This window comes from Malania oleifera, chromosome 10 (genome assembly GCF_029873635.1).
Source record: "Malania oleifera isolate guangnan ecotype guangnan chromosome 10, ASM2987363v1, whole genome shotgun sequence".
Classification (NCBI taxonomy): Eukaryota; Viridiplantae; Streptophyta; class Magnoliopsida; order Santalales; family Ximeniaceae; genus Malania; species Malania oleifera.
This window is the reverse complement of record NC_080426.1, coordinates 5,791,081-5,863,169: the sequence shown is the minus strand read 5'-3', so window position 1 is coordinate 5,863,169 and position 72,089 is coordinate 5,791,081. Positions and strand designations below refer to the sequence as shown.

The 72,089-nt window shown below is 35.8% G+C and overlaps 4 protein-coding genes and 1 long non-coding RNA gene across 5 annotated transcripts in view; 3 read left to right on the top strand and 2 right to left on the bottom strand.

Moving 5' to 3' along the window:
- LOC131165971 (O-fucosyltransferase 19-like) overlaps positions 1 to 1,796 on the bottom strand; it is a 3,202-nt gene extending 1,406 nt beyond the window's left edge. The window contains exons 1-4 of the mRNA XM_058124163.1: positions 1,499 to 1,796; positions 537 to 629; positions 341 to 405; positions 13 to 101 (exon numbers count right to left, since the gene is read on the bottom strand). Of these exons, the coding sequence (XP_057980146.1) occupies positions 13 to 101; positions 341 to 405; positions 537 to 629; positions 1,499 to 1,796 (545 nt within the window). The remainder of the gene's footprint in view (positions 1 to 12; positions 102 to 340; positions 406 to 536; positions 630 to 1,498) is intronic.
- An 11,513-nt stretch (positions 1,797 to 13,309) lies between these two features.
- LOC131167026 (large ribosomal subunit protein eL33w-like) lies at positions 13,310 to 19,945 on the top strand. Its single transcript, XM_058125755.1, has 5 exons — positions 13,310 to 13,555; positions 13,713 to 13,748; positions 13,839 to 14,067; positions 14,159 to 14,201; positions 19,681 to 19,945. The coding sequence occupies exons 1-4, from the start codon at positions 13,524 to 13,526 to the stop codon at positions 14,198 to 14,200; spliced, it is 339 nt and encodes a 112-aa protein (XP_057981738.1). The 5' UTR covers positions 13,310 to 13,523; the 3' UTR covers position 14,201; positions 19,681 to 19,945.
- A 6,331-nt stretch (positions 19,946 to 26,276) lies between these two features.
- LOC131167027 (uncharacterized) lies at positions 26,277 to 42,361 on the top strand. Its single transcript, XR_009139954.1, has 3 exons — positions 26,277 to 27,013; positions 41,630 to 41,718; positions 41,902 to 42,361. It is a non-coding gene; the product is annotated as an uncharacterized LOC131167027 (long non-coding RNA).
- Positions 42,362 to 50,105: 7,744 nt separating this feature from the next.
- Positions 50,106 to 59,187, top strand: LOC131167025 (probable sugar phosphate/phosphate translocator At3g11320). Its single transcript, XM_058125754.1, has 4 exons — positions 50,106 to 50,959; positions 51,478 to 51,581; positions 51,687 to 51,915; positions 58,547 to 59,187. Exons 1-4 carry the CDS (start codon positions 50,519 to 50,521, stop codon positions 58,691 to 58,693), a joined length of 921 nt encoding a protein of 306 aa, XP_057981737.1. The 5' UTR covers positions 50,106 to 50,518; the 3' UTR covers positions 58,694 to 59,187.
- A 168-nt stretch (positions 59,188 to 59,355) lies between these two features.
- On the bottom strand, positions 59,356 to 61,536 carry LOC131167024 (proliferating cell nuclear antigen-like). The gene is made up of 4 exons (XM_058125753.1): positions 61,020 to 61,536; positions 60,532 to 60,684; positions 60,296 to 60,393; positions 59,356 to 60,044 (listed from the first exon to the last, which is right to left on the bottom strand). The coding sequence occupies exons 1-4, from the start codon at positions 61,336 to 61,338 to the stop codon at positions 59,625 to 59,627; spliced, it is 990 nt and encodes a 329-aa protein (XP_057981736.1). The 5' UTR covers positions 61,339 to 61,536; the 3' UTR covers positions 59,356 to 59,624.
- Between the last annotated feature and the right edge of the window lie 10,553 nt (positions 61,537 to 72,089).

Sequence of the window (72,089 nt, the reverse complement as noted above, 5' to 3'; positions counted from 1 at the left end):
GAAAATCCAAACCTTGTGTCTGTCCAAAAGGATTTGTGATCTAAAGTAGGAAGAACTAGAGTGGCATTCATGATTTTGGCTACTGCCACCATGTCACTTATCTGCATTTCAATTAACAATACCACAAAAAAATTAAAACAAGGTTAGGTAAAGGGAAGTGAAACAATTTATTAAATTAGCTAGCTAGAAAGATTACATAATTAAAGTAAGGAGATTGTGTTACATTGATTTTTAGAATAAAATAGATGTACAAATTTAAGAATTCAATCTCATTTCATTTTTTAGTAGTAGGTAATGTCGTTTCATTTGTAAAATAACATTCAAGAGTATGCTTAATTACCCCAAGTTTCATTTGATTTAACCCGCCGTTGGCGTGAACTTGGATGTACCCATTCCTTGCCGTTTCTTTTCCTATTTATGCATCCATTAAGGGAACACGACACAGATCAATGAGGCATGATTAGAAAACATATATAATTAAATACCAAATTAAAAGAAGAAAGAGGGAATTAAGAAGTAATGATTTTTGGCCATACTAGTTTCGTTGGTTAATCGATTGATGCATTTGTAGTAATTGTGGCTGGGGGCTTTCCTCCAAATTTGAGGAGTATTATCATCATCATCACTAGCTGAAGCCAAATAAGAATTGGGACTGCTACTTCTATGGAACCAAAATTTTGACTGCGACCTCACCTGCACTACACATAATATATGATATGCCACCCTATTTCCAACTCATAAAATTAGTGTGAGATTGAGCGTGCATTATATTATTGAACCCCATGTAATCTTGAAGTTACAAGGGCAGCTATTGAAATCATTAAGCTAGATTGTGTTTGGGAACTTTGATTTCGATTTCTGAACTTAATTTTGAGTAAAAATTTTAATACAATTTTGTAATTCCCTTCCCTACATATGAGACTAGACAACTTAAGATGAGTTCTAAGTGGGTGATTGATTGAAATAGATATTATGAAAGCGCTCTATTTTTGGGAACAAAATTATATCGAGTTCCTTCTATGGTCATAAAAAAAAAAAAAAAAAATCAAATTGAAGGACCAAAATGCATGTGTGGATCATGTGATAAAACTACCAAAATCACCCATTTTCCCATGATCACATGAAGCATAATAATTTTTGCAGTATATAAGAATTAGCATAACCAAAAAAAAAAATTGCAAGCAAAACATGATTCTTTTATATAAAAACTTCTTGTTTGGTCGGGGAGAAAATAGTTTCTCAATTCGCTTAGAAGTGACATGCATGAAAGTGGAAAAGATATATTCTCATAATAAATATCTCCACTCTGAGTATAAACTAGAAGATCATTTCAATAGAATTTTCACTTCAAATTAAAAGATTTAAAAAGCATACGTCTGAAAAAAAGTTCCCTTTCTTTTTTTTAGTAGTTTTTATTTTTAGATAGAGCAATACCGGCGGATAACCTCTGCTCGGACGGTGCAAAGTCACCGGCGACCAAGTCGAGGGAGATACTTACGTACAAACGACGTCGACTTATGAGCCACCACCAGCAAATGCTCATTCTTTCTGGCCTCCAACTCCACGTGAAAAGTCCTCGTTATAACAAGCTTGGCCAGCAGCAACAGCCCTATCAACACAACCAGCCCTCCCGCCATCCAACCCCGCTTGCTCCGGCTTCCCCCCGACCGCCCCCACATTCTCTGTTTTCTATAATCCTTCGACAGCGCCGTCGCCGGCATGTGATTCCGGCCGCCAAAGCCATCCCCGCCGCCATGATCCTCTTCGTCCTCCGGGACCGCCCGCCTTCTGGTCATGACAGAAAATTTACCCTAGAGAGAAGAAAAATAAACGAAGCAGCAACAGAGAAGGGCGGGGAAAATTAAGCAAAAGGGAACCAATTAACTAGTTGCGTGGGAAATCAGAAATAGAAAGTGGTAACGGTTTCTTCAAGAATCCCACTTCCATTTGCCATTTCACGAAATTTCCGGCCACCCACCCGATCTCTGTGCATGCTCTCTCTCTCTCTCTCTCTCTCTCTCTCTCTCTCTCTGTATATATAAAATATGAAGCAGAGATCGATTGAGTGATTTTTTTGAAATGGGAAATCGGGAGGTTGGATAGAATTTACAAATAGAAATCTATTGGCGCTAGCTAGAGTGCTTCACGTGAACCGAGCCAGGCTGCTTTCCCTTCCAAAAATTGCATAAGCAAAATGCGTACTCCATGCAATTTCTGTTTTTCTTTTTCTTTTCCTTTTTTTTTCAGAAAGGATAGAAGATAAAGAAACTTTTGAAATACGAAATTTGAAAAAATGGAGAAGTGATAAGAATGGATTATGGAATGAGAGTCGTGGTAGTTGAGAATGGGTTTCAGATTTTCCGTGGATAGATTATAAATTTTGAAATGGTTTTGAAAAGTTATTTGTGTTATATAAAATTTTTTTTATAGTAATCAGTCATGGCATAGAGTGGCGATGTAGTATTTTGTTAAAATTCAATATTTAATGTTCTTTAAACCAAGTTTTTTTTTAAAAAAAAATATAGTTTTAAAGTTATACTTAACTCTTTTTTGTTGTAGATGGTAGTTTTGAAGTAGAAAGAAGGAAGAATTAATAGAATTTTAAGAATTCAAAAAATAATCAAGTTATAAAATGAAAAGCTTTGGCCCATTAATTTGTGAAAATTTTTTTTTTATTTTTCATTTTTTGTACTTTAAAAAAATTATAAAAATTGCAACTCACTTATTTTTTTAGATTTCCAAGATTCGTATGAAAAAGATAAATAATAAAGCTTTTGTTTAGTTGAAATTAATTTTTTATTTATTTCTAGAATCTAAAATAACTAAAAAAAATTAAGTTTAAAATTTTCAAAATTTATATAAGGTTGCGTCTCAAAATATGAATTTGAATTCGTGTGGATTTCATATTATATCTTATCTAAATCTATACATATCCAAATTCAAAAATTGAAATCTATAATACCAAATATAGCACAAAAAAATTAATAAAAATATATTTGTTATATTTCTTTTATAAATTTTAGAAGTTAAAGAATAAGATGAAAACTTTGTAATTAGTTAAAAAAATTAAACTATTTTTACAAGCAAATAGTACAAAAAAATTTATATAAATATTGTAAAAAATAAAGATTAGCTAAAATTTTTATAATTTTAAAAAATATATATATTTTTCATAAATGAACGGATCCTTCCTTTATATTAAAAAAAAATAAAAGTTGATTTAATATATTTTTTTGAAACGATAGTGTCTAAGATTCTTTGGACACTCGAAGATGATTTAACAATTTTAATTGAAGTCATTTATTTATACGAAAAATTTCTTTGTAGATCATCAGAACTGAATTTGAAAGTTCCCTCAAGGGCACCCAATGGGAAAGATGACCTCATCCACTCTGCGCGCGTTCACCATACGCAAACACACCACAAGTACTTTAAGGCGGTGCAATCCACCCCAACAACATGGATGGTTAGGTGCAATGCAGACGAGAGTTGTGCTTGGCGGTTGCATGCGACTAAACATAGAAAGCATGGGCTCTTTGAAATTACACAGTACAAAGGGGTCACATACATGCATAAACGAGACTCTCTCACAAGACCACCTGTAACAAAAGCCCAGCTTAGTTGCAAATGAAATCATATAAATTATCAAAAGTGATACTGGTACTTCCATTGTAGTCAAAATACCAATAGCATGTCTCGTATAGAAAGGTATATATGGCTCGGGAAGCAAATGACAATTGTAAGGGTGTTTGGAGACTCGGATATATATATATATATATATATATATATATATATATATATATCATATCAAATGCTTCCAAAGTGGATGCATGTTACGTGTGAAACAAATCATAGTACAAAGGTGAAGAGGGTGTGGACAAAAATCCATGATGCCAACAACGTTGGTATTTTGACATGTGTATTTTGATCATTTGCAGTATCAATAGAGGAATTTTGTCATTGTCCTCCAGTTCTCTATATGGACATAACACACTTGTACGACAAATATAAATGTAAATTGTTAATTGCAACGACCCCTAATGCAAATCAATAAATATTTCCTGTAGCGTTTGCAATCATTAAGGAGGAGAGTCTGCGCACATGGTCCTCGTTCCTTACGTGCATTTAGGATGAAGTGACTAACTACGATAATTTGTATCTTATATCAGACAGACATGCTGATATTCTTGCTACCGTTCATCAGAACATTGACTGGCAACCGTCGCGTGCGTACCACAGGTTTTTCTTGCGTCACGTTGTTGACAATTTCAGGGTGCACAATACCATACTCAAGAAGATGGTTGAAATAGTTGGTAGGGAGCACCAAGTTAGGAAATTCAATAGTATGATGGAAAAAATCCTAACGAAAGGTTGGTCAACAGCAAACTCATTTTTTGAAGAGATCCCTCATCACATGTGGAGGCAATGTCATGATGGTGGTTGAAGGTATGGAAACGTGACCACGAATATTGTTGTATGTTTTAATGTCGTTCTGAAAGGAACTCACAGTCTACCGATAACGACCATTGTCCAAATGTCATTTTATTGCGTTGTGCAATACTTTAGTGCCTAGCGAGAGGCATCTTGCCAAGCAATGGTGTCACAACCTGCTCACTTTCCACATAATTTTTTTTTTAATAATAATATCATCATAAAATCAATACCACACATCTCACATTCCAGTTCAGCAAGTCACAATCCACCTGGACCCGTGGGTACCAAGAATACATCAAAATATGTAGCGGAAGCCTACGCAGCAAAAAATGTACAATTATTTACATACCATCACTGTACTTCCATATATACATCCCAAAAATGAAATCCAGGGACAAATCCCACAAAACCTAACTATCCCTACCAAAAACTTACCCTTCGCAAAGGGTAGATAAACAACACTAATTCTGCGGGACTTTTCCCGCTCTCCTATCCGGGGTTCCTGAAAAGTTAATAAGATTTAGGGGTGAGACACCTCTCAGTAAGGGAAATAAACTAATACTAGTGTGTGGCAACATGAGTACACCGTGTTCTACATATACCATATATATCATATCTAGTACTGTTTATCAAATTTGGGAAAACATATGAATATCAAAACATAGCTGAACATACTGCATTTCATAAGCATATCTCATCTCATATCATAATAATAATAACATAAAAACATCCTTGGTAGGTTAGCTGACTGTTGTTATGTATTACCCTCACATGACTGGGTTGTGTGGCCCGAAGGCGGGACTTGACAATGGTTGACCGACCACTGCCAAGCCAATAGTCTAGTCTGTAGGTCCGATGGGTTTGCCTGACCTGGTTCGTATACCAGGGGCGATAACAGCACACTTCTTGAAAATAACCACATCGACCATCCAATCTCACACCACTCCGTACAGCGGCGTTAACACAGATATCATGATCACGAAGACCATGGACACATAGTAACGGTACCGTGCAAGTGTTAGCCTAAACCAAGCCAACCAGGTTCTAATATCATATACATATACTAAAATCGTGATACATATATATTTCATATCATTCATTTTTACATCAATCATATCATTTGCATATATATATATATATATATATACGTGTACCATGAAAATCATCGGCCCGTACGCCGGTATTACACATTTTATCATAGCTTGGCCCGTACGCCGGCAAATCACATGGCACAGCCCGTACGCTGGCAAATCACATAACTTGGCCCGTACGCCGGCAAATCACATAACTCAGCCCATACGTTGGCAAATCTCACCCACACAGCACGACCCGTACGCCGGCAAATCACATATATATACATATATAAATATCTCGGTCCGTATGCTGGTTTTCCCATAATAAAAACCCATGTCATAATCACATTCCCAGAAAACAGTTTCTCATACATTTTATACTCATGCCACACAAACGGATTTCACCTATTCAATCATACGATCATTTCACAGTATTTTGCAATATAAAACATATATACAAATATATATATACATTTTCCGCAAATCAGATTCTATATAAATATATACATACATTTTCTCAAAAATAACTAACTTAGTTTATCCCCTTACCTGATTCCTGTAAAGCCCCTAAGAAAATCTTCCCTGCACCCGCAAGGTTCCTAACTCAACACCCTGAAAATGAAAAACCCCCAGTAATAAACTTTAGTACTTCTATGTATGTAACATTTCTTATAACTACCATTAAGTCAAATTCGGTTTAAAAAGCCTCACCTCAACTTAGGGATGATTCCCAACATCCGCAATCAACACCCATAAAAATGAAAACTTCTAATATTAAACTTTAATATTTCAACGTGTATAACACTTCTCTCAATTGTTACAACTCCAAATATTGAGTAAAAGGTCTTACCCTGGATTTGGGATGGTTTCCAACTTGCTTTCACCAATGATCCGCTCTAGTAGATTTGGAGAGAACTTCTCGAGGAGCGTTGTGGTGACTTCGGATTGTCGATCCAACGTAAATCTGGCCCGAAATCGTCGAAAGAAAGAAGGAGAACCGAAGGGGAGAGAGAGAGAGGAGAGAAAGCTTCTTTAATAAGTTTAAAAAATCGGATTTATATATATATATAGAACAGGGAATTTAGTTGACGAGTCCGTCCTTCGTCGACGAGTCCTTCACAAATTTCGTCGACGAAATCCAGTCCTCGTTGACGAAATTCAGTCGGCTCAAAGACCCCTCTCAGTATTTTCTCATCAACGAACCTCCTGTGTATGTTGACGAATTCTCTTAAGCCTTCGTTGACGAAACTCTGTGTTCGTCGACAAAGTCGACGGCCTCCTTTTGTTTCCGGTCTCCATTTTCCTCTCTTTATTATTCAAATATCATTCTAAATTCGGGTCGTTACAAATGGAGTCTAGGAATGTTTACACCCCACATATGTTCTTCCAAATGCAGAGGAGGGAAATGACGTATGCTGTACATGAGGTTATCATCTTAAATATTGAAAGAGGGTTGTTTAATATTCAAACTGCACCATGCTAGCCAAATAAGGGTCGAAATATTCAAACATCTGACATAAAGGGACGTCAATGTACATGTGGGAAGTGGCAGAATTTACAGTACTACTGTTGTTCACACTTGTTAGCTGTCTGTGGCGCAAGGAGATTGGGGTACAGTCGCTATGTTGACCTTTGTTTCACGGTGCAGGATCATTATGCGACATATGCGATGGACTTCATCCCCGTCCTCCATGAAGAATATTGGACAGATCTAGTGGCGCCAACATTAATATACGATAACCGACAAATTCTTAGGCAGAAAGGACGACTCAAGAGTTCAAGACTGCATAACAAAATGGATGTACGAGAGGGTAGTCGGAGGATGTGGTGCGGGTTTTGCCATGAAGAAGGTCACAATTGCAATTAGTGTCCAATGGGAACTGGAGGTCATGACAAAACTGACCCATCACATTAATTGTACTTAATGTGTAAATTATAAATACTTTTTTTTTTAAAGTTGTGTGTTGTACCTGAAGTGAAACAATAACATTTTATATTTCCTTTTTTGAAACCAAACATTGAGCTACAGGCGCTTTGCATGCAAGTTGGTGAAATTATTATTTTTATTTAAAATTTTATAATTTTGAAGCAGGTCATTAAATGTTTATTGATTTAATTTATAAATAATTTTTTTAAGGTTTGAAGCAGAGGAAGCCTAACTTAGAATAATTGAAATATAATTTTGGAATGGGTATTTAGTTTTTAAGTTAATTTTTATCTTATTTACTATTTTCTTGCAACAATGGGGGCCGGGTACTCCTTTAGTTCCCACCTTCTTTATTTATTTTTATATAATTTTAAATATATTTTTTTCTTATATAAATTTAAAAAATGATAAAATAATTTTAAAAATAATATTAAAACTAATAAAATGGAAATAATTATTTTTACTATAACGATAAACTTGCATGCACAAAATATAATTAAACGGTTGTAATGTACACACATTTATACACATAGGATTAGAGATACATATATACAGATGTACATATATACATTCACATTTTTTTTTCTTTTATACTTGTATTATGAATGAAACAATAATAATGTATAATAATTTTTTCCATGACTTTGTTTCTTCAATTATCACAGGATTTTCCACTGTCATGAAATATATGAATCTGCAAGACAACCACAAAACAATACACATCTTCATCAATCCAAATATTGTTCAGTGCTTGTCTGGCAAATTACTATTTATATTTCATGATAGTGGAAAATCACATGATAATTGAAGAAATAAAGCCATGAAAAAATTATTATACATTATTATTGTTTCATTCCTAATACAAGTATAAAAGAAAAAAAAAAATGTGAATGTATACATGTACATTTGTATATATGTATCTCTAACCCTATGTGCATAAATGTATACATTACAACCGTTACAATGTGTATCTGTATTACTAAGTCCCACATGATCGCAATCTCCTCTGTCTCTACGGTTGTTGTCGTCATTCTTGCGGTTGTTAACATTGTCGTCTCTGACGTCCATCTGCCCCATCTGCATCCTCGTTAACTTTTGCTATTGGTTATATGTTGCTGCATTCCAACATTCTCTGACCTCCTATCAACGAAAAGATCGAATGAGATCGGTGATGAGCTCTGGAATTGGTGGTCTTGTTGTTGTTCTCGATACATTAGGGGTGGGTCGCTCTTTGTGGACTGCGGTGCCATCGGTTGGTATGGTGTATTGTTGGACGCCTCGTATTGATGTTGATTCCCCCCCATATGGCATATGGAAAGAAGAAGCCCCATATGGCATGTCGGGTGGAGGTTTGTGCTGGTGGAACTTGTAACAACCCGAATTTAAAAGGGAATTTAAATGATATAGAGGATGGGAAATGGAAACAAGAAACAGAAGGAAGCAGTCGACTTAGCGTTCGTCGACGACATTGGATTTTGGAAGGGAAAACAAAAAGGGGATCATCAGGGCTTCTTCGACGAATCCCCTGTATTTGTTGACAAAGGCTTAAGAAAATTCATCGAAGAAGACTGAATTTCGTCGACGAGGATTGAATTTCATCGATGAAATTACTGAAGGATTCGTCGACAAATGACGTGGCTCGTCGACAAAATCCCCTGTTCTATAAATATGGAAATCCGGATTTTAACTTTCTAAAGAAACTATCTCTCCTCTCTCTCTCTCTCTCTCTCTCTCTCTCTCTCTTCGATTTTGGGCTCTTTTCTCACCGGATCGAAGATTTGAAATTACCACGACTCTCCTGGCAAAGTTCTCTACGAGTTTACTAGAGCGGATCGCTGGGAAAACGAAGTTGGAAATCATCCCTAAGTTGAGGTAAGACTTTTTAAGCCGAATTTGGCTTAACGATAGTTATAAGAAGTGTTATGTACGTAGAAATATTGAAGTTTAATACTAAGAATTTTTGTTTCCAGGGTTGTTGAGTTGGGAACCCTGCTGGTGCAGGGAAGATTTTCTTATGGGCTTTGCAGGAATCAGGTAAAGGGATAAACTAAACTAGTTTTTTTTTTGAGAAAATGCATGTATATGTATATATAGCATCTGGTTTCAGGAAAAATAAATATATTTATATATGTATGATTTATATTTGCAAAATACTGTGAAAATGATCGTATGTTGTATATGCAAAAATCCATTTGTGTGGCATGAGTAAAAAATGTTGTGAAATACTGTTTTCTGGGAATGTGGATGATATGAATTTTTATGATGGAAAATCGGCGTACGTGCCGAGATTTTATATGATTTGCCAGCGTACGGGCTATGCTATGATTTGCTAGCGTACGGACCGAGTTATGATAAAATGTGTAATACCGACGTACGGGCCGATGATTTTCATGATACATGTATATATTCAAAATGATATGATTGATGTGAAAATTTATGTTATAAGATATCTATGTGTCACCGTTTAGAATATGTTATATGATATCAGAATCTGGTTGACTTGGTCTAGGCTAGCACTTGCATGGTACCGTTGCTATGTGTCCATGGTCTTCGTGATCATGATATTTGTGTTAACGCTGCTGTACGGAGTGGTGTGAGATTGGATGGTCGATGTGGTTATTAAAGAAGTGTGCTGTGATCGCCCTTGGTGTACGAACCAGGTATGGCAGACCCATCGGACCTACAGACTACTATTTGACTTGACAGTGGTCGGCCAACCATTGTCAGGTCTCGCCTTTGGGCCACACAACCAAGTCATGTGAGGGTAATACATGACAACAGCCAGCTAACCTACCAGGATGGTTTTTATGTTATTATTATTTTATGAGATGAGATATGATTATGAAAATGCAATATGTTCTGCCATGATTTGACATGTATATATGTTTTCTCAGATTCGACCAAACAGTGATAAAATATGTTACGTATGGTATATGTAGAATACAGAATACTCATGTTGCCACATACTAGTATTAGTTTATTTCCCTTACTGAGAGGTGTCTCACCCCTAAATCTTATAAACTTTTCAGGAGCCCCATATAGGAGAGCGGGAAAAGCCCCGCTGAGCTAGTGTTGTTTATCTGCCCTCTGCGAAGGGTAAGTTTTGTAGGGACAGTTAGATTTTGTGAAAAATGTCCCTAGATATGTTTTTTGAGATGTATATAGAAAGAAATACAGTGGTATAGTGACTCTGGTGTATTGTAATGCATGTTATGGTGAGATGTATATGATTATATGCTTTCTGCTGCTTAGGCTTCTGATATATATTCGGTTAAATTCCTGGTACCCACGAGTCTAGGTGGATGGTGACCTGTTGAGTTGGGATGTATGACGTTGATATTATTATTATAAAAAAAATGTGGAAAATGAGTAGGTCATGACAGAACTCCTGTGTCGATGCTCTCCAATCAACTTGAGTCCATTGGGAAGGTTGGGTGAGTGCCCCCCCTCAACCCGAACATGATCCCCCCACGGCTCCGGCAAGGTCTAGCACGACGTCTCCTATATGTGACGCCTGCTCATCAATTGCAGCATCATCATCTGATTCAGCACCCTCCACGTTGGCAGGGGGAGGCCTGTGAATTGACTGACGAGTTTAATCAGTCACAAACTACATACACGCCTCTACAATCGGTCTAGTCGGACATGTCAGGACATAGTCAGATAAGTGGATGTTCCCCATCATATGCTCTTACGGCAAAATGTTTTGAACGTATTATTAAGTTACTGAAAAAACCTCTGTTAAGTAATTTGTTCACTCATCACTGTCATGTGCATACTGACAATTCTGCTTACGCAACGAATGGTGACTGGTACTAGTCATTGTATCCATCATTTGCCTGTAGAGGTGTACAATTAGGGAGTGGAAGCTCCCTAAGTATGTGGACGACATGGTCCAGTCGTCGTTGCCACCTCTAGAGTGTACGCTCGTACTTAGTGCATCGGTTGGTTTGATGACTCTCGCGCTGGTCACATTCGTGCAGATCCAAATAATGACCATTGGGGTCGTATCCTGTCTGAGTTGGACGAGGGATCAGCTGCCTCAAACTAAACAACCGTAATACACGGTTCGGCAAGTGCCACTCCATGATTTGAAAACAGATCATGGGAGTGCGAACAAGCCATACTTGTACTCTAGTGAGGCAAATATGAGCGTACACATTCGCTGTGTATGACATTCATATAAACTGCTAACAAAAAATTTATGTAAGAAACTTACTAAGAATAATAAATGTTACATAACCACATTTAACAATTCCAATGAACATAAAATTGTATTACCTAGTCCTCACACATTATATCAATGTCATATCGATATGACTGCAGAGTATGCTAAGGGCGTGCGATATATGAAATGAAGCTTGCCATCTGCAATATCTTATATTCACATAACGTTACACTTAAATTTTAAATTTATTTAAAGTAAATAGATACTAACCTAGCTGCAAGTGGGAACAGACTATCATCAACATCAACAGGAAGATTTGCTAGGTTAATTCTAATTGGACTAAGAAAAGGTATGCATTCTCATGTTCAAACCTACAAGAGAAATAGCGGCCCTCCAATTGATTGCGCCTCATACGACCAACCTAACACATCACTCTGTACAATTATGCAAGTACAACGTTACCCCAGCTATACGTCAACGCTCTCTCCAAGTTGCTTAACAGATGTAGGAACATTAACGACGCATAGTACTGCGACTTGTTTATGAACAACAAGCTATATATGAGACATAGTATGTACGCTCGAGCATACTGCAGTACGTCCTCCTCTAATGCTGCATCAGCAAGATTTGGTATTACCTCGTCCATCTATGACATTGGCAAGGATGAGCCAGTTCATCCGCTCTAGGCGGTGGGGAGGTTGCATTCAAGTACTATATGACATAACATCTCCTATTCTTGCTGTGTCGTGCCCGTAACACAACATTGCCATCTACAGGTAATCCTATGATGATGGCGACATCCTGCAACATCATCATCAACTAGCCGTAAGGAAAATGAAATGTGTGCGTTTTAGGCCTCCAACGCTCTAACAATGTGCTAATTAAGTGGTGGTCCAAGCGAATGTACCGAATCTGGTAGAATTGATAGAAACCTATTCATTGAATCCACGGAATGCTTCTGAGATGAGCATGCCATTTAATTTCTAATCTGTGCACACATTGACGCCTTTTAAAGGCGCCTGAATGATCCTCCTCCCATGCCTTGTAGGAAGGATGCAGGGTCCCCAATGTCAACACAGGAGAATCAATTGGACCAAACTCCATATATAAATGTTAAATATTATGAAAATCCAAATTTATAGATGTAGTAGGGAGCGTGTAAGAGAAAGATTTTAGTTGGACTTCCATCCAAGATGTTGCAGTATATATAGAGGGTTGAGGGGAGGAAGAGCATGCAAGGGGGCGAGTGGCAAAATGCAATTTTTTTTTTTGTGTTTTTTCATGCCATCAAATTTTAGGGTGCCTAGGTAAGGACACATGATAAAATTGACTTTCCAAAAGTCGATTTTATACTTTATTTTTTGTTTTCTCGCATTGGTGGCTTGAAAATCAGTGCTCTAGCAGTCCCAACCATCTATAGCTTTGTTTTTATTTTTTTTCATCCTAGCACCATATTTTTTTTTGTGGTGGAAATCAGCGCATCAGTACTTGGGGCCATGGGGTCTTTTGTTCTCTTCCTCTTCCATTTTTTTTTTTTTAATTTATCCTGACAAGTGTCCCATAGATAAATTTTTGCAATTTTTCCTCCTTTCCTCTATATTTGTGTTTTTTTTTTTTTTTTTTTGATTTTTTTGTTTTTTGTTTTTTTTTTAAAATATTTTCGTAAAAAACTCTAGGCTGAGGTCCCTAGCCACAAATTTCGGCCTTTCTCATTAATTGGCCCAACTCGTCACCTATGGTTTCTCTTTTCCAGCCTTCAAACTCGTGGGCCGATTCGTGCACCACGCGGAGCCCACATGCAGCAAGCCCAAACCCAGGCCAACTCACGCTCACTTAAATAGTTAAATACTCACTCTCCCTCAACGCGATTGGGTTTAGGGTTTTCCACTCGCAGCGTCTTTTGTAGCTAGCGCCGGCGAAAATGGTGAAGGAACGCCAAGGGGAGCGAGTCAGGTCTGCGTTCTCTTCTTCCTCTCCCTTTCCTCATTTGTAACCCTAACTCTTATATGCTTAAAGTTAATCTCAAATCTCTGTCTACGTTTGCCAGAAAAAATGAAAATCAATCACTGTCTGTGTTCTCACGTGCGTTCTAATATGTTGTTTGTATCAGGCTCTACGTGAGGGGAACGATTCTCGGCTACAAGAGGTTGATACATGCGATTTCTTCTTGACTATATTTTCATAACGTTTCTTGTTTGTGTTGATTTTGTTTGGGACTCCTTCATTGACCCGTTAGGTCGAAGTCGAACCAGTATCCGAACACTTCATTGATTCAGATCGAAGGCGTGAACACGAAGGAGGATGTCGCGTGGTACTGCGGCAAGCGCATGGCGTATATCTACAAGGCGAAGGTGAAGAAGAACGGATCGCACTATCGTTGCATTTGGGGGAAGGTCACGAGGCCTCATGGTAACAGTGGTGTTGTTCGAGCCAAGTTCAAATCCAATTTGCCTCCCAAGTCTATGGTATTTTTAACGAAAAACTTTGATGTTATTCGGCGTTCGTGAATTTTACGTGCGATTTGATTTTTGATTGTTTTCGTTTCTTCTTCTGCAGGGAGATAGGGTTAGGGTTTTTATGTACCCAAGCAATATATGAGGTATTGCTGATATTTCCGTGTCTTTTTTTTTTTTACTACTTTGTTTCCGGCTAGGGTATGGTTTTGTGGATCTCCTGGAATGTTTTACTGTTTGCTGAACAAATGTTAAATTCAAGCCTTGTCTTTGTTATTTATTCATTTGTTTATGGATGCACTTATTTTTTTTTATCTTGTGTTATCAAATGGAAGGTTCATTGTTTTTCTGATATTGTTTTCTTAAGCTACCTTGTCTGATTCTTTTGATTTTAGTGACTTTTTTTGAGTGATGTGACTAATGTCAATGTGGAATACAATGCAATTAGTGTATCATGCACATGGTTTATCTGCACAACAAAATGTCAATTTTATTTAATGTAATTAGAAATTTTATTAATTTATTCAAGTAAATGAACACGCCTTTGGCATATTCATGCAAACCTCATGCTCCTTGAGTGGAAGGTGGTTTTAACTGCCTATTCATGTGGGTGGATGCGTGTGTTGGTGGAATGTCCCTAAGAGTGCATATTTTATGGTTGTCTAAGGTCAAAGGATACCCTGGAGGTTGAAATGGACATTTAATGCTATACCAAACTCCAGAATATCAATTAGAGGAACCTGTGTTTTAAAAGGCTTAATCGAGGCTCGCCTTAAGGCAAGGCATGCTTAAAATGCTTGGAGGCTCAATATAAAATACCAAATTCCAAAAAGTCTAACGCATTACTTGTTGAGGCCTACGCATTTTTGCAAAAAACACGCCCTTGGCTTACACATTTTGGGCTTGTGATTCTCAAGTTAGAATTGATGAGGAAATTTTAACTATATGTTTGTACAAAAGGAATGTCATAATATGAGTTTATTTCTAAAACTCTTGAACCTCAACCTTTCCAAAAAATTTTGATTTGTATCTGAAGTCATTAGTTTGAACTTTGTAATGATATAGCTATCTCTTGTTATAATTTATGTCATGTATTCAAGTTAGCAATTTTTGAATGGCCAACAAGTATTTTGCGAACTACATCTAGTTTTTATTTTTTATATTATATTTGTGATTTTCTTAATTTTTGCTTTATTTTAAATATATAATTTATTTAACAAATTTTTATCTTAAAAAACAAATTCTCAAATGGCTTACGCCTCAACGCCTCAAGGCTTATGCCCCCCATTTTGAGGGTTAAAATGCCTCGCCTTACGCCTACGCCTTTTAAAACATTCACAGGAACTAATATCCCTTGTGTGTTTTGTGAGGGAAAACATTAGTGTAATTGTCTCTATGCTTTGGTAAGAATTGTTCTAATTTGTAATTCAATTCTACGAATGAAAGACGTATTGGGACTTCAAGGAGTTTCGAGGTTGTGAAAGTGTAGAACAGTAGGAGTTTGTTAGGGGGAGGGAGTTTGGTGAGAGAGTATAGACACCCCATTTTTCTGAGGCTTATATAAAATAATTGGGCAAAATTTATACAATAAAGTGAAAAAAAAAACAAAGAAATTGAATTTTTTTTTTACATTGAAAATAAAAAAAATAGAAAAAGAAAAATTGAAATAAAAAGGTCGGATTTTTCATGCTTGCACCTACACACACAAATGAATTTCATTTAGAAAATCATAATTGAAAATAATTTAGTTAATTAAGATTGATTGAATAATTTAAATTGATGAATCTAATTAACAAATTAGTTTTAAATTTGATTGATTAATTTAAATTTGATTAGTCAATCAAATTTAAGTTAGGAAATAGGAACATGCCTATAAATAGGGGATTTCTGAGGGTGTGAGAGACAGAAAATTGAGATTGGAAGACTAAAAATTGAGAGTTTGAGAGTCAAAAGGGAATTGTTTTTGTTGAAAAATTAAGAGTGAATTGTTGATAGACTGAGTGGTTGAGATTGAAGAAATCAAGGAAGAGTGAAGATTGAAGGGATCGAATTGCAGCAGAGACTTGGAATTGAAAGGCTCGAGCAAAGAGGAAGGACAAAGGCTTGGGTTTGAAAGGCACGTGCAATAGAAGGGAATTCAAGAGACTTGGATAAAAGAAAGAAGTTGCAAAATGGAGAATTCAAAAGTAGAGGTTTGGAATATCCATACCCAATTACCTGGATTTGGGTCAGCTTGACCGCAATCTAACCCATCTACCTGAAGACCTAAGAGCCAGGTCCAATTCTGACCTGTCCATTGACCTTTGACCCTGACCCGCAGCCCATTTAATTAAACCCAAAGCCCAATTGGGCATGAGTTAGTTGAGCCCAATCCAAAAGCCCAATTGGGCCTGAGACAGTTCAACCCAATCCAGAATTTAGTTAACCAACAACCCAATTTTGAATTCAAGCCGAAATGGCCTGGTCCAATCTAAATTTAGTCTAGCCCAATTAACTTATCTCTTCTAAAATCCCGACTTAGACTAAGCCAATCGACCTTCAACCAGTTCAAGCCCAAATCTAATTAATCTAACCCAGCTGACCCAAACTTTCACTAGACCCTAACCCTAATCAGAGCCTAAGCTTGAACTTAACCTGGGTTAGAACCTAGGTTAATTAACCCTTAATTTCCGTTTGGATCTTAGGAAAATCCAAGAAAATAGACCAATAAAAAACCTAGAAAAAAAATAAAAATAGACCTACCTCTAGATTCGCTTGTGGATCCATTTGGCTTGGAGGTTCCATGGATTTGGCAGAGAACTCTTGCTTTCTAATTCGCTGAACTTGCAAAAAGAAAACAGAGAAGAAGGAAAAAGTTAGAAAGATTGGGTGAGAAACTAAGAAAGACCGAGGAGAGAGAAACTAAGAAAGAATGGGGGAGAGAGAGAGAGAGAGAGAGACAGAAAGAGACATAGAGAGAAGTAGAGAGATATGAGAGAGAAGTAGGGAAAGAAGAAAAATAGAGAGAAAAGAAGAGATTAAAGAAAGAAAAGGAGATAGAGAGAAAGAAAACAAAGAGAAATAGGGAGAGATTTGCAAAAAATAGAGGAGAGAAACAGGAGTTATGTGGGGAAAGAAAAAAGAAAGTGTAGAAACGGAGAAAGAAGGAAAGAAAAGGAGAAAAAAAGGTTTATACATTTATATTAAAGGGACATGTGTCGTTGTCCGTACATGACATGTGGCACAACTAGGGCTGCGTTTTCAGGAAGCGATGTGGCGCAATCCTGGTTGTCCAATCTATGTTTTCTCTGGATTGTCAGATTACTGCCATGTTAGCGATTCGAGTTAAATCTCCATAACTAATTAGAGGCTGCCACGTGGTGGGTGACATCAAAAGTGAAAAGAGAAAAGCACTGACATGTGGCAGGTGACATCAACATGATGTCACTGTGCTATAGTAAATTGAAAAAAAAGGATTAATCAAATAGGACGTATCTCCATGTTTGGCTGACATAGGGCCCCCTTTCAGCTGGGTTAGTCGGTCTGACTTTTCTGAACCGTTCATTTATTTAATTAAAAATTAATTTTTAATGGATTTTTTTAATTTTTTAAAAATAGTTAAAAAAATCAGAGAAAATATCTTTAAAATTAGAAAAATAATAAGAATTATTTGAGTTATTTTGACTTGAATAAAACAAGAAAAATAAAAATACAAACAATGAAGAAAAGTCTTTAAAAATCTCAAAAATTTTTAGAAAAAAGTTAAAAAATCTCAGAAAAATTTTACAAAATTTTGGATAATATGAGAATATTTTAGAGGCTCTTTTGATCAAATTTGATGAATTTGTTTTATTATTATCTGTATATATATATATATATATATTCCATTTTTGTGTGTGTGCGTGTTCCAATGATTAAACTCAGGGTAAAGAGGTATTTCATATCTCACCTAAATTAGTTTCGACTGGGTTTATCTAATTAGATTCTCTCATTTGGAGGTCTTATTAAACATTTTTAAACCACACCTTTTTTCATATTTTTCTTCTTATGTTTTCATTTATTTTTAAAAGAGTTAATTTATGGATAATTCATAATTAGTTAGGTATCGTTTGTAGAATGGATGTGTAGGGGGTGCTAGTACCTTCCCCTTGCATAACTAAACTCCTGATCCCAATTCTGGTGTATATAAATCGAGTTTACTGGTTTCTTGGCCTAGGATTAGTCTAGAGACCAATCAACAAGTAGTAATTATGTGAGCTAACCGCATTGAGGTAAAAAATAGGTTAGTGGCGATTCCATCCAGCTTATAATATTATTATTCCTTGCCATTTAATACCCATCTCTGGGACGTTGCTATAGGGAGTATTATGGATGTTTGTGTGCAAGAGTTTTCAGTTTGTATGGTTGGGTGGCTTGGTGGAGCTGTGGAGTGTGGGACTTGGTGGGAGTGTAGTTGGATGTACAAAGATTATTAGAACACTAATTTTGAGCACAAGGTTCGTATATTGTTACTTTCAATCATTATTGGGTGACTTTGAAGGATTTAATAGCTTTAGTGATGACTTTCATATTCGGCCTTGCTTGCTCAGTTTGGTTCTCCGTATGGATTTTGGTTTACTAGGTCTTACTCTATAGATAATTTGTGTGTGGTTTCGGGATGATTCAATGTCTAGTATTTAATGCACAAAATTTGGTCATTGGATTGACTAGGAATACATCTTGTGATTGGGCTAGATTTCATCATCCTCAGCTGGTTCAAAATATAGAAATGCACAATGTGTCATTGGGAATTGCTGAGTCACTTCATTGGGAGGGGTTGTGGCTGAGAATTTTGTGAGCATGCAAAATTTTTATCCTCTAGATAGATTTATAGCTTTATTGAGTTGTAATTTTTTTCAATTACGGGCAGGGAAATCGAGAATATTTTTGGACTTTGCATTGCTTAAGCAGGGTGCATTTTCTCCCTGTTTTTCTAAGGCAGATAAGGAGCAATGAATTTTTCGTTCATTAAAAATAATTGAATGAAAAAAAGCTATATATGTGTTACCCAGGGTGTTAAAATGAGCGTGATGGCAAGATTGTCAAGATATTTTATGAACTTGTTCATCAATTTTGTTTATCAAGGGGATTAAAAAGATGTTCAGATTTTGCTCAAGGAATGGAAATGAACATAAGATATGATTATTGAGCCAAGATTTCAGTCTGAAAACTTGACTTGTTGAATTTTTATGGTCTTATTCCAATATTATTCCATTATGGACCGGCTTAAATTTTTTAATGTTTTATTCATAGAATTTTTTTGGTGTGGTGGTATATGATTGTGAGAGGGCCCAAGGGAGAGAAGCAAGAGAACAAATTATTTGTGAAAATGCTCCATTATTTAGTTATTTATTTATTTTTCCTTCCATTGGTAGTTAGCTTAAATCTTTGCCGGTTGCTAATTGATTCTTTCTTTTGTTTCCTCTCTTGCACTGCAATACCTAGGATGAAATATATTGTGCCTTGCATTGAATAGTTGTGTCATGGTGTTATATATATATATATAGATAAAATATTTTTGAACTGTCATGTATTATTGCGAGCTTGCTCTCATGTTGTTTCTTGTAATTGCCTGTATTCTTATTAATTTTTTTTTTGGGATTGCAGCTTGTTAGATGGGTGTAGATGCTAGACCCTGGAGCTCATCAGGATATGAAATGATACGCCTTCTAAGTTATTAATGAACTGTGTTATTATATTGTGTTTTGTAGCTGGACTAGCCTTTTCTGGTGGCGTCATTTTTTGTTTTGTTTAATTATTTTAGTGTTAAGCAGTTATTTTGTGATGATATTTTACCCATTTACTCCTCTTTTGAGAACAAATGCTTTCTGAATTGGAAGTTGGCTTGAATGAGATAATATGATTATGGACAGAGGCTATCTTAATGTGAGTGGCTTTTTTCTTTGTTCCTTCTAAAGCACTTATGAAGGTCTGCACAGATCTTGCTTAAATAGTGGGCATACAGTTTTCTTGCACAAGTTGACAGAGCACAAATGGTCAAAGTACCCATGGCAGTGTAATTCGATTTGTTCATTCAACTTTTTAATTCAATGGGTGTCAGATGGACTTGTTGCCCATTTCTGTTAATAGTTGCATAGATTTAAGTCCCTTTTGTGGAAAGGGGGAAGGGGGAAGCTTCTGCTATTGATCTCCCATTTGCATCTCTTTTCTTAGGCTTATAAATTAGAAAGTGGCATTTGGCCTATAAAGCGCATCCTACTAGTAGTACTTGGCTTGAAAATAGGTGTTAGTACAAGCATCTCAAGTACACCTCTATGCTTTAGGCACCTTCTCTTTTATAACTAGCATCCATTTGGGGCACTATTTAAATTGCTACATTTACCACGATTTCTATTTTTTTTTTAAGAGGCCCGAGGCTATTGTATTATATGTTATAAAAAAGATGGAACCTGTAATTGGCTGAAATAAATTACAAGAAGAGTAGCTCAAATTAGAGGGGCTCAACGTGGAACCTGACCTCCTGTGACTCCCGTCTCAACGCAGGATCATTCCATACTAGTATGGATCCTGTGAATCTTGGGCTGACGTACTTGGTTTTAAATTATGCATTCCTGCTTTTTGGTTTTTTGTTTCTGGCTAGTCAGCTCCTTGGAGCCGGCTGAGAACCATGGATCAAAATTGTTAAATGGTTAGGTTCTATTTATCAATTTCGTCCATTCTCGCCATAAAGAAGATTGGTCTGTAAACCACTTGCTCTTCAGATTCTGCAAAGCCATGACTCTTGATTTGGATTATGGCTGGCTGTTGCCTCTTTGACTGCTACTTGGGAGTAGTAGTCCATTGAAAGGCTCACGATCCTCACTTATGCTGCCTGTGTTTACTTTTGAAATAGGTTGGGGAACTAGAAAATGATCTTCTATTTGCTAACCTAGCTTTTTATCCCGTTAATGTTGTGTTTAGAATTATTGTAAGAGAATATTGGGTGCTATGTTTCTTTTTCCAAGGGATTTAGCTGCTTTTGCTACTGATTTTTCTCCTCTAATGTACTTTTGTTGAATGTTCTGTTTCCTTTGCTAACATATGCTGTCTTACCTTTGTAAAAAAAAATGTTTACACTTAATAAAATTAGTATAAACTATTATAAATATAAGGATAAAAGACACTTACCTTTTGTCAAAAAGACACAAACTTGTCTTTATATTTGGTAAGAAGGCTAACATTTTTTAAGTGTCCTAGTAATCAAATGTCAAGAGAGTTGTAAAATTTTAAAAATGTCAAAAAAGGTTTGCCAGATTTTTGATACTTAGGTGTTTCTCCTTATGTCAAATCTTATAAGGATAGTGTTCTATGTATAACCGTCAAATGTTGTCTACAGTGAGTTCTTTTCAATTGGCATAGATATATTCGAGATTGGGTGGGTTTATTACTAATATTTTTTCGAGTTATTAATTTATATGTAAAAATATTTTAAGTCAACGAGTTATTAATAAATAGTTCTGATGCGGTGCTTTACATAGAAGTAACGGTTACTAATGTTATTATATATGTTTTATTATAATTGGATCAAATTACATTTAGATTAAATTCATATTAATTTCTATTACTAGGATTCTCTTATTGATGTCATTTTTTTCAAAATATCAAATTTATTTTTACAATTATTAATGATTATTTCAAAATACTCTTTTAATTATCCCACAACTATCTCAAAATATTTTTATAATTATGTCAAATTAATTTTTATAATTACCAATAATTAATCCAAAATATCCCTATAACAATCTAAAATTATCTCAAAATATCCTTTTACTTACTTAATTTTTTAATTTTTTATAATTTTTTTAAAAAATTTTAAAATAGAGTCTTGAAGCTTGCGCATGCATGCCCATGGTTAGTTTTTTAATGAAATAAATTAGTAATTTAAAGTCCAAACTTCATTCCAATTAACAAATTAAAAATTTCCCTCACATATGACTATTTAAAATTTTTTTATTAACACTAGAATAAAAATAATTTTATTTGTGTCTCCACGGTAAGATTGTAAATTTAATATTATGTCGTGTTTTGGCAATCGTGTTTTGCAAATAATATAATGATAAATTATTTTATGTAGTTTTAACAATACTTTTTATCTGTTATTTTTAATTTATGTTAAAAAGGAAATTTTCCAAATTTGACATAAAATATTAAACACTCAAAAGGATCTTTATAATTGTCTATAACTGTTTTTAATTGAATTAAAATGTCTTTTAGCACTTATTTTTCCAGTAATAATAAGAAGAAAAAATTATCAAACTTAGTTTTATTTTTGAAATATTAAAAGCATTTATATTATTATGTGCTCTATTAAATTAAAATATTTTTCAACTCTTATTTATTTATTTTTGTATAATTATTTTTTCTAATTAAAAATAAACGTGCGTGATCCTCGGCCGGCTAGCCTGTGAGTAATGATGTATCGCTGCTCCACCGAAAAGTTTCTCAAGCTCCAACCGACCCAATTTTCGAAAATTGAAATTGTGGGTAGTGGCTTTTAACGGTAGTATTCTTTAGGGCTCCCTCCATCCCTCCCACCCTCTCTCTCTCTCTCTCTCTGAAAGGGAAAACTCGTTGAAGATCATAGAGGAAACGCGATCGGATCGGAGGGGAGGAGGTTCTTCTCAACGACTCACTTCGATCACCGTCTTGACGCCGAAGAGGGGCAGTATTTGCCGCAATGCTCCTCACGGGGACTCAGTTTTGGCTCCTCTGCCCCAACTTCATGCTTCCAGCTCCTCTCGCCCATCTCGTGCTACGCTTTCTGCGACTGCTACGTATCGTGAATATTCAGATTCGGTGAGACCCTTTTCACTGCTATTGCAGATTCTGCTAGTGTTATAAGAAATTTTTCTTAAAAATTGCTCTGAAAGTTTTATCCGAGAAAGATAGGGTCTTGAGAGACTTCACTCTTTTCGTATTTTTGGTGGATTAATGTAATTCTTGTAGTCATGAGTGAACGTCATATCGGGATTGGAGGGGTAGCGAAGTGAATGGATGGAGGGTTTAACGATACTTTCTTTTGAGAGCTTTATTTTCTTCTTCGAAAGGGAATCAAAGGGTTTTTTTATTCCTTTTTATTTCTTTCAAAACTCTTAGAAAATAAATTCTGGAGTTTTGGGTGGAAGGCGCGAGGAAATTTAGAGGTTGTCCTTCCGTTTATTTATTTATTTTATTTTAAGTTTTTGATTTTTAAATCTATTTAATGAAAACCCTTCGTAGTTTGTACCATTCCTTTTCCTTCATTCTCTTTTAAAATGTTCCAATGAGGGTTATTTAGTTTTTAGATCAACAAGCCTTCCCTAAAAAATCTGAAGGCTTAACAACTTGCGTGCAACTTCAAATCACTTGAAATATATTTTGGAAGGAGTAATCCATATGAAAAACATGTAATATTCAACTGCTATTATCAACTAGGTTATTTGTGTGTGTCCGTAGACAAGAAGAAGAACTGAGTCTTGTTTGCAAAAAGGATTTTGTTGACCTACTCTTCACTTTTCAGTTTCTTGATGCCACCAACCAGGAATTATCATTAGACTCCTTGGAGGGGAATTCATATTTTTTTTTATTGGATGCATGAATAGTCTAGATCCCAGTACAAGGGAGGCATGCAAGGGCATCTTGCTTCGGGCAAGGAGATAATCAGAAGCTCAATGTAAGAACTTAAAATTGAGGATTGGGTGGGAAGGGTTTATTAAAATAAATTGACTAACACCCCTGCATTTGTTGAATGGTACTGAATTGATTAGCAACTAAGGATGGGCCTGTTAGATATAAACACGGGGTATTTATTAATGTTAGAGAGTTTCATTATAGGTGAGGCTTTGGAAGTGATGCTTGGCTCATCCAGTGCTGCCAATTTGCTGTTGAAAAATCTTGTGATCAAGGATGTGAGTGAGACCCTGAATATTGGAATAGATGAGATAAACATTCAAGTTAAATTTGCTCGACTCTCTGTTTTGATAATTCAATCCTTCTAGAAGCAAATTAAATGATCCCATTTCATTTTATGCTGCATTTGGTATGATATTTTTTTCTGCTCTAGCATTTGAAGTTTACTATTGAATAAATTCACGGTTGAATTTGCATGATGCCTCATGGAAAAATAATATATAGTGTTAATTATGGGGGCATGGTGTTAGATTATGTCAGGCGACTAGAGTTGTCGCTGATATTTTCTACCCTAGGTCTGATTGTTCACTGTCAATTTACTAAAAGGTGAAGAGGTCAACCTAATCAGACTTAAATGGTAGGGGTTATGACTTTGCCTAAACAAGATGTTCCTTCACTAATTTAATCCTCTATTTAAACAAATTTTAGTTTCATCTGATGAAAATTAAATACTGGTTAAATTTGTTACCCTACTGACACTCTTGGCTGAATAAGTAATCACTTTTGGAGTATCTCCAGTTATTGTCACTACAGATTAGCTCCCTCGAGAGAGGCTTAGTCATCAGATTGGTTTAGATTTACTCTTATAAATAGAAGTAAGTAAATGACTAGAACAATGCAAACGAGCTACTTGAAATAACTAGAAGCACCTTGCTGGCCGTTTCTACTTTCCATTGCCAGTCCTGTTAGGGTTTTCAGTTAGCCATGTCTGTAGCTTTTGCAATGCATGGGAACTCCAACCATCATTGAACTGAAAAAATTATTTTAATATTTTAAAATCAAGGAGTTTCCTCAACTCTCCAAGTGTTACCCTGTGTTTTAGCTTTTAGTTCATTGAAACTAAGATATTCTAAGTTCAGGTTGATCACTTTGCTTAATTAGTCCTCCTCTGCACTCCTAGGAGTCTCCAGATAATTTTGTTGGTTTTTTGGGCTTTCCCAGCAGCCTCAACGTTATTGAGTGATTCTATTGAGTTATGTTAATTTATCAATAATTATTGGATTTTGTACTTGGTGTTTTTTATAAATTAATGGTCCTTGTCAGCACTCTTGGGGCATTCCTCTGGGTTTTTAAAGTTTTTAGGGGGCTTTCTTGGCACTATGAGATAAAAACAATTTATTATTTATTTATTTTTTGAATTTTTAAAAAAATTTCCCAAAATTTGATATTTTAAAGAAATTTATACTTTTAGATATATTAGGGCCTGTTTAGTTGTGAAAACAGTTTTTATTTTCCATTATGGTTTTTAAAAAGTTACAGCAAAAATGAGAAAATTTTCATTTTTATAACATTTTTGTATGAAATAAATGAATAACAATAAAAAAGTTACATTTATAATTTTTGAAATACTTACAAAAATGCCACCTTATTCCAATTTTCTAAATTTATATTGAATAGTTGGAAAACATCTTCAATTTTTTTTTTCCTATATTTCTTATTCTTATGTTGTGTGTGGGAGCATGAAATTTGGATATTGTACTTTGATTTATTCGATTATGTATCGAGTTTCTTCCAAATCAACACAAAAAATTCAAGTTCAAGCCCCAAAATCTATGATCCCAAATATTGCCTTGTATTATTTTTGGAAAATTGATAAACAAGTTATCTTTTTCGTAATTATTTTGAAATCTAAAAAAAAAAAAAAAACCTGTTTTGAACATTTAAACAAACTCTTTGTTTTCGTTTTTTAAGTAGAATCATAAAAGATTAAAAAAATGAGCTAAAATTTTTATAACTCTTGGGAAAAATGAAAATGGAAAAGAGAAAATGTTTTCCACAACTAAACAAGCCATAGGTTTTGCAAAAAAAATTGGTTTTCTATCTACTTTTGCTTATATATTTTTATACTTATTTAATTTTTTAAAAATTTTGTATTTTTGGAAGGATGTTTTGATTTTTTTTCCTGAACTTTTTGGCTTTAAATTTTCTCAATTTTTTATTTTTTAGTGTCGTTACATGCGCGATGCCTTATGCTGTTCCCTTAAATTGGGTTAGAAGGAAAAAAAAATATAAAAAATGAAGTCGCCACCCTACTTTATTAAAGGAAAAACAGAGACAAAACCCTTTTTTAAGAAATAAAATGGTCTTGAACTAGAAAAATAGGTTTGGGAGTCATTTGTGCGTAAGGAAGGTGATTAATAATCAGCACCCTTATCATCACTTGTTCAAAAGAACAATTATCACTACATCATATTCAACTATAATATTCTTGAAATGAATGTCTAGCTGCTAACTTAAAAAAAATTAAAAAATTTAGAAAAAATATTTTACGAACATGTCCCTTGGGATCAAGATACTAATATGTAATAGAAATAAGCTATCACGTGATGCATTAGGACGACCATGGTTATTATTGTATTTCCTATTAATGTAAGGAGAAAGAAAATAAAATAAAATAAAGCATTATTTTATGCTTATGGTTTTAAATTGCGGTAGCGGGTAGAGTAACGTAATGGTAACGGGTGTAATGGGAAGCGGGACTAGCAGATCTTACATAACGGAAAGCGGGTGTAACAGTCATGAATATTTTTGAAGCACACACAACCTTATGCATATTAGCATACTTGCATAGAGAACTTCCGATCGCCGGCTGTGTTCTCCGATCGGCGCTGCATAGTTAGCACGAAGTCGTCTCTCTTTGATAGCACTGAGATTGCCATAGCAGACCACCAGATCATTGCCATCGCTGTCGCGACCACGCCTCGCCGCCGATCTCTCTAACAGCTCTCTTGCCCCTTAGACACAACGAGACTCTTGGGGGGGGGGGGGGGGCAGCGAACCCTTGATTTGCAGTTGCAGAGAATTTTCAATTGCTGGCTGTGCTTCTCTTTCTCCGATCGGCGCTGCATACCATTGCAGACCACCAGATCGCTGCCATCGCTGTCGCGACCACGCCTCGCCGCCAATCTCTTAGACAACTCTCTTACCTCTTCGACACAAGGACGATCTCGCGCTGTTCGCCAGTGTTTTTCGCGAGCAGGAGTAGGTGCAACCTGCCACCGCTGCCGCTAGCGTTCGTTTCTTTGCTGCCGCTGGCGTGAGCTCCTCCCAGGTACGAATCTGACCGAGACTCGCTAAAGTTAGGCGCCTACGGACCTAGGGTTCGATGACGGCGCACACGGGCCCTCTGGTGGATCCTCCACCAATGGGGCCTCTTCCTAAAGGTGGTTTAGGTTTTTTGTCGTACGCCCATGTAGTATCACGTTCTCACGCTGTTAACCTGTCGTCTTTCTTTTTCAAACTAGTCATGAGATATATTGTTGATATAGATGGAGATATAGGATTCATTTTCTCTGAGGCTGAGATGAACAAAGTGGCGGAAAATTTCCAGTTTGCGAAAGTTTTGAAATTTTTGTGCTCTAGGCTATCCATTGATGTTATCCGTTTGAATATCATAAAGTCTTGGGGCCTTTAGTTTCATCGATGATTTTTACGTACTGGTTCAGATGAATAATGAACGAGATTTTCTTCATGGATGGTCACGTGAAGGAAGAATTTTGGATAGTTCCCGTTTCGTTTTTTTCGATGGACAAAGGATTTCAATTTGAAGCAGGAACCATCCTTGGCCCCTCAATGGTTATTTCTCCCTGGTCTTCCGATGCACATGTATAGGCCTGATTGTTTACAAATTCTAGCGACGAGGTTTGGTTGATATCTGGGAATTGACAATGCTATGTTTAATCGAACCAGGGCTACGGGTGCGAGAATGCGTGTGGAAGTGGATTTATTGGCAGATCAGGTGGATGCTTTCCCGATTGTTGTTTCTGCAAATCAAAAAATTTGATAGGAAGTGAGGTACGAAAAGCAAGAATTTTATTGTGAGAAATGTCATAGACAAGGGCATTCCAAGGTGGTATGCCGAGTGGGTGAAAGGAAATAGAAATTTGAGGATAGACGTAAGGATATGAAAAATGCTAGACAAGAAAATCGACAAGAAGTTTGGCGTGTGAAGCATGTGGATGAACGGAAAGAAGTTTAGAGAGAATTGAGAGATCCATGCATTGTTGAAGAAATTTAGAGGTGGATCATGTTCAAGAGGGTGCAACGACAACACAAATTTTGCCAGTGGTTGAGACAGTTCCGCAAAGTGAGATGGAAGAGGGGGAGTTTTTATCTGAAGAACCGAGGCCTGAGGTGGAGATTTTGCAGATGAACACAAAACAGTATGAGATTGAGCAGAGGGAGGAGATTGTTGAACCAGTCTTGGGTGCTCCAGACACTGATATTTTGATAGTGGAAGATACTATAGTAGTGCGTGATCAGTTGATGACATCTTGTAACATGGTTTCAAAAATCTTGGAACAAGAGTGTACAATCATGCCCAGGTATGTCCTACATAATTGTGAATCGGATGGGGAGGTGGAGACAAATATTTTAGAGAAACTCCCATTGGAAAAAGGCTATTCTTCAGATGATGATTTACATGTTCGGCTTGTTAAGCTAAAGGATATTAATGGGTAGAGTGAGAAAAAGTCTCAACAGATTATTACCCGTCCAAAGAAACTTAATTTATGATTAATACAATTCTAGTGTGGAATGTGTGGGTTTTAGGAACGTCTAAAAGCCGTTTACAAAAGTTAATGAGGAAAGTTTCGCCTTCTATTTAGGTTCTTTTAGAGCCATTTTCCGATGAAAGTTTAATGTTGCAATGGGCTGACTTTCTAATTTTTTTGATTTTTTGTGCGAATGCATCAATGGGGGGTAAACTTTGGATGTTTTGGGAAGAGAGAGTGCACTTTGAGTTACAATATATGTTTGATCAAGTTATTTCGGGTATTTTTAGTTTTGTGGACCAGAAGTTCTTGGCTTCATTTGTTTATGCTAAATGTCGTCAAACAGATCGACGGGATCTTTGGAATGATTTGGAGTTTGTTAAGAGGGATGATTTCCCTTGGTTAGTGGCAGGAGATTTTAATATCATCCGTTCAGATTCGGAACGTATTGGTGGTCATACGAGGTCATTATCGGCTATGGAGGAATTTAATACTTGCTTGGACAATTGTGGTCTTATGGATTTGGTTGTTTCTGGCAGCAACATGTCTTGGTGTAATGGTTACAGTGGACATTCTCGGAGTTGGGCAAAATTGGATAGGGTCCTCTATAATTCGACTCTTCTCCAATATTTGCCAAATATTTATTTTGAGTATGGAAATAGGAGGACTTTAGATTATAACCCTTTGATTAGTCGGTTTCATAGAGATTTACATCGGTATGGTCCTTCCCCCTTCAGGTATCAGAATATATGGAGTACTCATCAGTCTTTTAAGTCTTGCGTGGAGGAAGCCTAGAGGGAGGAATTCCTTGACACGAGTTTAGTTAGATTTGCTGCTAAATTGAAGCATACGAAAGTTGCAATCCGAAACTGGAACAAGTAGGTATTTGGACATGTGCATCAGAACATTAAAAAACTGGAGGAAAGTATGGAGGGTCTAGAGGCTCAGCTTCAGGAAGGGTATTCGCCAGAAATTGAGGAAGATTTTTTCCTTACTAAACTCGAGTTGGAAGCATGGGAAAAGAGGGAGAAGATTCGTATTTCTCAGCAAGCTAAGAAGAAGTGGTTGGAGGCGGGGGATAATAATACAAAGTTCTTTCATGCATTTGTGAACCAAAAGAGGAAGAAGGCTATGATTCATTCATTGAAGCTTCCGAATGGAGAAGTGTTGGATTCTATGGAGGCTGTTCATGAGGACCCAGTCGAACAACTTACCTTGATGATATTATATCTCCTTTGGTTTTTGAAGAAGGGAATTTTGCTCTTTGTCGTGCACCGTCTGAGGTGGAGGTAAGGGATGCTATTCTTTCTATCCCGAGAAATAGTAGCTCAAGTCCGGATGGTTTTGGTTCGGCTTTTTTCCATGATTGTTAGGATATTGTAAAAGAAAAGGTGATCGATGCAGCTAGAGATTTTTTGTTGGGTCTCCTTTTTCTAGATTTTATTCTGCATCTTACATTGTTCTAATCCCAAAAGTTCAGAATCCCCAGAGTTTTGACAAGTTTAGGCCTATTAGTCTTTGTAGTGTTATCTACAAATTTTTTTCAAAAATTATTGTTGCAAGGATGACAGGTTTATTGTCTTCTTTGATTTCTCCGGAGTAGGGAGCTTTCATTCCCGATAGAAGTATATTTGAAAATATTACATTGGCACAAGAAATGATTCATTCACTGCATAAGAAGTCTAATGGTGGAAATGTAATGATTAAAGTTGACATGGCAAAGGCATATGATAGGGTCGATTGAGATTTTTTAAACTTGGTTCTGAAAAGTTTTGGATTCTCCCAGAGATTCTATGGTTTAGTGGCGGAATGTGTTTCCTCTCCTTGGTTCTCCATTACGATGAATGACATTTATAAAGGTTTCTTTAAACCTTCTCGAGGGCTTCGCCACGGAGACCCTCTATCTCCTTATCTGTTTATTATTTTGTAGGAAGTTCTTTCTCGGCGTCTAAAGAAAAATTTTATGGAGAATAAGATAGGGGCTTACTATCATTCTCGTGGGGCGCCTTTGGTATCTCACATACTCTATGCGGATGACATTCTTATTTTTGCCAATGGTAAGAGAAGTTCCATTTGAATGCTTATCAAGACTCTTAAGAAATATGAGGATTGGTTTGGTCAAATGATGAATAAAGATAAGTCAAGTATCTTTTTGTCAAAGAGAATTGCTTATGCTCGGAAGCGATCCTTGTTAAGGATGACTGACTTTGCGGAAGGAGGGTTCCCTGCTACATACTTGGGTGTTCCTTTGGTATCGGGTCGTCTTACCGCCCGTATTTTAGAGCCTTTAGTTGCTAAATTGAGGAAAAAGATAGCGGGTTGGAAATTTAAGTTTTTATCTCAAGGGGGCTGCTTAACTTTAATTAAGCATGTATTATCATCAATGGCGGTTCATCAATTGGCGGTAATTGACATTCCTAATATTGTATTCACAAAGATAAATTCTCTGTTATCGAATTTTTTTTGGAGTGGAGTAAATGATAAAAGAAAAAGGAAATGGTGTTCCTGGCCTAATATATGTAAGCCTGTTTGTGAGGGTGGTTTGGGTTTTAGGGATTTTGAGGAAGTAAAAAAATCATTGCTTATGAAGTTTGTGTGGAGATTGTTAACTATGGATAATCTGTGGACCCAATTCTTTAAAGTCAAGTATTTGAATAATAGACACCACTTGAGAGAAATGAAGCTAGATAAAGGAACTAGATTTTGGAGATCGATTGCACGTGTGATACTTGAAGTATTAGAGCATGTTCGGGTTCAAATTAAAGAAGGGTCGGCCTCTTTTTGGTTTGATCATTGGTTAGCCTCCGGTCCCCTTTGTGCTAAGGTTCAGGAAATCAGAAATCATAAGCTACGAACACAAGATTGTTGGGATAGAGATGGGTGGAATGTTGATTTATTAGTGGATCTGTTGGGTGAAGAAAAGATTGAGGAAGTAATGAACTCTACTATTTCTTGCAATGAGGGTCTAGATAGAGTAATTTGAGAACCTTCAACAGATGAGAAATTTACCACGACAAGTGCTTGAGAAATTATAAGGGAGCGTAACGAGGAATTCTTAGTTTCAAAATAGATTTGGCATCTATGTTGCCAAAACGGGTGTCAATTTGTATGTGGAAGTCTTGGTTCGCTTGTCATCCAGTTGATACTCGTATTCAAGAAGTTGGTGTTCAGATGGCCTCTCGGTGTGATTGTTGTTCAAATGCCAAGATTGAATCTCTAGACCATGTGTTTTGCACGGGATCTTTTGCTCAGGAGGTTTGGAAACAAGCGGCAATGGCGTTGGGTGTTTGTTGTATGGCAACGAATACATGGAAATCCAAAGTTAATTTCTGGTTTAGTTGTGCAAAACGGGCCTCACAGTTAGGCATTTTGGTAGGTCTCATACCTAGTCTCATCATTTGGAGACTTTGGACTCGTCGATGTAGAGCCAGGATGGAATTAATTCATGATTTGGTGAGAACTGTGTGGCTTGATATTAAGTATTGGATAAGATCCATTTTGGACAAATTATCTAGATGTGCACTTGCTTCTTGCACGGATATTGCAGTCCTTCGTACTTTGGATATTCAAGTAAAAAATGTGAGGGTTCATATTCCTCGTGTAGTCAAATGGTGTAAACTTGGGATAGGTTGGGTTAAGTTGAATGTGGATGGAAGCTGTAGAGGTAACCCAAGTAATTGTGGTGGTGGAGGAGTGATAAGAGATGAAAAAAGATTATTTATAGTAGCTTTTTCCTCATTACTGGGTTATGGAACCAATAATATGGCTGAATTGAAAGCGATTATTATAGGGATTAATCTGTGCAAAGATCTCGAATTTGATCAAGTGGAGAATGCTTGTGACTCTGCTTTGTTGGTTCAATAGATTAATTCTGGGAAGTGTTTGGTTTGGAACTTATGAGAATTATGGGAAGAGCTTGTGTTAGCATTGAGAGACATACATTACAAAGTGGAACATGTGTACAGAGAGGCGAATCAAAGTGCGGATTTCTTTGCCAAGCAAGCTGAATTTGGTTTATCTCGATCATATAGTTGCCAGGATGATCTTCCACAGCAAGTCAGGGGAATGATTCGATTGGATTTGTTGGGATTTCCTTCCTTGCGCACGTGATGCTTTGTGTTGGTGTTTGTGAAGGCTGTAGTGGATGGTTTATTTCTCGGGACCTTCCGAAGTTTTGTTAGTTTTTCACTTATAGTTGTCTAATTCTTATTTATTTGTTTGGTTGTTGGTCATGTTTATTGGTTTTGAATAAATTGGTTAAGTCAGTTGGAACCACGGTATTCCTCCGCCATAAGTGAGGGGTTTACTAATAAAGATAGGAGGCGCCACCCTCTTTTACAAAAATAATAATAAATAAAAAAAGTTTTAGCTCTTCTTAGAAAGAGTTTTAGTGTATTTTGGATCCTTTAGTTTGAGTAACTAAGTTACTTGGTATGGGCAACAAGTTTACATTTGTTTTAAACCACCATTGATAGAAAAATTATGTGTGTGGGTATTTATGCTTCTCATTGTTCTTATCTGTGATAAATTCTTATGTGTTCTAAATTAATTAATAAAATAAAATACATTATACACTCCATTAATCTATTAGACACGTAAGACATACAAATAATACAAATATAAAATAGCTAGAAAAGAAAGAAGGTTGAAGTTGGAAAATCTATAACATAAATATTGCATTACTAATATTATCAAAATAAAATATTTTTCTAACAAGTTAGTATTTTTCAAATTGTTAATTAATGCGTCACTTATGAGTATTTAAAGAAATAGTAAATTTTGTATTATTGTCGTCCTCATTATAATTTTTTCCCCCTATCGCCACATGGTATATGATTTATGAAAGAGAGTGAAAAAGTGAGAAGAAAAAGTAAAAAATAAAATAAATTTTTTGATGTAACAATCTTGTAGCGGTTACATAATGGCTGTAGCGGCCTTTACATAACGGTTGCGGTCCGTAACGGCTGCTACAACTGTGATTTTTCTTCCCACCGATTTCGTGGTGTGCAACGGTATCAGTAGCCCGAAAAACTATTACATAACGGCGTTACGTAATGGTCGCGACTATTATTTAAAACCATGTTTGTCGGCCCGGGTGCGCGTCTAGTGGGGGTGAATAGACGTTCTGTGCACTTTCTCACGGATATGAAAATTTTCTACAATCACAAAATTATCTTGGCAAGATGCAAGAGTATTATATCACAGTTTATATTCAAGGCAAATAATAACAAGCAAGCAATATGAAAGAGGAAGAATAAGAAAAGCTTAACACGACGATATTAACATGGTTCGGCACCAAGCCTTCATCCACGCCTTGAGACCAACTCAAGGATTCCCCAAATCCACTAAGCAACCCTCCTTCACTAGCGAAGAAGCCTTTACAATCTAGCTGCTCACCAAGAGTTGTTCCGCGGTGTTCACCAAGAAGCACCTTTCTTTGGCTCACAAAGAACTTCCCAATGCAATAATTTGAAAGCAAGTAGATACAGTGTAGAATGCTCCTACTTGAGCTGATGATACAAGTATAAACCTCACACTACTCTCTTTCAGCAAGTGATGTGTAGACAAGAATAAGTAGCAAGAGAGTTTTTGAGCAAGTGGAGATGAGAATGAATGCTTCAACTAACTTTACTAACAATAAGTGCTCAATCAATGTTTTAAATAAATGTTGAAGGGCTATATTTATAGCCAAGTGGACAAACTAGTCGTTTGGTAGCTGTTGGGCATTTATTGAGCCAAGACAAAATGATAACTAGCCGTTTTAGACTCATTTAATGCGTTCTGTCTCTGCCAGAAACCGTCGACGGTTTTCCTAATCATTCTAGAAACCTTCGTTGGTTTTCTGTAAGGACATTGGTCTCGACTCAAACTATCGTCGGTTTTCTTGTGCATTCTCCAAACCGTCGCCAGTTTTCTGTAGCCAGCCCTTTCTTTTTTTTTTTCAAAAACCATCTAAGCACTTGTTTTAAAACATTTATTTGGGTGCTTGACCAGTGTTTGACTAAAATGAGGACCAAGTTTGTAAAATGTTGAAATACTAACTGGTTAAAAAATTTGTCCTTATAAAAGTTTGTTTAGTTGTAGGATATCTTGCAAAGATATGTTTGATACCTAATTAAGTTTGATAATCCTATGAACTAGCATGCATATGCAATTGCTCAATCTCTTGCTGAGTGTTCTTGCCAATATCATGTCGTAAGAGTTACTAGGGATTCCTACCTCACACGCAACCCAGTACATATAATCCTAAAATGTGGACTTCAATTGGTTGTGCCTTTGAGTACTCCTTGTGTATGTCTTTGCTTATAAATTCATTAAAGTTCATCTGATTCTTATGCTTGCTTTAGAGTTCACCTAGTTATCTACATTGACTAGAGGAAAGATATTAATAAACTAAAGAACCACTAATGGGTTGTTATCATCTAAACAAAATAGAGTGAGGAACCTTAGCCACTAGGGCTAATAATGTGCTCCTTCGATCTTAATTTCGTTGACTGTGACCTCATTTCCCCTCACAGTATATGAGAAAATGAGTCACCTAGTCATGCCTAAGGAAAGAAAGTAAGCAACTCCAAACCAGGAAAACCTGCTACCTGTCTTGTTGTTGGCCAAATTAATATATTAGGAAACACATAATAATTCTAAAAAAAGAATTTGAAATATTATTATTTTTTTTTTGAAGAGAAGAGAGAAAAAAATAACAATAAATGAGAACAATACAACAATAGCAGCAAAACCAAGCCTTAAGTCCCACTAGGTGGGGTCGGCTATATGAATCATTTTCCGCTAATTTGTTTGATCATGAACCATTTCTTTTGACAAATTTGAGGCTATTATATTCTTATTCACTATCTCATTCTAAGTTATTTTACGTCTACGCTTACTCCTACTGCCCCCCACAATAACTAACTCGCTCTTCCTCACTGGCGCACTATGTGGCCTACGTTGCAAGTGCCCAAACCATCTAAGTCGTCCCTCCTTATCTTATCTTCTATAGAAGCTATACCTAACTTACCGTTAATATGTTCATTCTTTAATTTTAATTTATCTTTCAAGCATTCTCATCTCGACAAATTTTACTTTTTGGATATTTTGTTTCTTCGTCATCCAATATTTTGATCCATATAGTATAGCTGGCCTTATAGCAGTCCTATAAAACTTTCCTTTCAATTTTAAGGGTATTCTACAATCACAAAGCACACTTGAAGCATTTCTCCATTTTACCCAACCTATTTTAATGTTATGCATTACATTATCTTTAATTTCTCTTTCAGCTTGCATAATAGATTCAAGGTTTCGAAATCTAAAAGTGCTATTTATTTCTTCATCATCAAGTTTATCTTTGTCTCCAATAGTTCTCCTACCATTACTGAAATTACATTTCATATATTATGTCTTATTTCTACTTATCCTAAAGCTTCTAGATTCCAAAACTTCTCTCTATGATTCTAACTTAGCATCTACTTCGCCCCATAGTTTCATCAATCAATACAATATCATCTAAACAACATACACCCTCGAACCTCATTTTGAATGCTCTTAGTCAATTGGTCCATCACTAAAGCAAAAGGATAAGGGCACAAAGTAGATCCTTGATGTACACCTATAGTGATTGAGAATTCTCTAGTTTCTCCATTGAAAATAGGTTATAGTTCCCAAGAGGGGGGGTGAATTGGGTTTTAAAAGATTTATGTTCTTTTTAAAAGTTTTTATATTACAACAATAAACACAACCCAAACATAATCACAAAGTACTTGTAAAATAATCAATCCAAAATAACCGCACACTTGATTCTTGTGACAATAGCCCTGTAGTAATATGCAATGCTTGTTGGATTTGTATAAGCCCTGTGTTAAAAATTCACAATCACACTTCTTTCCAAGGTTTAGATTTTAAATAAACCTTCAGTTTAATAAGTTTAGGATGATCAACCAACGTAGTTCCTTTCGGTTTCCGCAATCAATGCTGATCAAACCAAAACAAATTATCTTCCAGTCAATTTAATAACCAAACACTTAGAATTCAGAAATTTAAAGCATCCATGCAATTTGTAAAGTATGCTGAAAAATAAAGAGTAGGGAAAAGAGAAAGGAACATAGAGTTTTATGAGGTTCGGCTTATACCCAGCTTACGTCCTCACCTTTGGCAAACCACCAAAAGATTCACTAAGTCAGTTCCTTTGCCGGGCGGAACAACACCTTTTACAACACTCATTCGATTAGGCTAGAGCCCGCCTCTCCAAACGATATCCCCTCGCTTGGCACGACAATCCAACAACCTTGAATCGTCTAAAACAAGAAACAAGTAGAGAAAAATTTGTGTACAAGAAGCACTCTCACAACAGAGCTGGTTAGTACAATATTTAGCACAAATATACTTCAATGTAAATCAATATAAAAAGATTGAAGCTCAATTGAATTTAGATCACCGAATTTATCTTCCGAGTATTGAAAGATTTAGACTTTGAAGACTCAAATTCGGAGTTAGGATTAGCAGCAATTCAGTAGTGAAAGTAGAATGAGCGCAAGAGAGACTGAGAGCTTTGAGAGTTGTTGATTACTGGGAAATTTCTTGGTGTTTAAAATCATTATAGTTGGGGCTATTTATAGATGTTTAAAATATAATTTCTTGCCCCCCAAGTTTGCTTGGAGTAAGCATCAAGCTTCAAAAAGAGTAGAGCCCAAGAAATTCATTTAAAAATTTTCCTGTTGAGTTTTTAAAATTCTGTTCGAGTGGCAGTCGCCTGCCATGACACAGGTAGTCGCCTGGCTTGACCACCTAGGCGCCTGACAGGACTCAGGCAGTCGCCTGGGACCCCATTGCCTCCCAGATATAATTCCTTTAATTTTGGCAGTCTACTGCCTATATTGGGCAGTCGCCTGACTCTCAGAAAATTCCTTTTTCACTTTGAAAACTTTTTTCCTAACTTGAGACCTTTACCATTTTGATTTAGAAAATATATTTTAAGGTCTTTCAAAAATTTGTGTCTTAGTTTCTTTTTATTTGTAAGAGCTTCAATTCAATTTATATTGAGGTTTACTTGAAGTACTTACATAGAGACATCCTTAAAACTCTAAACTTTTGATCTTCATGTAAATCCTTGCTTTGAAATCTTTCCTTGATCATATATCATCTTTGAGCTTTCAATCAACTTTCATTCTTCAAGCTTTTATAAAATATGTCCATCATAAGCTTTAATAACCCTTGAGTTTGGCTTTGAAATACTTGAGCTTTACCTGCTTCCTGAAATAGTTCAACTTGAAAACCATATCAAACTTATCTTGATTTGTTATCATCAAAACAAGAATTGTAAGCCTTGTTAGGCCAACATCCATGTATAGTCCTTACTCTAGTCATTATTCCATCGTACATATCCTTAATGACATCAGTATACCTATTATATACACTTTTTTTTTTTTCCCTCTAAAATCCAACATAGAACTTCCCTAGGTACCCTATCATATGCTTTCTCTAAGTCAATAAATACCATATGCAAGTCCCTTTTTTTTTTCCTAAACTTTTCTATTAATTTTCTTAAAAGATATATAGCTTTTGTGGTAGATCTCCTGGGCATAAAACCAAATTGATTTTTTGAGACCTTCGTTTCTAGCCTTAATCTTTGTTCAACTACTCTTTCTCATAGTTTCATTATATGACTCATAAGTTTAATTTTACGATAGTTATTACAATTTTGAAAATCTCTTTTATTTTTCTATATAGGTATTAGTTAACCATATAATTCTGTTATCACCTAAACATTTCCGAACTTCAATTGGTAGTTATCCGGTCCTATAACTTTTCTATTTTTCATATTTTTTACTGCAAACTTAACTTCGTTAACTCTAACTTTGCGAATTAATCTCATATTTTAAGTCTTTTCCTCATTTGTCAATTCTAAGTTTAAGCCTTCTATTTGGTTTTCATTAAACAACTTAGTAAAGTTACTTTGCATCTATCTTTTATGTCTTCGTCATTAACCAAGACAATATCATCCTCACTTTTTATACATTTTACATTTCCTAAGTCCTTACTCTTCCTTTCTCTAGCTTTAGCAAGTTTAAATATATCTCTTTCTCCTTCTTTTGTATCTAATCTATCATACAGACTATTAAATGATCTATGTTTAGCTTTACTAATGATTTTTATTTTTGCATCTTTTCTTGTCTCTATACTTTTTAAAGTTGTCCATGTTTTTACATTTTTGCCACGTTTTATACTAAATTCTTTATTCCACCACCAACTTTCTTTGCCATTCAAGAATCTTCCCTAAAATCTATTTTGCTGTCTTTTTAATAGAGCTAGCTAATCTACTCCAAAGAGTATTGTATCTATCCCATCCTCTATAGTCAAATCCTCATTTTTTATAATTTTATTTTTAACTTTTATTATATTTTATCCCTTTAAATTCCACCACCTAGTTTTCTTGCATTGGTTTATTTTATCCTTTTTCTTCCATTTTTTAGTACATATATCTAATACTAAGAGTCTATGTTGTGTGGTTAGGCATTCGGTTGGAATAACTTTACAATCCTTGCATGATAAACAATCTAACCTCCTAGTTAAAAACAAAATTTATTTGACTTCTATTTTGTCAACTTTTAAAGGTTATTAAGTGTTCTTATCTTTTCTTAAAATAAGTATTCATTATAATAAAATCATATGATATAGCGAAGTCTAAGATTATCTCCCCAGATTCATTTTTGCCCCCATATCCATATCCTCTATATATCCTCTCATAACCTTTATTATCTCTTCCAACGTGTCTATTTAGATCTCCTCCTATGAATATTTAGTATGCCTTGTATTATCTTCTGAAAATTGTCTCTTAAGATTTTTTGCCAAGCCTACTTGAGGAGCATAATTACTAATGATATTTATTATCTCTTGGCCTAATATCATCTTGATTTTTATAATTTTGTCCCCTGCTCTGTTTACATCAACAACACTATCTTTTAAGTTTTTGTCTACAATAATTCCTACTCCACTCTTATGTTTTTCTTTTTCAGTGTACCAAAGTTTAAATCATAATTTATCAATTTCTCTAACTTTCTCCCCCACCCACTTAGTTTCTTGAAGGCAAATTATATTAAGTTTTCTTCTATTCATTATCCACAATTTCCATGGTTTTACCCGTAAGTGTCCCCATTCCAAGTTGTTAATCTAATCCTAGTTTCCTAAACTAGCTTCTTTACCTGTTCACGTCCAGAATGATGTAGGAACCCTCGCATATTTGACACCATACCCGGGCGTTGACATGGCATGTTGCTTCGAAGTGACGACCTAGTCCTCTTTTTGTTACACCCAGGTGGTACAAGTGCAACATGTCTGCTCGTAGGGGACGCCCTGACAAATATTCGGTAAAAATTCATATCATAGTGATCTGACAAGTTTTACATTGGCTGTCAGCTACCTAATGCAACCCTCCTCCTTTGCTCGGGCTTGGGACCCGACTGTGTGTAAAAAAATTAGAATGTTAAGTGCATCACAGGCGGAGTTAATAAATGAGAACAAATAAATGATTAAAAATAGACATATAATAATACATAGGAACAATAACCATAAATAAATTATTTGAATGAAACATTAAATCTTAATAATGATAACAACAATAATGATAATAATAGTATATTTTAAGGCTAAATTTCAATTTTATGGGACCCTCTCACTCAACTATCCATTATATGGTGAGAAGAGATTATTTATTTGGTTATAATGAGAAGAGTAAAGACCCTATCTAGGGCTATTAGATTATCCCATCAAAGACCGTGATCGCCTTAGGCTTAAGAGTTCGGATTAATAAAATTTATGGTGTGGCAATAATATAGTAGAATAACTTATGGAGTACCATATAATAAAAGCAATGTACCTCGGCCCCATTATTATGAGACATTTATCCTTCAACAATCCAGCATATGGTGAGAATGTTATTTATTTCATGCTTAGGAGAGAAATAAAGGTCCTATCTAGGATTGTTGGTTATCCCATTAGAGAGCGAGAATAGATATATAAGCATTCATGATAAAGAAAACACTTTAATAGATAATAATATATGCATGTGAAGAGTTAAAGGAAACAAGAATGGGGTAGGTGTCTCTATTTACATATTTGTTCTTTTTTATTTCTATTATCCTGGTCAAGGGGCTAAAAGTGGACAAAATAAGAAGAGAGAAGAGCACTTAATAACCTTTAAAAGTGGAAAAAATAGAAGTCAAATAAATTTTTTATTTTATTTATTTTATTTTATTTTTAATTAGGAGAATAGATTGTTTATCATGCAAGGGATTGTAAAAACATTTTACTCTGGGATAACCCAATTCGTTCATTTTTTTTTTTTTTTTAAATTCCTAAATTTTGTATTTTAGCGAAATTTAAGACTCTTAGATAATGTTATTTTTATAATTTTGATTTTCCCTCTTTTTTTTTATTTTATTTTATAAGTTTTATATTATTTTTAAGTTCTAATTTATCAAAAATTTGAAACAAATTTTCTGTTTTGATTTTTTTGGATTTTTCTGAGTCATGGGGCCTTGGCAAGTCTTATTTCCTCCTTACAATGTCCTCAGTCTAAGACTTCGCATGGGTTTTGAGATGGCAATTTTGAACTTCTGCTGCCATGAATATGGTGGAAGCCATTGAGTCATTTCTAGCAGTATTGCTACTGCAACGGCAACAATGCCTTCTACTATCCAGTGTAGACTATTTCTCAATATGGTAGTCTGGTTAAAATTTTTACATTAGAGGATATATACAGGAACTTCCCACTACCCATGACATGTCTAAAAAGTATTTTCAATGGTATCTATGCAGGGTAGATTATTTATCTGACCACATAAAGTTTTCCTAGCAAGTTGAAATGTGTTTTTTCGAAGCATAATAGTTACATGTCCCAACTTATTAGAGCGGAAATTTGAATGAATCCTCTATACAATTGTACATGGTAAGAGAAGTCAATTTTGTATTAGAACTCGGGAGCCATTTACAACTTTTGGAGTGTGCCTTTCTTTGATATCAGCACCTTTTTTCAAACAACTGTCATGAAGTAAACTGATAATATATTGAGTGGTTCTATTAAAATTTTGTATTTGGCAGGGGAAATTACACTATACAATTGTTAGTAATTTTTAAGAATACTCTGTGTTACATCAGACCATTTAAGATTGATTTTTGTGGTGCAGGGTTTGAGTCTGCTGAAGGTTTCTCTGATCTAAGAAAGGGTCTTGACTGATGCCTTAAACAAAATAGTTCAAGAATGCTATTCCTAAAGGTTAACGCTGTCTTGGCACTGCACGTTTATTGACTACACTTATTTGTTGAATAATATTGCAGTCTTTACTCCTTTGATAGTTGAAGAAGTTTAGTTTCAGTGTTTTTTTTTTTGGCTTGGATATGTACTCTTCCCCTATTGTCTTAATTGTCTACTAAAACATTTTTCTCTACTTTGTTTTAGAAGGATATGAATCATGTGATATGCATGGCTGCATCAGTCATTCAGTCCAATCCAACCATGAAGAATTACTAATAGCCTGTGGCCTTCAGACCTAGGCATTTGCAGTATCCACCTTACATAAAAACTAACGGGTTTGTTTGCATTTCTCTTATTTCCTTTTCCTTCTGTCAAAATTTGGCTATAGATCAGATTTAGCACATCCAGATAAGGGTAAAGCGAGCACTACTAGAAATCCACTAATTAAAAGCAGAGTTCCGGAACAGTTGGATAATCAAGCCTAGTTTGTACCAATTTACTAATGTGAAGCTGGGTGCTGAACCATGTCATTACATTATTTGAGGCCATCTGTATTTCATCATTTGATTCGCATTTCAGCTCTCACTTGGCTTCCAGGTTTCTCAACCTGAACGAGTGTCCTCAAATTTTGGTCTTAATATAAATCTTTCTTGGTGTCCTCAAATTTTTGTCCTGATGTGGCTCCTTTTTTTTTTTGTCTTGATTTGTCAAACTTCTCTGTGCATCCTCAAATTAATTAGCATATTACCTGGAGTAAAAGGGCAATCGCAAGACATTGAAAAAAACAGACTTGATGAAGTATTGAGTTTATTCTAAGCAACTGACTGCATACAATTTATAAAAAGAAGGGATTGCTGACATTGCAAGTACCAGAAACTCTCTTCTTCAAAAGAAAAGGTAAGTCAACACAAAAATAGAGCTCTCACCGACCTCCATAAAAATCCTATAATATGATCTTGAAGTGTATGTTGAGATCTAGCTGTACGAGGCACCTCCAAGAACAGATGCTGTCATGCTGAGGTTACTTGAAGATGAAAACAAAGCAGGAAACTTGTGCTCGTATAATCTGCACATGACGTGCTTTAATAAATAATAATAATAATAATAATAATGAAGGTCCTCATGAACTCTATGGTATGACTTTGGATATTGAGCTTATCTTCAATCACTTGTTTACTACTTTGATTCTAGCTTGCTGCCAATCAAGATGCATCACATGCTTTGCCCATGTTATTGGGAACTATTCATCTATCTTCGTAAATTTGTAAATTTGTTTTGTACCCTGTTATTTGGTTCTCGGCAAGGGGAAGAAAAGTCTATGTTTATGCATTTTCCTTGAAGATTAGGACAATAATGGGTAAAAACATTTGGAAAGGCATGTGTTGTGTTTTTTCAGGATGAGCTTGTTACACAATTACACTTTGATCCACAAGGAGTATCTTCTGCAAATTAAACTTTTGCTGGGTTAAGTTTGTGGAAATCTACCCGTTTGGTAATGTTATTGCTTATTTTTTTTGCTCCTGGAAACCTGAATGTTACATTACAGTTTGTTTGTATTCTTGATCAGGTAGGAAAAGAAAACAGATTTCTGCACATATTTCTTCAAATACATGCTTTTAGAAGATAGATGACAATACTTTTTTGTTTGGTACTGTTGTGTGATTAGCTTTCACCTGCTGCTGACATATTATGACAACTGAAAGAAGCAAATTGTTTACAGTTTCATGACTAACAAGGGGGAGCAAAAAAATGACTGCTGAAACAGTCTTAGGAGAGAAGAGATCAGCTTGGGTTATCATTCTAAACAGGCGCGCCCCCCCCCCCCCCCCCCCCCCCCCCGGGGGGCCCCGCCGCCCCCACCCGCCACCCCAACCCCAAAAATCCTCTGCCAAATGTCAGAAGTTCAAATCACAGAAACAACAAGTACATCGTGTCCTTCCATATCACCGATGGTGGGAGCTTTGGGCACTGGATGTTAAATTTTTTGAAGCCATCCAGTACCCTGCCCACAAAACCAAAAGTAGAGAACTTGAACGTTTGTCTTGGATCAATTATTGGTTCAATTTTTATTTTATTTTTTTCTTTTCCCTATAGGCTATATAATAATGCTAACATAGATGTACTTCTAGAGAAATTCTGCAGCATCCTAAGTCCATTGAAAACATGCAAATAAACATATGTTTACTATATTCAGCTCTAAAATTTACACTGCAGGGGAGAGAGTTCTTATCATGACCTAACCTAACCTTGAGAAAAATCATTTGGTCAGCGACTTTAACAATAAGCATTGCCTTATTCAACAGGCGGGCACCACTTTCTACTTGCCCCCCTTCGGTACAGTATATGAGATTTCTGTCATGGTGATGCATTTACAGTATGCAATTTTCTGAATGTATGATGTTAAGGGACCAACTGATGTCAAAATGTTATGATAAAAGCATGTATTTATTTTGTATGTAAGAATGGACAAATGTTATGGGCGACTGTGATTAATACATGTATAGTAGCTCGAGCATGCGTAACCTAGTTTATATTTAACTCAGACGCTGTGCATCGGAAAACAAACTGAAACTTGTGTCTCATTTACTTTCTCCTAGTGCATTGTGGAAATGAATTTTGATCATATTGCAAGTGTCCTGGAAAGAAAATCTAAATAATTTTCTGACATTTATCATGTCAAAAATATATTTACATATACATTTATTTATATATTTGTCGGCTAAACCATCTGAATCAAACGGGCAAAACAGGTAAAATATGTGAGTCTGCCCACTTCTGAATGGATAAGCTTGTTTATGCTTAGCATTTTGTTCTATCTATTTTTCTATTGTACTTGTTGGGTAAAGCCAAATTATCAGTGGAAAACAAGAAGTCCCAAAGCAGTGTATAACGACGCCCAATCCTGAGGATTTTGCAGTCCCTTTTTAAGATCTTGGGCCCAGTTGCTTTTCTGTCTTAGTGGAGCTCTCATAAGTTATGTTTGGTGCAATCAAAAAGAGAAATTAAACAAATTAAGGGAAATTTATTTATTTCTAGAATTGGTTGGTGTCTGTGTGTGTGTGTGTATTTTCCATCAAAGTTCATTTTGCAGGTATGAAAATTAAGAGGGAAAAAAAAAAAAAAAACTTCTCTCTCTCCTATACCTTATAGGTGGCAAATTGAATACAAAATAAAATCATGATTATCAACTGTTAGCCTTCGGTGAAGTTAGATGTTGGATAAAGGGAATTTGTCTTTTTATAGTACTTCTTAGAGATTTATTAGATGTTCACATGTATGGGGTTATCATTTTCTTTCACTGTTCGAATTTAAAAATCTAACTTGTAATCACTAAAATATCTTAAGAGGCATCAAAAGATGTATGTAGAACTCATAGGAAGCAAAGTTACATCATAGCTCTCAATTTTCCCCTAGGTAATTTGTGGTTTAGGACTTTTACAATTCTGCCCCCTCCTAAAAAAATTGTAAAAGAATTAACGGCCAGTAGTTGAAATGTCGCTAACAGCGCAACTGTGATACTTTTAGTATTTTATTGTTTGCTTGTTGCATTTCCCAAAATATATAGAAAGCATGAGAAGTTGCGCCACCGTGGATCATTGCTAAGGAAAAGGTTTATAATTTCGACAATTTAGAGAAATGCCAAACACAATTTGTGACCGACGTCCTCGATTGTCAACTCTAAGCTGTCGGTGCCACATAGTGCGCCCACTTGAATGGTGATTGGTAGTGGCCCCCACCTTCCTGCAAAGCCTATTCAAGAGCACTTGAGCTAAGTTGCTTCTCTCCCCAACCCACAATGGCCTTTTTGTCTTTTTATTTTTTATTTTTTTGGAACATAAAGGGAGATGTTGGGCAGGAAATTGATTGATTATTTTCAAAATACTTAATTCACCAATGTCTTGATGTGATTGTGTATTTATTAGTTTAAATATATTTTTGTTTTATGAGGAATTAAACTTTGAATATTGATTTAGTGGTCTGTTCCCCGTTTCATTCTTAGCATTAGGGTATGTTTTGTTAAGTTTTATTTTTCTGAATAAATAATAATTAAGGTTGATGGTGACAATGGAATTCCACCATTAGATGAGATCGGTTTGGTTACAGATTTGGATAATTTTAGGTATTCGATTTTTGATTTGGGTATGGAGAATTTTAATTCGAATAACTGAATTGTCAGAATTATTAATTAATTAAAATTTAAATATAAATTAGTAATATTAATATATTATATATTAAATCTTAAATGTTTAATTTTTTTTTTTTTACTTTTTAAAGGCCAACTGCTGCTAGGGTTTTGTTAGTGTTCTGAAATCTAGTCTCTGAGTTCTCTACTTCTCCCTCTTCGCCTCTTCACTTGAGCCTCTTCCCAATTCCCGTCCCAAATCTCTCTTCCCTAAGTTCCCTCTTGAGTCTTGCAGACTTTGGCAGTTTGGCTCTTGCTCGCTTGGCGACCGTGAGACTTTGTAGCTCGCAGACTCGCAAATCGCAATACTCGGCTACTCTGGTATCTTCGTCTTTGTTGCTTGAAATCTCTCTCTCTCTCCCTCTCTAAGCTCTGTACCAGAAACAAAAACAAAATTTACAATTATATTTTATTTTTATAATTAATTTAAAATTATTTTGATCAAATTCATTTAACTGAATTATCTAAAAAGTTGGTTCGGTCGGATAGGTTCGGTTATAACATATAATTCGATTAGTTCGGTTAGAGATTATTGTTAACCAAAAATTTTAGTTAATTCAGTTAATTAATCGAATTTGACCGAACCAATCGTTTGCACACCCCTGTATAAATGTTTTTAATTAATGATTTGAACTTTTTTTTTTATAATTTTTTTTTAAAAAAAAATCATATCTAATTTGAAGAGTAGGTGATCCTATATATGCTGTATAAGTCATATTCATAAAATACTTGTATAAGTCTAATATGCAGGTGATGAATTACAAATCCAAAACTAAGAGAATTTTTAAATTTTTGTTTTTGTTTTGGTCTGAATAGAAAAATGAATGAAAGGCTTCATTGTGTAAGGGATGAAAGAAAGGTCTCTTTTCCCAATTGGCATTGCCCCTTTGCCAACCCATTTCAATTGTTACAAAGTCCACATCCTCACTTCCTTTTTTTCTTTAATAATTAGGCCAACTCTGAAACTGCTGGTCCCCCTTTTTAAAATTTTCTACAACCTGGGTTTGGGTTCCAATTTTCTACAAACTGCTGTTTGACTTCATTTCTCCCACGTCCACGGACAGCTTTTGGCATGCTCCCTTAAGATTTGCAAGCTACCTTCAAATTATATTTAAATTAGCCATAGTATAACAAAAAAATTTAAATGATATAACCTTCACACTTTAGATTTGGATTTGAATGGATTTGGAAAAATTTTAGTTCAATTTTCTATTACATTTTATTCAAATCTAATATAACGTCAAATCCAAAATTTTTCCAAACATAAAATAAGAGCATTTTGGGATAGCTATAGATAATTATAGGGGTATTTTAGGATAACTATGGGTAGTTATGAGGATAAATTTAACATAATTATAAGGATATTTTGAGATAGTTACGGATAGTTAAAGAAGTATTTTAGAATAATTATTGGTAGTTATCGAGATACATTTGTTGAGATATTCTCACATTCTCTATTTTAAGTTTTATCCTTCTCTTACAAACATTCATTCATTGAATCTTTATTATTAATTATGTATATTTAAATAACATGAAATAGCCCATTTCATCTTTCATCTCTAATTTTATTTACCAATTAATCAGAGTTTAAGCTAAAAATGTTTTAATGTTGATGTTTTGTACGCTAATGTCTGGTGAGAGATAGTTAAGGTTTTAGGTCTGTTCGTATTATTTTTATTTTTTATTTTTTGTTTTTATTTATACATGATGGAGAAACATATTATGACAATACGACTATCAACATTGTTGGTTTTTTGTTTTTATTGTTAGTTTTTAGTTTTTTTTTTTAAAATGAATTGGATTGCATGATTTTCTATTGTTTGGCAACTTGTTGGAAGAGTACTTTAACATGCAAATTTTGAAAATTAAATTATTTATCATACACATAATTGTAATTAAAATTAAAATTAAATGATTGTGAATTTAAAATATAATTAAAATAAAAATATTTATAAATTTTCTAAAAGGAAGGATTTTATAAAATAGTAATTCATTAAAAAATAGTTTTACTACTTTTCAATTTTTATATGCAATAAAAATATTCTTATAAAAATGAGTTTTGAACTATAATAATTAAGAAAAATAATTTTAATAATTTCTATTTACTATAATTTTCTTTAATTTGTTTTCTTTGTATTTTTATTAATTTAAATGATACAAAAAATGAATATTTGTTTAATCAAAATTTTAATTTCTATTAATTTTATAAATATTAATAACCCATTTTTGAATTTTGGTTTTTCATTTTTCATTTAACACTAGGCGTGGTCCCCATCACTTTATTTTGGACAATTAAATGCAATTACTTAAAATAGTAAGCACCAATTTAAGTTGTCACTGTACATAAGTTACCTATTGTTTTTCACCATATGTAAATTAATTGTATCCACTTGTATTCACTGTACATAACCACTACGGGTTAGTTTAAGTCAAGGATTTTTTTGATAAAAGAATAGAAAAAAAAAATATATATATATATATATTTTTACTATATCTTAACTCTATATTAAATATCATTAAAAATAAAAAAAGTTATTCTAATTTAGTTAAAAATTAAGAAAAATAAAATGTTAAGAATGAGTAAAATTAAAATTTTGTTTATTGATTTAATATATTTTTTATTTTCTTTCTCACTTTCCTTAATAACCAAACATAAAAGACTAGAATCCTTCTAATTTTCCTTTCCTTTTCTTAGTATTTTCTAAGTTCCATATATAGAGGAGACAAGTTCTTTAGAAGGAGACAAATGAACCATTATAAGATGACCAAAATATCACTTATTTCAAGCTCCATAATTTCTCCCAATCATTTATGAGTGAACTAGGAAAAGTTATTGATAATATCACACCATTGCTCATTGAGCACTACCCACTCTATATTTGGGGAGGAAGTGAGGAGAAAAAAAAATGGTTCCACACAAAAAACAAGCAAAAAGATATGAGGTGAACAATTCATTATAAAATGCAAATTTGATTATAAAGTATTTTTTGTTTGAAAAATGAACAATAAAATTAGTGAATTAGTCAACTCAATGAAGTTAGAGGCTCTAGATTAAATTTTGTGTAATTCGTATTAGGTACTAGTTGAATACTTGAGCATAGATTTCCTATGCTTATGCAAATGGTTGGGGCCAACTTGCCTATTCATACATACGTTTAACTTTAATATTGTTTGTGGACGAACAAACACAAGATCATTCTTGTTCCGTCAACATGTGAAAAATGGAGAAGTTGACTATTCTTATAAGAATTGGAATCAAAATGCTATACTAAAGTCCATCGAGGGAAGCGGGGAATCGCTTCGATAAAGAAATTGAGGTTTCTAAAGTTTCTCCACACCTCACAATATGTTTTTTTTTTTTTTTGAAGGATGGTTAAATTTGAATTTTTGTAATTTTGGGACATCATATATGAGTAATGAGAGAAAACAAAATCTGATTTGAATGGTGCGTGCATAAAAAACAATTGTGCTAGTAATGATTAAATTTTTTATTTCACTACTATTTTTAGAACTTTTTATTTTTTTTAAATCTGGCTTGCCACTATAAATTGTTTGTTCTTAAATGAAAATTGCACAAAATTTCATTCTTCAAATGAATACAATGATTTATTTTTCATGTGCTGTTCACATAAAATTGTGTACTTAATTAAAAATTAAAGAAGAAATTAAAATTTTCGTTGTTTTATATAATTTATCCTAAATCCTAGGCAAATAACATTCCTAAATGTTATTAGAACTCACTCAACCAATCCATAACTAATATTTATTTTGTTTTAATTACATTCACAATATCAATTAAACCTTTTTTTTTAATCACCACAAAATATCCATTTAAGAGTTACATTAAGGATCTGTTTGGAACTTAGAAAATATGAGGGAAAGGAGAAAAAATATATGAAAGAATCCAATTTCTCATTGTCAAAAAAATTAGAAAATATCAAATCAATGAATAAAAACTTAATTTTATACCCCATTCACATTTAATTTTTAACCATATTAAAATGAATTTTTATTTTTAGTAATATTTAAAAAAATAATAAAAAAATTTATTTTTTTATTTTACTTTTTCCATCAATCTTTGTTAAATTCTTTTCCTAAGTCATTGTTTCCTCTTAAATTTTTCAAAGAAATATTAAAAGAAGAAAATATTTAACGAACGGAAAAATTGAGGTAAGTTATACAAAGGAGTCAATATTAATATAATGTTAATAATAAAATAATGAACGTATAAAACAGCGACCATTCACAAAATGAAGCTTCTCTTGCAATTCGCACATACGCGTTTACCTCCTCCGGTTTAAATCTCTCGCTCTCTCTCTCCATCTCTCTCTCTGATCATCTCGTCTTTCTTTCTCCTCTATTTGCAGGGAGGCTCAAACGTCGTCGGTAGTCCTCAAAACGCGACCCCCCTCATTTTCTCTCCCTCTCCCATGATTTTCTCTCAGATCCATGGAAGCACACTCGTCCTTCTCTCTTGTCAGTGACCTTTCTCCTTCTCTCGATTCACCAATGCTTTTCCTTCTCTGTTTAATTTCTCCTCGCACGAGCCCTAGCAGATCCATGCTCTTCTAGACGATTCGAAACCCTTCTCTTTCTCCGGCGTCAAAACCCTAGCTTCTCAATTCGAGTCCGCTGGAAATGAAGGGCTCCAGCCGCCTTTTCACGATCGGGCTCGTCACCTCCTGGTACTCCTCCAACATTGGAGTTTTACTGCTCAACAAGTACTTGCTCAGCAACTACGGCTTCAAGTACCCGATCTTCCTCACCATGTGCCACATGACGGCCTGCTCCCTGCTCAGCTACGTCGCCATCGCGTGGATGAAGATGGTCCCTATGCAAACCATCCGATCTCGAATTCAATTCTTGAAGATCTCCGCCCTTAGTCTCGTTTTCTGCGGTTCCGTCGTCAGCGGCAACGTCTCCCTCCGGTACCTCCCGGTTTCCTTCAACCAGGCTATCGGCGCCACCACGCCCTTCTTCACCGCGGTGTTCGCGTATCTTATGACGATGAAGAGGGAGGCCTGGCTCACCTACGTCACTCTCATCCCGGTCGTCACCGGCGTCGTCATCGCCAGCGGGGTACGGCGTCCTCCTTTGTACAAATTAATTAATTTTGCTAACAATTGTTTTTTCTTTCTTTCCTTTTTGTACGCTAATGTTGCTTTTGGGAGCAGTTGCACGAACATGAACCGCGAATATGGAATTGCGGGAACTTAGATAAATTTTCTTACAATTTTGTCCAAATACAAACAAATTCAAATTTACTGCCCCAGATTCGTCTTTCTAAAGGCTACATAAGAGGAATTGGAATTGGAATTGGATTTTATTTGGTTGGTGCTAGATGTCACCTCGACATGCCTTATAATGCTTAAAGTGTTTGTTTAGAATTGAATGGAAATTCTGATAAAATTTACCCTTCTTGACTTTTTAGGAGGAGGAAAAAATATTGGAAGCAATTGTTTCCGAAATCACTTTCCTTTGTAATATTGTAACTGGGGATCTTTGCTGTTTTTATAGGGTTAATGAAATGATGTTATTAAATGAAATTCGTTACTTTCTGATCTTGTTATCTTCAACCTTACTGTGAACTATCACAGGGTGAACCGAGCTTCCATCTATTTGGGTTTATAATGTGCATTGGTGCTACTGCTGCAAGGGCCCTCAAGTCAGTGCTTCAAGGGATTTTGCTTTCTTCGGAAGGGTACGAATGTTTCTGTATTTATTAATACTATTTGATTGATTTCTTGGGCTTAAGCTATTTTGTGAAACTGGCTATTGCACTGAAAGACTTGTACTTTTATTTTAGGGAGAAGCTGAATTCTATGAATCTCCTCTTGTACATGGCTCCTATAGCTGTTGTATTTTTGCTTCCTGCAACACTTTTCATGGAAGAAAATGTGGTGGGTATCACACTAGCACTTGCAAGAGATGATTTCAGGATCATCTGGTATCTGCTATTTAATTCTGCGCTAGCTTATTTTGTAAATTTGACCAATTTTCTGGTCACAAAACATACCAGCGCCCTGACTCTTCAGGTACACCTCTTTGTCAAATCTTGGCTTCTTTTTCATAACTGTTTGTACATCCTCAAATTGTTATTGATTGCTTGGTAGTGCATAACTATTTGGGTTTGAAGGAATCTAGAATTTGTTTTCTGAAATGCAAATCTGGAAAGTTAAGATGAATCTGAATGACAGTCTAAATGAGATGCAAAGCTAAACAAATGTATATGAACAAGAATAAAATAATATGTATCTGGTTGAAGGTCCAGCACAAGATGTGAAGTTAGACACGTGAATATTAACAAGAGAAAAATAAACAGTGGCTGATAAATTGACTTGTCTGTGTGCTGTTTGGTATTTTTTTCCTGTTGATACATTTTCCTGGTGATGAAAAAACTTTTCTTTAGTCTTTATTTTTGGACATGAATCCGAAATTTAGATTTTTTTTTCTGTGATTTATGGAGCTTTATAGGTGCATTTAGTCTTAATCTAGGGAGTTTAATACCAACACATTTTTTAAACGTCGGTTGGCTTTCAAAATATATGTGTAGAGTTCATAAAGTTTATTCTTGAATTGGTAAATTCCAAAGAATATGACAGGTTTTGGAGAAATTCTCTTACTTGAAATATTTATTTATTATATTTCGTCTAGGAATTTTTTGTTTTGCTGATTTCTGGATAAGTTGGATTTCATATCCCTTTTTTTTATTGAGTGATAAGCATATACATAGACTGTACTCATATTATGCTGGATAAAGAGCTAGCATTTAGCTAAAGGATGCAATCAAAAACCCAAAAAATTGTTGCAGTAGAATCTTAAGCTCTTTTAATCAAGGATGTAAATGGAGTGGGAGGGGGAGAACCTGAATCTGCCCTGCCAAGAGTTAACCACCTGAATCCGTCTTGGGGCATTATTTATATCCCCTTGCTTACTTCATTAGGGAATCTGCCTCCTGCTGGGGATCTGAATCTGCTCCGCCAACTATAAGAAAAAATTGAAAAATAAAACAAATTTTTTTTTTTTTTAAAACAGTTCATATCTTTATGTAATGAAAATAGCGTACTTATCGTATTTTTAATATAATTATAGATAACATAACCTTTTCTAGTTGAATAGTATAAAAATAAAATAAAATAATACATTTTAGAAGCTATGAATAATTGAATGAAAATACTGTCTTTATATACACACTCATTTGCATACATGTATGCATGCATGCATACATACATACATACATATATATACACACATGCACGCGCACACACACACACACGTATATATATATATATATATATATATATATATGTTATTAATTTATATTTAGGGCAGATTTCGGGTGGATTTTGGTTAAGCGTAGCTGTGTATGGGGGGTGAGAAAACACATTTCCCACTTCATGCCCCAAATCAGCCACGAGTCACAATTCATCCCAACTACTGCCATTTACAGTTCCTATAGGGGCAGATCACGGTAGGGTATCCACCAACCTGAATCCATTTACACTCCTACTCTAATAGCATTTCATGCTCTCTTCTGCTTGCAAGAGGTATCTGTCTCCCAGATTTCTAGTAGCATTGACCTTGTCTATAACCAGAACTTTGGTAGCTGGATTTTCAAGTTGTTGCTCTGTTTCGTACTTGGTTGATCTGGTATCTCTTTGGTGTCCATGTGTGATGCCATAACCTATTTCTTCAAACATTTTCAGTGAGCTATTGATGAGATTTTATTGTCTCGTAGAAAAAATGGAAATTGTGTTACCTAAATAGTTTTTTCGTAAGGAAAAGTACTTGTTCACTGAAAAATTAGTGAGGTTACCGCTTTTAAACATTCCATTTCTGCAGAGAATTTGGAGACACCCTGAGGGCTGAAATAGACACTTAGGAAAGAGGTTTCCAACTTCTAGTTGCTTTGTGAAAATACCATAAAGTTGAAACATTGATGTATAGCTTTTATGTCTTGTTGTACTGCATGTGCATGGATTGTTCTTGCGCTTTGTTGACTGATAATTTTTAAAAAAAAGTTAATTTGATGGAAGGAAGGGATTGCATTTGAGGTGATTTCTAAATGTAGAAGTGCTTACAGCCTTTAATAGCAAAAGCACCATTAGGCCTTATTTATTGCATTCTAGGTTGAAGTTAGCAAGCTGTGATCAATTATTGGTTGCATATTGAATGATGGTCTGAGGGTCATTTTGATGTTATATTCCATTAGAAAACTATGTATGGTGTTTGAATTGTTCATGCTTCAAATAGTGTAATAAAATTGGTCTAGGATTATGATAACTTGAAAATGCAAAAAAAAATCAACAAAATTTGACTAAAAACAACTAAGCAAATTCAAAGTTCTAGGTTCTAAATTCAAACTTTACATTGGATGCTCACAACTTAAACCAAAAGGCGAGCATACCAATTCACTTCTTTACCCTCATAAAAAATAAACAAAATACCTATATGTGGACTGGACATGCCGACCATAGTATGTCCCATCATTTCAAAAGTTCTACTAAGACTACCCTTAATTAAAAAATCTGCATAAGCATTGTTATACAAATCTATATCCGCAGTTTTATTCGCACATAGCAAGAGTCATAACTCTGTTAGGTGTAGTCAGACAGGAACCACCCTTTCAAACTCCTTTATGAGTCTCTCTTCCCTTTCCTTTCCTTTCACCCCCTCTGTACTTTCTTCCAATGGCGATCACGAAGAAGGGTGGTTCCATGGCTCTTTAGTGTGAAGGGTTCACTCTTGATTCCCTTTTTTTGAGGGTCATGTGGTGTAGAGACACGGAGGGTGAAGACCTATCTAGCATGGCCAAATGACCAATGATTGCTTTAAAGGAGTCTCCCTAAAGTCTAATGGATGAGGTCTTTGAGGTGCTTTCTTAGGAGGTTATTAAAGACTTTTGACTAAGCCATGGATGTTAAAAGGCAAATGATCTTCCCCGACTGATGCATGATTTCCACATCCTCTTATCTTTCATCTGCCTGATCCCAAGAAAAAAGGCTTATTACCCCCAGCCTAGGATGATTTGTACATATGAAAAAGCTCTATGGACTAGTCTTCATTTTCCTCTTCACCAGTTCTTTATAGACATTTGTATGTCCTACAAAGTCTCTCATGCTCAGCTTTTCCCATTCTGTTATCATATTTTGGTAAGGATCAATGTCCTTTCTCACAAGTGCAGGCGTGACCTCACTGTGAAGTACTTTAATTTTACCGTCCTCCTTGAACACTATCCTAAGGCATTGGGTTGGTGGTATTTTTGCACAACCACTTAGGGGCTTCTTGTTCAACATCATCAACCCATGATTGGAAGGGAAAAATCTGCCTTTGTCCTATCCATGGAGGAGCAGTGGGTTGCAATGTGAGAAGGAATTTTCATCAAGGATGTCAACTTCAAGTGCATTTGGATTGATATATAAAGGATTAGCTTCAGACCCTTTGTGGCCAGTGTGTAAGGTCTTGCTCGCTGAGGCCACACATGGAGTGCCATATTCTGATCAAAATAATGAAAATAAATAATTAGAAAATATTACTGAAAACAAAATTCCAAATATAAATGGAGATTGAAAGGATTCAAAAAGCCTGTAGAGAACAAACTTTTATCCAGAAGATTTATTCATTTCGACAACATAAAGCACATAAACAGGCACAAAACTATACATCAAATTTCAGCCCCTTCTTGTTGGCTCCGATGCTAGACACCATTGCGACAGGAGGGGGCTTTCCCATCAGCCTACCTTGCCAAGAGGTGGCAGTAGCACAGCGACCTAGCCCAAACCTACTTATATGAAGCAGCAAGGCCAATGGATAACCCCAAAAAATTGATGTTGCTTAGGAACATCGCCTAATTCTTTTGAATCTGGCCCAGTTTTTCCCCCCAACCAATTATATTATGACCATTGAACCAACTTGGTTGACGAACATGGTTTATGAGCTGCTAATGTAGCGGCTTGTGCAGCTTTTGACAAACTCACACCATTCATTTCAAATGGGATTTGTCATGTGGACCCATGGAAAAACATTGGGGTCATCTCTGGACTTGAGGAAGGCGAAACAAAAACGGCCTCTATGACTGGTTCTAGTGAAAGCAATGAAGGTATAGTGACTCATTAGGTTTATGCGGCTTAGTGATATTATCATGTTGGCCATCTATGGGTGTTAATTTTATATATATATATATATATATATATATATATATATATATATATATATATCTGTGTGCGCATTCAAATATCAATACAACTTGGGGTAAATGGTTTTGCATTGAAAATTAAACCCATTGGTCAAAGGTTCAAGTTTCAAGCTTGACAAAATTGTAATTTTATTTTAAATTTTACTACAGTTATTTTGGGTTAGATTGTTTCAGATAGGTGCTTCAGTTTGGTTCTTTGATTTATGGTTCAATTTGATTTCATTAATTTGTAGAACCAAGAACCAAACTGAACTGAACTCTGGTTTCTGACTTTTGGAAATAGAACCTACCCAAACACTCAAAAGAATCAAGCCAAAATGCTTGGGTCAGTTCACTTTTTTGGGATGGCGATTCAATTTGCTGATGCTTGCAATGGCAATGGACATTGCTTAGTTTTCATAGTGATCACTTTTCATCTTTTTATGCCTTGCTGAGAACTGCCAGTTGGCTCTGCTTGGATCACTTCCCTATGAGAATGTATTAGTAGGTCTTGCCGTGGAAACCTATGTCTATACATGTCCATTAAGTTTCATTGATGATGACATGGCATTTGATCACATAAATGAAGCTATCTTTTTGTTTTTACCCCCTGTGCTGGCTGGTGTTAGGGTTTGACGCACAGAAAGTTTAGGTGCCAAGGGGGACAGAACAATATAATATTTGTTATGGAATGCAAAATCCGGCCATCTGTAATTGAAAGTGGCTTGTTGTAATTATTGTGAATGTGTCTAAGCATGCCTTACCTTGTATGGTTCAAGTAAAATATCCAAGGTTATTAGAATTGGGATCAATCCTAGGATCACTAGAAAGGTTTGTAGGATCAGACTGTAGAATCAGATTGAGGATTGTAAGATTGTTCTAAATACATAAATAAATATGTAAAATGCATTTTTTATGCTGTATTTTCATTAACTTCTATGATATAAATCTACAAAATTGGCTAGTAAGTTCCTCAGTGTTGAAGACTTAAAAAAATTACACGTATCTATGGTAAGGCCTCATACTATAAAATAATAAAAGAACTGTAAAATTGTTGCATTCCTAACTTAATCAAACTGGCTAAAATGAAAATGAAAAAAGTACTTATTAAAAAAAAAAAAACAAGAGCATAATTTTTAATATAAATCAGTCAACAAACAACCATACTATATGAATATTCATTTTTCTTTTTCACAAAAAAAAAATCTTAACAAAACAGAAGCTAAACTATCAAGCCAGCATTTATCTTATTGGTATCACTAAGATTATTGATGATTTATTCAAGGCCATCATTATCATTAATATTGTTAAATAAATTAGTGTATTATTTATATATCGTCATTCTTAATATTTAAAGTTTGCATCACTTAATAATCACAAATTAACCAAAAAGTAATTTTTTGAGTCACAATTCTGTTAATATAAAATAAACCAAATCACTTTCTAAGTTTGTTTCATGTATGAGTTATGCATGACAAAAGCCTAGCCTCTATGAGAATTATTTTAATAAAGATCTTTAAAAAATGTGAAAGAATGTAGGATCTTAAGATCACCATGTCCGACTGATCCTACTACAACCCTACTGTGGTCATACTAATTTGAAATTCTAGGTAGGATCAGGATTGTTTCAGTAAAGTAGGTATGATCCTACGATCCTGGAATTTTAACAACCATGGTAATACCGAGTATCGTGCTGTTTTTACTTTCCAGTCTTCACAGCTGTGGTCAAGCTCCCATTTATCACGATAACACTCGTTGAACTTAGGGTAGGTCTTTGGAATTTCTTTGTGGGGTTATACAGGCAGTACCTTGCTGTGTAGTTACAGTCCCCTTTCTTACATTCATAGTGTAACTTTAATTTCCTTTCAGGGATGTGGATCTTACATACCAGTAGTCTGTTACTCCATATGTAGTCAGTAATTTGTAGGTAGTAGAGCTTCACAATGCCTTAGGGAATTTGGAGACTTCAAATGATAATATGCACTAATACTAACATTTTCTTGCCAATAATGAGAAAGTACAGTCCAGGATGTGGACCATGCATTGAAATAGTCCATTACTTCATATGATGATGTGAAGTAATTGGCAGGAAGTAGGGCTTCCCAATACCTGAAAAGAGTTTGGGAGGATCATTTTATTTATTTATTTATTTGTTTTTGAGGTAGAACACTTCAGATCATTATATTCACAACCAGCTCTATTTTTCTGCACAGAGCGGAATTTGCATTGCAGTAGGCAAATACTCTGCATGACAATTCAGAATAATTGGTAGGTAGTAGGGCTCCACAATGTCTTGTGAGTTTGAGGATCATTTAAAAGGTGGGCGCTGAGGGAGGGTGACAGAAGTTTGTTTTCTTTAAAAATAAAAATAAAAAAATAAAAGTAAATTGTTGTTAATTGTGCAATTATTATTATTTGATGCTTTATTTATCACTATTATTATTATTTTTTTCTGTTCGGAGATGAAAAGGGAATTAATTGGGTTTTTGCAGGTACTGGGAAATGCAAAAGGGGCAGTGGCTGTGGTTGTCTCAATATTGATATTTAGGAATCCTGTGTCAGTTACTGGCATGCTAGGTTACACGCTCACTGTCGTTGGAGTTATCCTCTATAGTGAAGCCAAGAAGCGTAGCAAATGAGCAGCTAATTTTGGGAAAAAAGATAAAAAGCAGAGAAGGGCAGAGCTTCCCTCCATTTGGGTTTTCCTTATTTTGTGCAAGGGTAAAGAACAGGGGCAACCTTCCTTTCTTGAGGCAAGTCTGGATGAGGTGCATGCAATTGATGCTGATGGATTTTGCCCTCTAAATTCTAATTTCTATTTTACCCAGGAGACCTGTGGGAGCCGTGTTTCCATCTGTACCAGCAACAACCACCAAGATTAGACGAAACAAGAAAAGAAAAGAAAATTTTGAATAAATGATGACTTATTTACCTCTCTCCCTCTCTCTCCCTCCCTCTCTATTCATCCCACCTTGAGGTTGTGGAGGGAGGAATAACTTCTATGTTTTATTCTTTTTAGGATTTAAAAAAAAAGTTCAGTTGTAGAACTTGGCCCTCTACCTCTACACAATCAAATATGTTTTACATTTCTCATATTGATTTAATTAATGAAAGACAGTTTATAATTTTACCATTTTGTGGCTCCTTATCAGGTGATCTTAGGGCTTCAACCTTAAACTAGTGTGTCATCGATGGCCTAGCTGCGCCCCCTTTTTGGGAGAAAAGTGGTGACGCTTTGTTTCATTGTTTCGCCTTTACAAGTCTGGAATTTGGCTTTGCAAGACAGTTAATAATTGTTGGGTTTCAACCAAAATCTGAGCGATATTTGAAAATATATGACAGAATCCTTACATGACTTCTATCCGTAATCCCAAAAAATTTACTAAGCCCCCCAAGAAAATCTTACAATAATTGGAATTTACAACCCACTAAATTACCCCTTCTTACCTAGACAATTCTTTGCCCTACAATCCAATCCTTGGTATTCCTCCAACTTGGCTGAATCACAAAACTGGCTATGATGCAAAATGACTGGGAATGTCCAGTTCAGGCCAGTTCAGCAAGATGAAACTACTCAACATCCATAACTTCAACTCCAGCTTTAATATCATCGACCTGAGGCTTGGAATCTACAGCATCTACGTGAAGCTTTGTTTCAAGAGGAGCTTCACCTTCTGCTTGAGGCTTTGATTCAACCTCAGGCTTGGTCTCCACTTTAGGCCTCACCTCCTTCTCAGGCTTGCTTTCTGCTTGAGGCCTGGTCTCCAAGTGAGACTCTGCCCCTTCATCATCTTCTATTTTGGGAGCCAAGTAGTACCTAATGTGACCCATTTCTGCGACTTTGTACTCGATCACCAGGGGCAGATCTGAAGACATGCTGATCGTCACTTGGCTCGCCAATGGGGTCGCCTTCGTGAAAGAGTTCATGTACCTCAGGGCAAAGGGCTGTGCAACTGACTGCTCCATTTGTATAACGGTTGCTTCTTCTGGCTGTAACATTTTCACATCAACAACCCCACCCCCGCCACAAAAAAAAAAAAAAAAAAAAAAACCCACAAATTCATAAATAAACCATTTGATGGATGCTCCTTTACTTTAAGTCTAGTTTTTATTTTGATTAGAAAATCAAAGGCATTCCATGTTCAACCTCCCCAGTGATTCATATACTAGGCATTATTTGTGTTCAAAATTTTCTCACAAATAGTATAAGAAATTGAAAAATAAAACATGAACAGACCAACCTTGTCAACAGTAGTGTTCTGCCTGCAAACGATATTCGCAGCCCCGATATCACCTCTGGTGGAGAACTTCACCCCTTCTTTTGACACACAGATGAGAACTGCATTGCCCAATTAACTTGACCCCAGAATTAGTTTTTTGACACACACATTCATTAACTTGCAAAAATATATAAGTTGCATGAGAATTAACAATTAAGATGAACAAGGCGATGATGAAGGATAGAGGAGGGTCGGACCAGTATCGCCAATGCTGCTGAGATCCTTGCATATCCTTGCAAATTCAGAGGATGGCATCCTAACAATGGCGTCGTACTCTGCCTCTGGAATCCCGAGATGCTCGCTGTCTATGTCCATCAATTTCATCTCAAAGTCTGAAATCTTGTCCTGACCTTCATATCCACAATTTCGAAAAAATAATCAACACACAAATTTCAGGCTCAAAAAAACAAAATGAAAATAGGATCACGACGCCACATTTCTCCTTCGAAAGAAAGAGAAAAGCGTCAGCTAGTAAGCAACAAAACCCCTCCCAAATACCAATAAAAAGAAATTTTCAACAACCCCATCGGTTTGAAGGGAAAAATGACTCCAAATTTTTAAGTAGAGCATTTTCCTTTCCTTTCCTTTCACATAATACTCTCTCTGCAACCAAACAAATGATTAAAGTTGGCTTAAGCCAGCCACTTCTCCAAAGAAAACGCAAGGAAGACAAAAGGGACCCTACTGGGGCTTTCGAACATGAAGGTGACGGTGTCGCTGCCGTCATCTGCCTTGATGGTTATGATATCTTCATTGCCGGCGCATTTTAGGGCCTTGGACATGTTGTTGAGGTTCATGCCCATGGAGATGTTGCGGTCACAGCGATAGTGATCAAAGCCCTCAGACCGGAGGAGGAGAGCCACCAGTGCCACGTGGCTGGAATCCATGGCTTGGAGGGAGAATCCCGTCGCCGAGCAGTCGAAGTTGGCGTCGTTGACCAGGTCCTTCATTGCTTCTAGAACCTTTTTCAAGAGACTACCCTGCACCAGCCTAAGCTCCAACATTTTCTTTTACTTCTTCTCCAAGAAAGCGAGACAAATAGAAATCGAGAAACAGAATGATACGGAAGCCTTATTTATTTTACATGGGAAGCAGCACAAAAGGGATTAGGCGGGAAACAAGAGCTTTCCCGCCAAACGCTGTGCTGAGAACGACGTCGTCGTCGGTTTGGCTTCCAAATGGCGTTCTGTGTAAGGTGCATCGGTCGGCCAAACGGCAGAACCGAACGTGAAGAAACAAATGCCAAAATAATAAATGAAAAAAATATTCTATTCCTCTCAGGAGTAGAATAAAACTGATCATTCTATTTTTTTCATGTTTATCATGCAGATGTTTAGTCCATTTTTGTTTTATTTTGGCGCAAATTATTATGCTTGATTTTTAAAGAATAAAATAAACATATATTACTGTATAAAAATATAATAATTTATAATAAATAATGAAAGTATTATTTTTAGATGAATAATTATTGGCTTATTTTGTCTAATAGAATTAAATATCTCTATGGTAAAATTTGATCATAGCATCGAACATAAATTTACGATGAGTTTTTTATGAAATTATTAAAAAATAATAATAAATAACGCAAATATGTACGATTGAGACAATTAATATACAACTGTATTTAACTGACTTTCGAAAAATTAGTTTTTTATTAAAAAAAAAATGAAAACCTGTGTGTTAGGTGACAAGATGGTTGACGGGCAATGCGCTTGTCAGTGCACAGAAATCGAAGCGTAAAAAAATAAAAAAATGCTAAAAAGGGAAAAATCGATTTTTAGAAAGTTGATTTGCCCACGTGCCCAAATGCAGTGAGCCTATAGCTAACAGCACAGAATTCGGAGCGCAAAAAACGAAAAAAAAAAAAAACTGAAAAAGGGGAAAATCGACTTTTCAAAAGTCGGTTTTCTTCGACATGGACTCACCCCAGCCAAGCATCCTTCACCTGTGACCTGGCACCCTTTCCAAGTGCATGCGCCCGCCCCCGCGCGTGGGGGACGCAACATGCTTCCCCCTCCCCCTATGTATAGTGCAAATGCTTTGCATGACTTCCCATTGATTTGCTTATCTACTCATCTAAGACTTTTTTCCTGTACGCTCCCCACCACTTTCATAAATTTTAGTTTTAACTTTCATTTTAGATATTCATTATATTTAATATTTAGACATGGAGTTTAGTTCAACTGATTCTTTCGTCTTGACATTGGGGACCATGCATCCCTCCTACAGGGCATGAGAGGAGGATCATTTTGACGTCTTTAAAGGGCATAAGTGTGTGCGCACATTAGAAATTGATCCCAGAATAATTCTGTGGATTCAATGAGCGGGGTTCTATCCACTATACTAGATACAGTACATGCACCTCAACCACCACTTAATTAGCGCATTGGTGGAGCGCTAGAAGCCTGAGACGCAGACATTTCATTTTCCCCGTGGCGAAGCGATGATAATGTTGCAGGATGTCGTCATCGTTATAGGATTACTTGTTGATGACGACGCTATTACAAGCACAACATAGTAGGATGGTCCCTGTCTATGTTATTGGTAAACTGCAAGTTCCTTTCAAGACGAAATTAAAACATTCAACAAGATTCGTGGTCATGTTTCCATACCTTCAACCACTATCATGACATTGCATCCACTTATGAACAGGGATATCTTCAAAAAAGGATTTTGCACTTGTCCCACCTTCTGTTAGGATTCTTTCCATCATACTATTGAATTTCCTAACTTGGTGTTCCCTACCAGCTATTTCAACCATCTGCTTTAGCATGGTATTGTGCACCCTTTTGTTGAAGTTGCTAACAAATGTAGAGGTTCGGAAAATATTATAATTAAAATAAATAAGGAAAAGAGGAAGAAGGTTTGGGTATAGGCCAAACCGTCGACGGTTTTGTGAGGAAGTAGGAAAACCGTCGACGGTTTTGTTTTTTCCGCGGGATAGTTACAGGTAAAACAGTTAAAAAAGGACAGATAAAACCCAAACCATCGACGATTTTGTGAGAGGAGTAGAAAACCATTGACGGTTTTCTCAGCAATGCTGAAAATAAAAAGGAACTGCGAGCTTCATTTGTAAAAAAATAAAACAAAATACTCTCTCTCTCTCTCTCTCTCTCTCTCCCTCACCAAACCCCACGGCCCTACCACCATTTTCCTTCGATTCTCGCTCCATTAAGCCCCGTTTTGACGATCATGAAGGAAATAACCCAACAAATCTCCCCCTTTCCGACTATGTGGAGGGAATCACCATCCCGGCGATCGAATAACAAACTTCAAGCTTCTCTTTTGGTAGTGTCTTTATCAACATATTAGAACCATTATTATTAGTGTGAATCTTCTCAAGTTTCAGTAACTTATCATTCAACGCATCTCTGATCCAATGGTATCGTACATCAATGTGCTTTGATCTTGCATGGAAACTGAAATTCTTAGTAAGATGAATAGCACTCAGGTTATCACAAAACAACACATACCTCTACTACTTGAAACCAAGTTCTCTCAAGAACTTCTTTGCCCATAGCAACTCTTTAGTTGCTTCCATTGCTGCAATAGACTTTGATCTTCTACGAACACGACATCTCTGCTTCTCACAATTTTCTTCTCAACTGGATCATAAAACTTGTATCCAAACTCATCTTGACCGTAGCCAAGGAATATACATTGTCGTGTTTTCTCATCAAGTTTGGACCTTTCATCTTTAGGAATATGCATAAATGCTTTGCACCCAAAAACACGCAGGTGATTATAGGAAACATCCTTACCTGTCCAAACTCGGTCTAACACATCAAATTGTAGAGGAACACAAGGTGTAAGATTTAACACATGAACAACAGTGTTTAATGCCTCCCTCTAAAAGGATTTTGGCAATCGGGCTTGTGAAAGCAAATATCTCACTCTCTCAACTAGTGTTCTGTTCGTCCTTTCTGCTATGCCATTCAATTGAGGAGTTTTCGGAGGAGTCTTTTGATGCTGAATACTCTGTTGTTTGCAATACTCATCAAATGGACCAGAATACTCTCCACCTTTATTAGTTTGGATGCACCTCGGTTTCTTCCCAATCTGTCTCTCAACTAGGGCTTGAAATTGCTTGAACTCAACCAACACTTAGTCTTTTGACTTCAAGATATATACCCAAAACTTCCTTGAATGATCATCTATGAAGGTCACAAAGTATCTGAAGCCACAAAGTGTTCTCGTCTTCATAGGGTCACACACATCCAAATGTACCAAATCCAGTATTTCTGACTTTCTCGACTGAGGGGAATTCTTAAAGGAAACTATGCTCTGCTTCCCCGACAAACAATGAGTACATATTTTTAGAAGTGTACTTTTCAGTCCACATAGTAGACTTTTCTTCCCTAGTAGAGCTAACGTCACGCCCCGAACCCGTGGATGGGTCCCAGGTATGATTTTAGTAACCTAACTTGTCTCTGTATCATTAAAAACATACATGATATTACACTGAATGAGGGTTTGACCCCGTGGGGTACACGTACACCCTATACACATTCTGTAACGACCCAGAAAATGCTTATATTTAAATATTAAAGAGAGAGGGAAAATGGAAACAAGAACAGAAGGAGGAAGTAACGTTCGTCAACGACATCGCATTTTGAAGATAATAATAATTTCAAGAGATTGCCAGAACTCGTTGACGAATACAAGGCTTCGTCAACGAGTGCATAAGCAAACTCGTCGACGAATACAGGGCTTTGTCGACGAGTACATAAGGAAATTCATCGACGAATTCAGGGCATCGTCGACGAGAAAATACCGAAAGGGGGTATGGGGCAGCCTGAATTTTGTCGACGAATACAGGGACTCGTCGACGAATTTAATGAAAGACTCGTCGACGAGGTGACGTATCTCGTCGATGAATCTGGCAATATAAATGGAGGGAAACCAGGAAATTTCGTCATTTTCAGCACCCCTCTCTCTACGACTCTCTCTCACTTCTCTCTTTGTTTCCGGAACCGTTTCTCACCAAATCAAAGATCTGAGACTACCACGACGCTCCTGGCGAGATTCTCTACAAGTCTGCCATAGCTGATCGCCGAAAAAGTTGGGTTGGATTTCGTCCCAATCTTAGGATAAGACATTTTATTCAGTATTTGTCTTTCCCTCAGTTATAAGAAATGTTGTAGGTAAGAAAATACTGATATTTTGTTCTAGGGGATTGTGTTTTCAGGATGTTGATCTAAGAATCCTACGGGTAAAGAGCCAGAATTTTATATGGGTTTTTCAAAACTAAGGTAAGGGAAATATGCTATGCTAGGAGTTTTCATAATGCTATTAGAGATTTCATCGACACATGTTTATACCAGTTTATTATACAGTATTTACAGATTATGGTTTAAATACTTGTGTGGCCTAAGTAGACTTTTATGTGACAATGCAATTTATATAGCTTTTATATAATATATATATATATATATCATACTATACTGAATGCATGAAAGTAGGCAGTATATACAGTTTGCATAGTTTTTCCTAGTGTATGGAGTTATACAAAATATGTAGATACAGATATATATTCATAGAAAATTTTACAGAGAATTGTACATGCATACACAGTTTTTATACGAATAGTTACATGAAACAAAGATATATATATATATATATATATATATATATATATATATATATATATATACACATATACATGTATACAGTGTTATTCAGATCAGTATTTATATCATAGCTTTATATAGAACAGTATATACAGAGTTTAGTATGCCATGTTTTCTATTACCATAACATACAGAGTATACAAACAGAGAATATAGATAGTGATACAGATAGATATATATATAGAGGTGGCATCAAGATGCTACAGATACAATATACAGAGTTTATAGTATTTACGGTACAAAAAGATAGCATGATGGTAATTTTGGAAACATGACGAAAACAGTAAATGAGTATATATGTATATATGTATATAGTATCAGATCCTTGTGAAAAGATTACAGACAGATACAGTACAGATACAGTTTACAAAGCACGGTACCGTTGCTATATACAGATAGAGTGTAACCACATATCTCAGATAGTGTGTGGGTACCGTCTAACTGTGCTCGGAGAGGATGTAGCTCCCCAATACGCTGGGTAGAGGGGGCCAGTTAGATGAGGTAGCAGCTAGTCCCATGCCTAGGAGAGGATGCAGTTTGGCCAGGCCGAGGTAGTGTAGAGTATATTGACTTATCTGGAGGGCCGACTAGATAGAGTCTCGCCTACGGGCCGCACAACCTTGTCATGAGGGGTCAAATCATGATGTATAGAGTCCTAGGGAATAAGTACAGTTATATATATGTATACAGTTTTACAGTATATGATGAGTATAGTATGATATTATCAGTATGAAAAGTAGAAAATACAGACGATACAGTATATTTTAAATTGAGAAAGAAAGATATGCTTTACAAATTATATATTGCATTATAGTTTAGCTGCTATTTTTAAGTATTCTTAACTTAGTTGCCACACACTAATAATAGCATATTTCCACTTACTGAGCATCGACTCACTCCATTACTTTACCATTTTTCAGGGGAGCCAGTTAGGCTAGTAGATCAGGCTCGCGGATAGAAAGTAATTAGATCACTCTGGTTATAGGGTGAGTTTTTGTCAGAGCTGTATATTTTTTAGTAGATGATGTTGGAAGGGTATTTTTGTGTGACCATGGTTTGTATATATATAGAATTCTGGTATTGCATAGTAAATATGTAAATGATTGTATGATATTTGTTTCCACTGCCTAGGTATGGATATGGATATATATATATATATATATATATATATATATATCCATACTCATCAAATACGTAATGGAAATGTTCTTTCTGTACATACATCATATCATACCAAAGTCTATACATAACTAGAATATACGTTCCCAAAATATAGTACATACTTCGGGTGTCTACAAAACCCAGCAATGACAACCTGGTTACAAAACCTATACTTACACAGGTACTAAACGCAGCTAACCGACACCTACGCTTTTGGACGCTAGGATGCTAGTTTCGACTACCCGAAGGACCTAAAAAACATTTGTATATTCGGGGTGAGACACCTCTTATTAAGGAAGAAAAAAAGTTATATCAGTGTGTGACATACAAGTGTTATTTCAACATAAAACATAACATGATACAGTTCCAGTATTTTCACAATTCAGTTCCAGTACATTCGATACCAAACATACGGTCAGTGTCGTCACACTCAAACAAATGATACCCTACAATAACTGAAGCCTCATAGCAATATCATGCTAATACGGTGTCCACTCACACCCATCGGTGATCAGCCAGAACAAACATGTGATATTTCGCACTCTCGGATATAGATCTGGACACTCTCGCCCATGGTAATTAGCCGAGACATGGCGTCAGCGTACGGTAATTAGCCGCCCCTAACCAATTTACAAAACCTGGAACAATTTTGGAACTCATGTCTCTATACTCATCAGCGTACGATAATTAGCCGCCCTTAACTGTTTTACAAAACCCTAGAATATTTTACATATACCATTTCATTCCACACTTATTTGAGTATACAACAAATCATATCATTTTCAATTCGAGAAATACAGTTTAATACAAATACAGGTACGATCATCCCATTACTACAATTTTATACAATATACGATTTTCCAACAAAAGTAAAGATGATACCCGAAATCCCCAATTTTTTCAAAAACTGTAACCCAAAAATCCCGCATTTTCACCTGATAGATTTTCCCAAATAAGTAATCAAAACATACATACGATCGTAAACTACAGGTTTATCGATCTCAATTTCAAAATATAACTGATATAAATAGAATCCCCTTACCTTTTCTCGAATACCAAAATACGAACTCTATGGCTCCAAAACTATGAACCAAGTCCCCAAAACCTAAACATCCAAGACTATACTTCACTACAATTCTTACTACTACATATATTCCGAAACAAAATTGAAATTGAACCCTTACCTCGGTTTTGGGTCAAAACCCGAAAATTCTCGAAACAAATTTTCGATCCGCTAAAAACGTAGAGCTTCTCCTTTTGATCCACGTGGTAATGTCGGATCGTTGATTCTAGCAACTGACGGCCTGAAATCCTAGATAGAGAGAGAGAAGATTCGAGTTCGAGTGAGAGAGACAGAGAGAGATTTAACTCTCTTAGCAATGAAGCAAGTGAAAAAGATATTTATAACCCTTTGACTCGGCTAGCCTCGTTGACGAGATGGCGTCCTCATCGGCGAGCCGCAGAAGGAAGTTCATCGATGCCAAGGTGGCCTCATCGACGAGCCCAAGATTTCAAGATTTCCCAAAATCACTCGGCATCTCCTTGTCGACGAACTAATGAATCTCATCGCCGAGCTAAACAAGAGGCTTCATCGACAAGCAAATAAGCATCGTCAACGAGCCCTACAAATTTTTACCTTTTAAACTTTCCTTCTCTTTTCCTTATTTATTTAATACACTTATCTCGGGGTTGGGCTCTTACAGCTAATCCTTTATCACTCATATGGGTCAGTCTCTTGTGCCACAACTCTATTGTACCATTATCCTCCATCGCATTAACAATGTCATTGGAGATCTTTGCTTGCATAACGTACAATGCAGAGTGCTTCATGCCTCGAGCCACAACCATAGCACCCTTTATAAGCTTCCACAGGCCATCGCTGAAAGTGTTACAGTACCCTTCGTCATCAAGTTTACCTGTAGAAATCAAATTCAAACGAATGTCAGGAATATGCTTCACATCTCTAAGAACTAAACTCGTGTCATTATTTGTCTTCAGATACACATCCCAATTCCAATGATTTTAACCAAGCCATCATTGCCTATCTTTATAGGTCCAAAGTCACTAGATCTATAGGATGTAAAAAGATCCTTCCGAGATGTAGCATGAATGGAGGCACCATTGTCAATCACCCAACTAGTCTCATGGTATGCAACATTTATCATCTCATCATCATAAAATGATGAGGAAGTCTTTAGAAGTGGTGTTAGCCACTTTATCATCACTATCTTTGTCATCTCCATTCTTCGTTCCCTTCCTTTTCTCATTCTTGTCTTCTTTCTTCAATTTCCTGTAATATTTCTTGATGTGTCCCTTTTTCCCACAATGATGACACTCAACATTTGAAAACTTGTTGGACTTGCTTCTGTTGTTATCTCTCTTCTTCAAACCTCTACTCTTAATTCTCCCCCTCTTTTCTATAACCAAGATCTCTGAATGTGAAGAGGATCCCTGTGTTTTTCTTCTCATCTCCTCATTTAGCAAATAACTCTTGGCCATATCCATTGTGATTACACCTTCTAGAGCGGAGTTAGACAATGAAATTCTGAGCGTCTCCCACGAGTTCGGTAATGAACCAAGCAACCATAACCCTCGTATCTCATCACCAAACTTAATACCCATTCCAGCCAACTAATTAATAATTTCTTGGAATGTATTCAGGTGATCAGACAAAGGAGTCCCGTCCTGGTACCTCAAAGCCATCATTTGTTTAATTAGAAACAACTTATTATTTCCAGTCTTTCTAGCATATAGCTGTTCAAGCTTACTCCATAGAGAACGTACATGTAAGAACCTGAATCGTAGTATGTGGGTTTAATATTGAAAGAAGGGTAAAAGGTAATTGTGTAGCCTTCATCGATGAGGCCATCATTCGTCGACGAAGGATAAAGGCTCATCGTTGACAAAATTCAGAGACTCGTCGATGAGGGAATGTCGAGAGGTTAAAAAAAATTTGGAAATATCCAGCTCGTCGACAAGGCCACCGTCTCGTCGATGAAGGTAATGGCGGACTCATCAACGAGGATGCAAATTCATTGACGAACCCACCCGAGTCAAGGGCTATAAATATCAGTTCCATTGCTTCTAAGCTAAGTAATCTTAAATATCCTCTCCCTCTCTCTCTCTCTCTCTCTCTCTCTCTCTCTCTCTCTCTCTCTCTCTCTCTTCGATTTCTTCGACGTTTGTCACCTGATTCGTAAATCGGACGTTACTGCGGGGATCAGGGAAGGATTCTCTACTTTTCTAGCGAATCAGAATTTCGTTTCGAACGATTTCAGGTTTCAGGTTAAAATCGAGGTAAGGCTCGGTTTTCGTTTCTGATTCAGTATATGTGTAGTAGTATGAATCGTAAGCATGTATTATACTATGGTTTGTAGGTTTTGGAGTCTCAGTTCGTACTTTTGGGGACCGTAGAGTTCATAGTTGGAATTCAGGTTAAGGTAAGGGGATTCAGATTATACCAGTTATTTTTCGAAATCATGATTGGTAAGCTTGTAGGCTACAATCATATGTATGTTTTGGTAACTTATTTGGAGAAATCTATTGGGTGAAAATACAGGATTTTCGGGTTACAATTTTTGGGAAAATGTGGGGATTTCGGGTATCATCTCTACTTTGTTTGGAAAACCGTTCGTTTTGTTTAAAATGTATTATTGAGATTACTGTTATCCATATCTGCACAAACTGTATACTTGAATTGGAAAACGATATGATTGCCGTAAACCAAATAAGTGTGGTATGTATGGTTGTATGTAAATGTTCCAGGTATTTTTAAAATAGTTATGTGACGGCTAGTTACCGTATGCTGCACCATGTACTAGTGTGAAAATCATGAGCGAGAGTATCTGACTCTATATTCGAGGGTGTGAAATATCACTATGTCATCCGGCTGGTCATCGAAGGGTGTGAGCCACTCTGAATGGCAATGTAATTGTTGTGAAGCTTTGAGTTCATAGAGTAGTTGCGTGTTGGCACTGTAATCGCTGTGAAACTTGAGTTCATATCGTAGTTGCATACTTGTGTGAGCTGTCGTATTGGCAATGTAATCGCTTAAAGCTTTGGGTTTCATAGCGTAGTTGCGTATTGGTGTGACGACACTGACCGTATGTTTTTGGGTATCGTATGTACTAGAATGTATTTGTGAAAATACTAGAACTGTATGGAATTGTATGAAAATGTTTTGGAACTGTATCGTATTGTATAGTGTTATATTAAATGTAAAATAACACTGATATTGTAACGACTCGAAAAATAATGATATTTAAATAATAATAAGAAAGGGAAATGGAAACCGAAAACAGAAGGAGGCAGTCGACGAATATAGGGGACTCATCAACGAGGGTATAATAGGAGCTCGTCGACAAGGATAGGATTCGTTGACGAGAAGATACCGAGAGAGGATTTTTGGAAGCCTGAAATTCATCGACGAGGGTTGAAGTTCATCGATGAACTTTCTATAGTACTCGTCGACGAGGTGACGTGACTCGTCAACGAATCCCGCAGTATAAATAGGGTTAAACGTGATTTTCACTTCGTTTTCCTGCGCTGAGTCTCTCTCTCTCTCCTCACACGGTTTCTCCTCCTTCTAATTAAGATTTTGGGCCGGATTTTCGCCGGTTCGATGATCTGAAGCCACCACGACGCTTTTGGAGAATTCTCTGCTAGTCTGCCAGAGCGGATCGTCGATGGGGCTGAGTTGGAAACCATCCCAAATCCAAGGTAAGACTTTTTACTCAGTATTTGGTTAATTGACAGTTGTAGGAAGTGATATACGCGTAGAAATATTGAACTTTAATTCTGGGGAATGCTATTTCCAGGGTGTTGAGCGGGGAACCCTGCGAGTGCACGAGTGTTTGTATATATAGCATTTGATTTCAAGAAAGTAAATATGTCTATATATATGATTTTTATTTAAGAAAATACTGTTGAAAATGATGGTATGTTGAATATATAAAAAACCTATT

What these genes read in the sequence shown, in the direction of transcription:
- LOC131167026 (XM_058125755.1), top strand. Translation starts at nt 13,524, where the DNA reads ATGGTGAAGGAACGCCAAGGGGAGCGAGTCAG. An exon ending in CGCCAAGGGGAGCGAGTCAG is followed by an intron (nt 13,556 to 13,712) that starts GTCTGCGTTCTC and finishes TGTTTGTATCAG; the next exon opens with GCTCTACGTGAGGGGAACGA. An exon ending in ATTTGCCTCCCAAGTCTATG is followed by an intron (nt 14,068 to 14,158) that starts GTATTTTTAACG and finishes CTTCTTCTGCAG; the next exon opens with GGAGATAGGGTTAGGGTTTT.
- LOC131167025 (XM_058125754.1), top strand. Translation starts at nt 50,519, where the DNA reads ATGAAGGGCTCCAGCCGCCTTTTCACGATCGGGCTCGTCACCTCCTGG. An exon ending in GCGTCGTCATCGCCAGCGGG is followed by an intron (nt 50,960 to 51,477) that starts GTACGGCGTCCT and finishes GAACTATCACAG; the next exon opens with GGTGAACCGAGCTTCCATCT. An exon ending in CCAGCGCCCTGACTCTTCAG is followed by an intron (nt 51,916 to 58,546) that starts GTACACCTCTTT and finishes GGGTTTTTGCAG; the next exon opens with GTACTGGGAAATGCAAAAGG.
- LOC131167024 (XM_058125753.1), bottom strand. Translation starts at nt 61,338, where the DNA reads ATGTTGGAGCTTAGGCTGGTGCAGGGTAGTCTCTTGAAAAAGGTTCTA. An exon ending in CTTCATGTTCGAAAGCCCCA is followed by an intron (nt 60,685 to 61,019) that starts GTAGGGTCCCTT and finishes GTGGATATGAAG; the next exon opens with GTCAGGACAAGATTTCAGAC. An exon ending in CAGCAGCATTGGCGATACTG is followed by an intron (nt 60,394 to 60,531) that starts GTCCGACCCTCC and finishes TGGGCAATGCAG; the next exon opens with TTCTCATCTGTGTGTCAAAA.